The 62294-nt window shown below is 45.5% G+C and overlaps 1 protein-coding gene across 1 annotated transcript; it reads left to right on the forward strand.

Annotated features, from left to right (window-relative positions):
- Positions 1-1435: 1435 nt before the first annotated feature.
- LOC128414687 (vomeronasal type-2 receptor 1-like) lies at positions 1436-31230 on the forward strand. The gene is made up of 6 exons (XM_053390336.1): positions 1436-2096; positions 14013-14304; positions 17274-18146; positions 22195-22422; positions 26817-26940; positions 29696-31230. The coding sequence occupies exons 1-6, from the start codon at positions 1540-1542 to the stop codon at positions 30685-30687; spliced, it is 3066 nt and encodes a 1021-aa protein (XP_053246311.1). The 5' UTR covers positions 1436-1539; the 3' UTR covers positions 30688-31230.
- Positions 31231-62294: the final 31064 nt, after the last annotated feature.

The raw sequence follows: 62294 nt of genomic DNA on the forward strand, positions 1-62294 counted from the left end.
CAACAAAAGGTGAACGGCAGGGTCAAAGAGCAACCAAGTCCACATTGAGTGAGGTATCATTTGATGACAACATGAGACCCAGCACTATTCAATGGGGCATTTGGAAAGTATGCAATACATGTACCAAAATCCAGAGTGGCTGTTCTGTGTTATGGTATAACCATCCCATTTTTGGCAAGAAGTATAGGTAGGTTGCATATTTTCAGTGTTCTAAGCCTACAGTAGAGATTCAGCCAAGATGGTTGTTGCATTACACAGAGCTACAGTTCCCAGAGTGGTTTAACAATCAATCGCCCTTCCCAGGGAACTCTGGGAATTGTAGCCGTGTAAGGAAAAGAGTGTCCTAGCATATCTCTGCACCTTTAATAAACCACAGTTCCCAGGATTCTTTGTGGGAAGCCATGAGAGTGTTGAAAGCAGTGCAATACTGCTTTAAATGTGCAGCGCAGATGGGGCCTTCGTCACAACTCACTTTAATTTGGTTGAAGCCACTGTCACCTGCATAGACAAAGAGACAGGGCCTAAGAGCATACCCCCGGATTTCTCTAAAATGCACCTCCAGCATGCTGGGGTCCCTCAGTAAAGGTGCTGACTTGGAAAAGACTCCCTGGGGAGAGAATGACTGAAAGCTGCTGCTTTAAAAGGGGGGAGGGGCCCCTGTCAAGAGGCCAGATGTGGCTTACTGGGTGTTCACATCTGGTCCATGATCTGCCTGCCTTGCTTCTGCACACGTGCAGCAGTTAGGCTTGGAAAGAGCCTCCCATTGGGGAGTTTAAAATGGGTAGGTTGTGTTGATCTGTTGCAGCAAAGAGACTTGTGGCACCTTCATACCCTAATGCAGGGGTCAGCAAACTTTTTCAGCTGGGGGCCGGTCCACTGTCCCTCAGACCTTGTGGGGGGCTGGACTATATTTTTTTGGCGGGGGGGGGGGGAATGATGCAAGAGCACCACGAGCCCCAGTGGCTGCTTACCTGTGTCTTGCAAACAGCAGGGGCTGGCAGTGGGACGATGAGCGGCGTGCGAAAGGGGCTGTTTAAAATGGCGGCTACTTGAGTGCTGCTGCTGCTGGCACCAACAAAGCCCAGTCCCCTTCCTCCTCTAGGTAGGGCGGGGAGAAGCCAAGAGGAGGGAGGGAGGAGGTGGCACCGCCATCGCTGTGTGAGGAAGAGGGAAAGAACATGCATGCTGGCGATCCACATGGTGATTCCGGACCGTCCGTGGGCCGGATCCAGAAGGCTATTTGGCCTGATCTGGCCCGCAGAACTTAGTTTTCCTACCCCATGCCCTAATGTGTTACGGTATCCGTTGGCATGGACAAGCGTTGTGGTTCCCACACTTTCCCCCAGGAATGTTTGGGGGAAGCCATGACTGTTTAAAGTGGCACCATAGTGCTTTAAAACTGTGGCGTGAATGTAGCCTATGTCTGATCCAGCAATGATTCTTAAATCTTCGTTGTTTATTTATCCTTGTACGCAGGCACCTGCGCTAAAGATCTAAGCAAAAGATGGGAAATAATGGCATCAGTATGAGAGAAGGGAAATGCATGAAAAGATGTGGGTCACTCCATTTTTATTAGTGGGGGAAGGAGCAGTTCTTTTAAAAATAGTAGTAATAAAAACCACAACAACCTTTCCTATCCTTCCAGTACTTCATAGACGAGGTTGTGCCTTGGCAGCTGTCGCAGCAAAGAGAATCCGCCTGTGTGGATCCTCATGGGACCAGTCGTTCTCCTTCATAGGCGGGCGAACAGTCAACACGCGAGAGCCTCATAAAAACCCTCTGCTCTTTTTTTTGGAAACAGCAATTATTTCCTTCCAACGGCTCAGAGTTAAAATGGCCCGTGCAAAGTTCTGGCTGCTCACAGGGCTGCTGATGCAGGCCTTGTACGTGTTTGAGCCCACCCGAGGCGAGGAAGACGACACAGCTGGGGAGGAGGGAGAAGAAGAGTGCCGGCTGCTTGGGAAGTTTGATCTGCGTGGCTACGTGAACGCGGAGGATGCCATGCACGTAATCGGAGGGATGTTCCCTATGCATTTCAGGACCATCCTGGAAGAAGATCCGACCAGCACACCACCCAATTCGCCAAAATGTGAGGGGTAAGCTGCTTCCTCCTCTTCTCTAGTCCTCCAGAGAGTTTTTGCTGTATACAGAGTCAGAAGCGTCGGTGCATCGAGCTCAGAGTTGACTGGCAGGAACTCTGTAAGGTTCCACAAAGGGATTTTCTCCCAGAGCCTAGCTGGGAGATGCTGGGGATGGAAGCTGGGACCACATGAAATAGATGCTCTGCTATGGAGTGGCAGCATTTCCCTTGCTTGAAAAAACAACTGTGGCAAGGCAAGGGTGTGTGTGTTGTTATTCATGGTGAGAGCTGGGCAAAGGCTTTCTCAATATCCTAAGCTGGGGGCAGACAATAAGTGCATCAGAGGCCGAAAGGGGATATATAATATAGGTATCGATGCTCAGGTGTGTAGGCATTTGCTTCTTTTGTCCTGCCGTCACCTCTGTTGGAAAGGGCCGGTGCTCAGAGGTAGAGCATCTTGTTTTGCATGCAGAAGGTTCCAGGTTCAATCCCCAGTCATCTCCAGGGAGGGCTAGGAGAGATTTCCTGCCTAAAAACCTGGAGAGCTGATGCTAGATCAGGGTTTCCCAAACTTGGGTGTTTTTGGACTACAACTCCGATCATCCCTAGCTAGCAGGACCAGTGGTCATGGATGATGGGAATGGTAGTCCACAGACAGCTGGAGACCCAAGTTTGCTAGACTCATTGAGCTGACTCATTGCAAAACAGCATCCCATGCTCCTAATCAGATATGGAAGGCATTTTGAAGTTATAAACTACGAGCAACGGCCAAGCGTCAGGAGGCAGTTTATCTGAAGTGGTTTTCCTGCTTGGTTGGCAGCATACCAAAGGGATGGCCACCCATCCTTTGCTTCGGTAAATACCAGCGAAGCAGAGCCCACCACCTCCCGAGGGAGACTGTTCCGCTGTCAAACACATCTCTCTGTTAGGATGTTGTTTTGCCATAACTTGCTTCCCTGCAGTTTCCACCCATTTGCTTTCAGTCCTGCCCTCTGGGGCAGGAGAGAGGTGGGCTGAACTCATGGAGCAGAGCCCATTGAGGGCATCTTGACCACCAAAGCATTGAGCCATCATTGCTGAGGACAGAACCTACAGTAGGATGAGGGTTCACACTATAAGCAGCAATGCTTCTCTCATGCTACCTTGGATACAGGTTCCAGGGATGAGGGCTATTGTTAAATAAAGATTGCTGGGTTGGATTTGCCATAGCACTAAGGATATGGCTCCATTAGCGCAAGCATTTATGCTTGCCTGATGAAACAATCACCCCTCTCTTCCCCTGTGCACTGTTCTGGGGGTCACCCTGACCCTCTGGAGGAGATTTGGGAGAGCATGCTGTTGTGCTCGTGTGCTCAGATCCTGCTTGCAGAATTCCCACAGGCATCTGGTTGCCCACTGTGGGAACAGGAAACTAGATTAGATGGGCCACTAGTCTGGTCCAGCCATCTCTTCTTCTTACGTGCCGGAGGGTCCTCAAATTGGTATTATTAATTATTATTATTATTATTACTGCTGCAAGAGTGACCATGTCTTCACATAGCAGCAGGGATATCAGATGGTGCAGCAAGCATTCTCCAGAGGATATAGAACTAACAAGAAAGCAGATTCTGTCTGGACATTAGGAGAAGCTTCCTCCATGGTAGGCTGAGGCGCCGTGTTGTCCCCCAAGATTGAGGGGGCCTGGCATGTGGCGGATGTGTGTGATGTCACACAAGCATCACATGCCATGTATCATGTGCAATTCTTGTCACTGTTGCCCTTTGGTATCTAGCACCCTCTCCCAATCCCCTCCCTCTGACCTCTCCTCAGTGTCTCGCCACCAATCCCTGGGTTCTGAGCCTTCCTCCTCTGGGATTTCCCTTGGGGGTCCCTGGCTGGGGCCTCCCACCACTCCTCCTTGTCCAGCCAGTCCCTGACAATGAATTCATTTAGCTGGAGTCTGTCCCTGGAGTGGAATGAGGAGGTACAGTGCTGAGTGGGTAGAAAGGATTACACCACTTGGGGAAAAATAGGCATTTTGGAATGGCCCTCCCCAACCTTAAAGAACTCCATGCAAATTGTTCATTCATTTATTCATTCATTCATTTATGTCATGCTTATATGACAAAATGGTTTCTATATGCCAAATAGAGCACTGAGACAGTGTAGGGAAAGCTGGAATGGAAACTTTCTCCCTGATGAATTCTAATTGGCAGGGAGTCTACCATCCATTCTGCCACATCAGCGTTTCCCCATCTCATTCAGATTCCATTCTGTCTGTTATTATATGCTAACAGCCCTGTGCATGGCGCTGCTTGGGAATTCTAGGAACGCCTGCCCTCGCCCCCCACCAATGTGGCTTTTTTAAATCAGAGGTTCAAATTAGTACCGTTTTGAAAGGTTCCGTCAGCCATCTTGATTCAAAATGGCACCCAAATGTATCCAAACATAGATGAGAACCAGCTCCTTGATCTGAAAAACAAATCTGGTTATGATAACTTAAGAGGCATGCAAATGCGTAGCAAACAAAACAAACTTTTAAAAATATGTAGTAGATGTAATGCAGAAAACAGCAGCAGGAGACTTTTTCAGGTGGTTCACAATTTAGCGGAACCACCTGCAACATTGGGGCCCAGTACGGGCCACATGTTCTCCTGCAATGATTTTGCAAAGTTTTTTGCAGATAAAATCGCTCAGATTCGGGAAGAAGTAGACTCCACCGTGGGAGCAGGGCCGGGGCGGGAGAGTGCTAGAGTTCTGTCTAGTCAAGTTGAGTGGGATCAATTCCAATCTGTTACCTCTGAGGATGTGGACAGGCTGCTTGGACGAGTGAAACCAACCACCTGTCTCCTGGATCCTTGCCCATCCTGGCTTATAAAAGCTAGCCAGGAAGGACTGGGCGATGGGCTTCGTGGGGTGGTGAATGCTTCCCTCCGTGAGGGAGCCTTCCCAGACCCGCTGAAAGAGGCGGTTATTAAACCGCTTCTTAAAAAACCATCTTTAGATGCGGCCACGATGGCCAACTATCGCCCAGTCTCAAATCTTCCATTCTTGGGCAAGGTGATTGAGCGAGCAGTTGCCGAACAACTCCAGGCACGCCTGGAAGAAGCGGACCATTTGGATCCCTTCCAGTCGGGATTCAGGCCTCATCATGGGACTGAAACTGCCTTGGTCGCACTGGTTGATGATCTCCAGCGGGCTAGGGACAAAGGTGAGAGCTGTTTCCTAGTTCTGCTGGATCTCTCAGCGGCGTTTGATACCATCGACCATAACATCCTTCTGGACCGTCTTGAGGGGCTGGGAGCTGGGGGCACTGTCATACAGTGGTTCCGCTCCTTCCTCCTGGGCCGTGTTCAGAAAGTGGTGGGGGGGATGAGTGTTCAGACCCCTGGGCTCTCACTTGTGGGGTGCCTCAGGGTTCTGTCCTCTCCCCCATGCTTTTCAACATTTACATGCAGCCGCTGGGAGAGATCATCAGGAGGTTTGGGCTGGGTGTTCATCAGTATGCGGATGATACCCAGCTCTACCTCTCTTTTAAATCAGAACCAGTGAGGGCGGTGAAGGTCCTGTGTGAGTGTCTGGAGGCGGTTGGAGGATGGATGGCGGCTAACAGATTGAGGTTGAATCCTGACAAGACAGAAGTACTGTTTTTGGGGGACAGGAGGCGGGCAGGTGTGGAGGATTCCCTGGTCCTGAATGGGGTAACTGTGCCCCTGAAGGACCAGGTGCGCAGCCTGGGAGTCATTTTGGACTCACAGCTGTCCATGGAGGCACAGGTCAAATCTGTGTCCAGGGCAGCTGTTTACCAGCTCCATCTGGTACGTAGGCTGAGACCCTATCTGCCTGCAGACTGTCTCGCCAGAGTGGTGCATGCTCTGGTTATCTCCCGCTTGGACTACTGCAATGCGCTCTACGTGGGGCTACCTTTGAAGGTGACTCGGAAACTACAACTAATCCAGAATGCAGCAGCTAGACTGGTGACTGGGGGCGGCCGCCGAGACCATGTAACACCGGTTTTGAAAGACCTACATTGGCTCCCAGTACGTTTCCGAGCACAATTCAAAGTGTTGGTGCTGACCTTTAAAGCCCTAAACGGCCTCAGTCCAGTATACCTGAAGGAGCGTCTCCACCCCCATCATTCTGCCCGGACGCTGAGGTCCAGCGCCGAGGGCCTTCTGGCGGTTCCCTCATTGCGAGAAGCAAAGCTACAGGGAACCAGGCAGAGGGCCTTCTCGGTAGTGGCGCCCGCCCTGTGGAACGCCCTTCCAGCAGATGTCAAAGAGATAAACAACTACCTGACATTCAGAAGACATCTTAAGGCAGCCCTATTCAGGGAAGTTTTTAACGTGTGATATTTTACTGTATTTTTGGTTTTTATGGAAGCCGCCCAGAGTGGCTGGGGAGGCCCAGCCAGATGGGCGGGGTATAAATAATAAATTATTATTATTATTATTATTATTATTATTATTATTATTATTATTATTATTTTATATATGCACTTTGTATATGTGTAATCTCCCAGTCTGAATCTGTAGCAACAAAACAGCAGAGGGCTATAGCTGCTGCTGTTGTTGTTGGTGTTTAAATTTATATACTACCCTTCATCCGAAGATCTCAGGGCAGTTCACAAGATAAAAACACAAAATAAAAGCACAAAATAAATACAGTGGTAACGAGGAGTCGGACACGACTAAACGACTAAACAACAAACATCTTGGTTCTCAAACCTAATCCATTCCGGGAGTCCGTCCCACTCCCGAAACAGTTCAAAAACTAAGGCACGGCTGCAGGAATTTTCTGCACTCAAGCAGAAGTCGTGTCAGACGTTCTGCTTCCAAAAAACGTTTGCAAACCGGAACACTTACTTCTGGGTTTGCAGTGTTTGGGAGCCGATTTCTTTGACAACTAAGCTGTTCAAGAACCAAGGTACCACTGTAGTTAAAACAAAAACAAAACAATACCCCCCACACATTTACCTATCCATCACATTTATCTATAATATGAACTGTATTTATTTATTGCCATGAGGTTCTATAATTATGTGTAATGGATAATGCTGTCTCTTAACCAAGTTTGGTGTTGTTTTTTCTTCTGCTTGTGGCAAAAAGGGCAATCAATCAGATATTAACTCATTTCTTACAAGCACAATCTGCTAGCATCACTTACCTGGAAAAAGTTGCCCCACTATCCTCTAATCCAGGGGCAGACAACCTAAGGCCTGGGGGCCGGATGTGGCCCAATCGCCTTCTCAATCTGGCCCGCGGACTGTCTGGGAATCAGCGTGTTTTTACATGAGTAGAATGTGTTCTTTTATTTAAAATGCATCTCTGGGTTATTTGTGGTGCATAGGAATTCGTTCATCCCCCCCCCAATATAGTCCGGCCCCCCACATGGTCTGAGGGACAGTGGACTGGCCCACAGCTGAAAAAGGTTGCTGACCCCTGCTCTAGTCAGAAGAGGGACTTAATCACAGAGGTGTTAAAGACAATTCATAATGCCCTAGGGTCCAAGGCTATTTAGAGCTTTAACTTTCAGTGAACAGCAAAACTGGTGCACCAAGCCAGCATTAGGATCAAATGCAGCCCAAGCAAGCCATACAAAATAAATGACCGTATTTTTCACTCTATAAGACACACCAGACCACAAGACACACCTAGTTTTCGGAGGAGGAAAACAAGAAAAAAAATATTCTGAATCCCAGAAGCCAGAACAGCAAGAGGGACCACTGCGTAGCAAAAGCAGTGATCCCTCTTGCTGTTCTGGCTTCTGGGAAGCTGCGCAGCCTGCATTCGCTCCAGAAGACACACACACATTTCCCCTTACTTTTTAGGAGGGAAAAAGTGAGTCTTATAGAGCAAAAAATACGGTAAGTGGTGGAAGTTATAAAGAACAGCCAGGGGGTAGCATCTTTGTTTGCTCTGGCTCTTGCTTCTCAGTTCTTTCTCAGTGCCATAGAACTATACAGTGGTACTTCAGTTTACGAACTTAATCCATTCCGGAAGAAGAAGAAGAAGAGTTTGGATTTGATATCCTGCCTTTCACTCCCCTTCAGGAGTCTCAAAGCGGCTAACAATCTCCTTTCCCTTCCTCCCCCACAACAAACACTCTGTGAGGTAAGTGGGGCTGAGAGACTTCAAAGAAGTATGACTGGCCCAAGGTCACCCAGCAGCTGCATGTGGAGGAGCGGAGACACGAACCCGGTTCCCCAGATTAGGTGACTACCGCTCTTAACCACTACACCACACTGGAAGTCCATTCTTAAACTGAAACCATTCTTAAACTGAGGCATGGTTTCCCTAACGAGGCCTCCTGCTGCTGGTGCCCTTCCACCATTTGGATTCCATTCTTAGACTGAGGTAAAGTTCTCAAACCACGATACTATTTCCGGTTTTGTGGAGTTTGTAAACCAAATCATTCTTAAACTGGACTGTTCTTAAACCCAGGTACCACTGTAGATTCATTGAATTGTAGAGTTAGAAAGGAACCATGAGGGTCATCTAGTCCAACTCCCTCTTTTGCCCAACATGGGGCTCGAATCCACAACCCTGGGTTCTGTCTCTATCTCTTTTTTCATATGCAGATTTTTGCATCACAATTTCCCCTCTGTAATGTATTTTTTTGCATGCTGTTCTCAAATGTTACTCCTATACAGGACTTTACTGGAGAACTGCACTGCAAAATTCAGGGAAGTGTGAATTTTGAATAATAGTTGTGTTTTGGTATGAATATTGTTTCGGAAAGTACGAATTTGTTAGGTTTACATTGAATTTCTCCTTTACCCCACCACCATAATGGCTGGTACTGGAGGAAGGAGTTCCTGCAAAAATGTGGACATTTTAGTTACCAGCATTTGCTTAGCTTTGCAAACTGAGTTTCCGCACCAGCCCAGCCCTCCTGGTGCCAATGGATTTCTGAGCAGCTGTTTCAAATAAAGCTCATTTAATTAATTGTAATCACTGATTAGTTCCATGAGGGAATGGATTAGAAGGTAGAGATACGGCATTGAAAAATAGTTACAAGAAAAACGGTGATGTTAGAAATATTAAAGGCTTAAGGGAAGCTTTAAAACTTCACGTGCCCTTTGTGGGGAGTGAATTGGTGTGTGTGTGTATATCTCAATATCTGCAGTGCATGTGAGAGAAGATATTGGCAGGGGAGTTGTACAGGCAATGCTACATTCTCCCACCTGCTCTATAGTTAACACACACACACAACACACACACACACGTTTTCAGGGAAAACATAAATAATATGTTTTCAGTGAAAAAATAATGTGAAAGAAAGAGGGGAAATAACCAAAACAAGAGTGTATAAGTACTTACTGTAAGTGATACAATTAATCCAATAAATGTTTTTCTTTTCTGAAGCTGGCAAGCTTTATTTTAACAAGCCACTTTCCACCAATCCTTTGAGACTTAATTGGGGAAAGTATTTCTCCTCTCTCTCTCTCTCTCTCTCTCTCTCTCTCTCTCTCTCTTGTTTTTATTGGTCCAGGGTGAATGCTGGCAAGTGACAAAAGAATTCACTGTGGTTTCTGTTACAATAAAGTACCTGGCATCAATGATTGTTAGGAATCGCAGCCATCTCACTGGGAGTAATACCACGTACTGGAATGCATTGCCAGATCGTGGGGTTTGCACTCTGAATACAAAGCAGGGATATAGCTGACCTTTCTACCAGCTGCTATGTAAACTGGAAGAGAGTCGTAGATTCGCTTCTTGCTCTCTTCTGGGAATTCTTTAGCTGCTAAACAATAGGTAGAGGGTATTTAAACAGTACTATTATGGAAGCCTTAGCACAGGGACAGAAAGGGAGACATCAGTCCTATGGAATCTATGGATGGTATTTGGCTATGTTTTAGTCAGAGTAGAGCTATCTTGGACATGGTCATTACTTTCAGTGGGTCATACTACTCTATGTTGTTGGGTTTTTTACTAGAATTCTAAGGTCCACCTGCCAGAACCAGGTAGAAACAGTGATTCAGTCAGATGAACTCACTCATACTCAAGCTCAGGAATTTGTGATAGTCATTCCTAGAATCAAACACAAACTCCTGTCACATAAAAATCCACTCCTTGGTTCCTTCCAAGCATTTTTTTAGGGCTCAGGGGAAGGGCAATAGATCAGTGGCAGAGGATCTGCTTTGCTTTCAGAAAGTCCCAGGTTCTCCTAATTTCTCCTAATTTTGGATACAGGGATACAGTTCTGCCTACTATACACATATTTGCCAGATCCCGTCAATATAATACATTTCTACTAACATACGCATTTTTATGCATAGTAAAGGTAAAGGGACCCCTGACCATTAGGTCCGGTCGTGGCCGACTCTGGGGTTGCGGCGCTCATCTCACTTTATTGGCCGAGGGAGCAGGCATACAGCTTCCAGGTCATGTGGCCAGCATGACTAAGCCGCCTCTGGCAAACCAGAGCAGCGCACGGAAACGCCATTTACCTTCCCGCCGGAGCGGTTCCTATTTATCTACTTGCCCTTTGACGTGCTTTCGAATTGCTAGGTTGGCAGAAGCTGGAACGAGACAATGGGAGCTCACCCCGTTGCAGGGATTCAAACTGCCAACCTTCTGATCGGCAAGTCCTAGGCTCTGTGGTTTAACCCACAGCGCCACCCACGCCCCTTATTTTTATGCAAACATTCTCCTAAAACATGCATTTTCATACCTGCTGTTTTGTTGGCGTACCACACCGCAAAATTTAGCAAGGTGTGAAACACAGGATAGCTGTGTTTCAGTACACATAATATTTTGGGAATTGCAAATTAGATAGGTTCACATTAAAATACAAAACTGAATTTCTCCTCTATCCCTAGACCTGACACATCTCACTTGGCAAGACATTCTACATCTCACAAGTATTGGTATTCCAAGATTACATGGAGATCAGTTGGTAGAGCACGAGACTCTTAATCTCAGGATCATGGGGTCCAGCCCCATGTAGGGCAAAAGATTCCGGCATTGCAAGGGGTTGGCCTAGATGACCCTCGTGGTCCCTTCCCACTCTACAATTCTGTTATTTACTCAGTAGTCTGTGTTTGCCTGAACTTGAGTCTGGACTAACAATTCTGAGCCCCTGTGTTCTGATTCAATACATGATATCCAATCACAGAACATTATAGGATTTGGGCCTCTCCCATTGGCCCTTAAACTCTTAGTTATGATTCACAGCTTGGCAGTTTAGACAGCCAATCACATTGTGAGTGGGAGTGGCCCAGGCCTCCAGAAATGTAGATCAACAGTTGCTTTGCCCTGTGGTCCCATTCTGTTAGTTCAATAAATGTTCTTGCTGTTATCACTGTGTCTTGCTTTGTGGGAGCCCACCTACACTTCAAATTCTTTGGTTCTGTAAATGAAACAGGGAGGTAAAATGGATCTGGATGATCTCCTTCACCCCTTTAGGCCACATTCCCAGAGTGGTATAACAATCAATCCCTCTTCCCAGGGAGCTCTGGGAATTGCAGCTCTTTGAGGTGAATGGGGATCTCATAAAAACTCTCAGCACCCTTAACAAACTTCAGGTGCCAGGATCCTTTTGTGGAAGCCTTGACTGTTTCTCATCAAATTTATGGTGTGAATGTGACTCTGGTGTATGAGAACTGTGTTGTACATTCTCATACAAAAACCCGACAATCCCCTCTCTATTAAAAACTCTCTATTAAAAACCCTCCCTCTATTACAGCCTGAAAGCCTCTTTACGCAAGGCCTGGAGCATAATGGAAGCGTTATATTTTCCCTGAGTTTCCCCAAATGATGTCAATCTAGAGAATAGGGGGGTAATAAAGGAAGTTTGATGTTGTTTACTCTTGGCCCTGAACAAGTCATACTATTTCAAAAACTAGAACTAATACACCCACCTACAAAAAACAGAAACCATCTTTTATAAGCTTGCAGAGGGTTCAAGCAAAAGCCCATCAGGCACAGGAAGAAAAAGCACATGCAGTTGAGGGTGGAGCTAATCAAATAGAAAACTCTGCCAGCTTCTTCTTTTTTACATTAGGGCAATGTATGTGCTTATATCAGCGGTTCCCAAAGTTTCCCAGCGGTTCCCAAAGTTTCCCAGATTTTAAAAAGCTGGTATTGCTGGACCAAGTTCATCAATGTTGTTGAATTAATTAAACTCAATACTTTTCATTGGAATAAATGTGCAACGCGGGTGGCACTGTGGGTTAAACCACAGAGCCTAGGACTTGCAGATCAGAAGGTCGGCAGTTCAAATCCCCGTGACGGGGTGAGCTCCCGTTGCTCGGTCCCTGCTCCTGCCAACCTAGCAGTTCGAAAGCATGTCAAAGTACAAGTAGATAAATAGGTACCGCTCCGGCGGGAAGGTAAACAGCGTTTCTGTGCACTGCTCTGGTTCGCCAGAAGCGGCTTAGTCATGCTGGCAACATGACCCGGAAGCTGTACACCGGCTCCCTCGGTCAATAAAGCGAGAGGAGTGCTGCAACCCCAGAGTCGATCACGACTGGACCTAATGGTCAGGGGTCCCTTTAGCCTTTACCTATTGTTGGAATATTATTATGTTATTATCTTCCTTAGTGGGTTGTGCGAACTGCTATTCAGAATAATGCTTTTTATAGGCTAGGGGGTCACTGGGGGTGAATTTATGGAACCAAGGAGACAGTGCCCCCCCGCCCAAATTTGGGAAGAATTGCACTATACCTTTAAAGCACATTCTTTTTCTCAAAGAATTCTGGTAACTGTACTTTGTTAAGGCTTAGGGAATTGTAACTGGGGTGGGGTTAAACTACAGGGCCCAGAATTCTTTGAGAGAAAGAACAGGCTTTGAATAGGCTTTAAAGGTGCAGTGTGTCTATGGCATAGACTCTATGCACCAGCATGAAGAAACCTAAAGATGCAGGTGAGAGCTGGTGTAATGTAGTGGTTAGAACTAGGCATGAGCAAGGTCTCAATGGTTAAAGCCTGGCCTCAGCACACATCTGCAACATGGAGCAATAGTCCTGGCTTACTTTACTACATGCTGAGAAATAGGACTATCATTTGGTTAAATGAATTTTAGTTGATTGGGTTTAGTTGATTAGATTTATGGAGTAGAGAAATCAGTGTACTGTATTTCACATTAATGCTCCTATTCTATAAATATAAAAGGTAAAGGGACCCCTGACCGTTAAGTCCAGTCGCAGACAACTCTGGGGTTGTGGTGCTCATCTCGCTTTACTGGGTGAGGGAACCGACGTTTGTCCACAGACAGCGATCATGTGGCCAGCATGACTAAACTGCTTCTGGCGAACCAGCACACAGAAACACCGTTTACCTTCCCGCCGGAGCAGTACCTATTTATCTACTTGCACTTTGACATGCTTTTGAACTGCTAGGTGGGCAGGAGCAGGGACCGAGCAACGGGAGCTCACCCCGTCGCGGGGAGTCGAACCGCCGACCTTCTTATCGGCAAGCCCTAGGCTCTGTGGTTTAGACCACAGCGCCACCCGCGTCCCTCTATAAAGATACTTTCTCTTAAATGAGTTGTCTTGATTTTGATGAAGTGAACTTCCAAGTAAGGATGCTTAGGATTTCAGCCTGGTTTTAAGTGCCAGCATAGCAGGGATGGACTCCAACACCTATGAGCCCTAGCCAGCTTGTCCAATGGCCTGAGATGTTGCGTGTTGTAGTTCAACAACATCCTGAAGGCCATAGTTCCCCATCCCTGGAGCTCATGATTCAGTGATTTGCTACAATTTGTATGCAGAAAGTGCTTATCCTTGAAGTAACCATGGGGTTCAGCAATGGGAGTGGGCAATTACTTATGGGGAGGCTTCTTCCACCTCACCCCATTCTGGCCCCATTTGTGGAGCTTGCTTCTTCTACCGCAGTACTCACCAGTATGAACAACCTCTGGTAAATGTGGAGGATGCAGCTTTCTTTTTAGTATTTTTCTTTTCTTTTAGAGAAAGTCCTGCATGCCTTCATATTCTTCTTCTTTGCAGGTTTAATTTCCGGGGTTACCGCTGGGTCAAAGCCATGATACACGCCATAAACGTCATAAACAAGGATGAGGATCTTCTGCCAGGCATCAAGCTGGGTTACCAGATCTACGACACATGCTATACAATGTCCAAGACGGTTGAGAACTCCTTGGCTTTCCTCACTGGGCAGAATGAAACAACCCCTGTGTTCCGATGCAGCACCGGTGCTCCTCTAGCAGCAGTCGTTGGAGCTGGTGGATCGACTCTTTCCATTGCATCCTCAAGAATCCTTGGGCTTTACTATTTCCCTCAGGTATCATGAATCCTGGAAAGCAGGGGTGCAGAACCTCAGGCCCAGGGGCTGAATGCCTCCCTCTAGGTCTCTATATCTGGCACTTGGGACTCTCTCCAGGCCACACCCCCTGTCCCAGGCCACACTTACCACTGGCTTTGCTTTTTACCTTCCTTGCGTATTTCTTCCTGGCTGGACTGTCCTTGAACTCTGGTCATGCTTCTTGCTTCTCTGATGGAGGACAGAGAGGGATGTGTGAGTGTGTAGAAACTAGCCTATTGTACCAAGGTAAAAATTGTATTTGTTGCTCTACTGACTGTGGCCTGTGGCCCTGCCCAACATGTGGCCCCTGGAAGGCTGTGCAGAAGGAAATGTGGCTCTCAGGGTTTCCCGCCACTATAATGTTTTTACTGTAAAAAACCAACAGAAGGTCCTCTTCTGACATCAGAAGGACATGTTGTAGGGAAGGGGAAATTATGGCTTTCCAGGATTGCAATGCCCTTCAGCCACAGTAAGCATGGTTGATGGTAAGGGATGTTGGGAGTTTGAGTCCAACAACATCTGGAAGGCCACAATCTCCCAATCCTTCATATACAGAAAACATGAGCAGCAGAGCCAGGAATGGAGTCTTTATTCTCCAGAACAAACCACATTCCCTCTCTCTGGAAGTTTTGAAAGGTGTTATATGGAAAATAGCAATGTATTAGAACTGCCAGCAAGTCCTGCTTCTCCAGCTTCTTTACCTTGCCTTCCATTCTAGCTCATTGGTCCATTTCTCTAAATTGCCCATGGCTGAGCCTTGGCTTGAGGGTGAATGGGTTGGTCAGTTCTCAACCCATGTGGCAACAGTCTGCACGATGCATGCTGCATTCTGCAAGGAATGGGGTGGCAGATTTTTGCAATTCGACATCCTTAGCAAAGTCCATACAAATACTATGAAATACGAGCCGGTACATTCTGAGCTTGAGTTACAAAAATCATGACTACTATAAACAAACAAGTACAGAGGAGCAAGTCTCATCCCTCTATAAAAGAGTTGAAGTAATGCTTTCTTCTTTTGAGTTCGAATTTGCTTTGCTATTATGAACTGTTTTGTGGAAAAATCTCTTTTGCAGGCCTGAGCTGTGGCCCACTTGACCTTCCTGCAACTGTTGTATCATTTTCCTTCATATTTTCCTCTTTTTTTGCATTTCTTATACATGCCCTTCTTAAATCTCAGCTCATCTGTAAGCTCTTTTTGCAGCCACATTGGTTTCTTTAGATGCCTCCCACTTCAATTTCTTGTTGGAACCATATGTATTTGTGCCTTCAGTAGAAAGTTTAAGAAAATCCCATCCATATTGGACTCCCCTCTCTTTGAGTATTTCTGACCATGGAATCTCACCCAGTATTTCCTTAAGCTTTTTGAAATCAGTCTTCTTAAAGTCCAGAGTGCATGTGTGACTACACTCATCTTTCCCTTGCCTGTGTACAATGAAACCCAGGAGGACATGATCACTTCCTCCCAAGGTTCCCAGTACTTTCACTTTGTCGATCAGTTCCTCCCCGTTGGTGAGAACTAGACCCAAGATAGATGATCCTCTTGTTGCTCCTTCCACTTTCTGGGAAATGAAATTGTCAGTGAGGCAATGGAGGAATTTGTTGGACCTTACATTCTTGGCAGAGTTTGTTTCAATAGATACTGGAGGAGTTGAAGTCTCCCATAAATAGTATATCTCTCCTTTTGAAGATTTGGTAGTCTGCCCTAGGAAGGCATCATCCAAGTCTTCACTCTGGCTTGGAGGTCTGTATTAGACACCCAGAGTAAGTTCACTGTTGTTTATCTCTCCTACAATTTTTGCCCATATGCTCTCAATCTGCTTTCCAAGCTCCAGGTCATGGATCTCTTCATAAAATATAATACTCCTCCTCTCTTACTGTTTTGTCTATTCCTTTTGAACAGGTTATACCCCTCAATTTCTACATTACAATCATGAGTCTCACCCTACCAGGTTTTAGTAATGTCTGTTAAGTCAGATTTGCCATCCTGTATTAAGATTAAAATTCTTCTTGCTTGTTTCCCATACTCTGTGCATTAGTATTGGGACAATTGAAACCATGAGTCATTCCCTTGAGCTGCTTCCCTTCTTGTAGTTTCTTGCCCTTTAGAAGGTTTATATAGCACCACCTCAGTTTCCTGTGCATCAAAGCTATTACCCCCCCCCCCCCGTACCAGGAGTTCCCCTGTCGTCTGTAATTGTTAACATAAAGTTAGAAAATATTAGTTTCAGGGATCAAAGTCAGGTTGGAGCACTGGTGAAAAATCTCATAAGGAGGGACAAGGCCAACTTTTGGAAGTAGGACCTGGTTAAGATAATTCTGGAGGCAGTGTTGATTACAGGCAAGAATCTGAATCAAAGTGTCTGTCTAAAGGAAGCTAGATGGCATCCTGACAGATCCTAGCAAAATCAGTCTTCTTCTGTCCATACTCCTTCGTTTCAACAAGAACCAGCTACTTGAAGTGTGGGATTATTTCCCATCACCCTGCTGTTTCTTTGGCCCTTCTTTGGCTCTGTCTTCCCAGTGCCCTCCTAGACTTGGATAATACATGTATGTTAGTTTCCCTTACCCCTGCCCGCCTCTTACTGACCTTTCTGCTGCTCCTTCAGTTCCTGGGCCTTAGCCACTTGGTGATAGGAAGAGAACACTATTTGTCCATTTAGATCAGTGTTGTCTACTCTGACTGGCAATGATACTCCAGGGTCTAAGGCAGAGGTATTTCCCATAATCTGCTCCTGATGTCCTTTAAACTGGAGATGACGTGAACTGCACTTGACATATCTTGCATGCAAATCACATTCTACTAATGAACTGTAGTCCCTCCTGTTAGCCTCCATTGCTCTCAGTCAACAGAGATGTCCACTAGTAGCAAACGGCTGAGAGAAAACAGTAGCGCATGGGACAGCAACATTTGCCTCAACCTTGCTTGTTCTTCTCTCTTTTTCTTTTAGGTTGGCTACGCCTCCTCTTCTTTACTTCTCACTGATAAGTACCAGTTCCCTACCTATCTTCGCACTATTCCAAGCGACGCTGTACAGTCTAAGGGAATGGCAGACTTAGTTCACCATTTTGGCTGGAGATGGATAGGCACAATAGCAGCTGACGACGATTATGGCAAATACGGCGTCAAAGCTTTTAAAGAAAAAGTGGAGAACACCTATACCTGTATTGCTTTCTCAGAAACAATCCCCAAAATTTACTCCAGGGAAAAGCTTAAAAAAGTTGTTGAAACTATAAAAAACAGCACTGCTACGGTAATTGTGGTCTACTCATCTGATATTGACTTCCATCCTTTACTGGAAGAGATGATGGTTAGCAACATCAGCAGTAAAACCTGGATAGCAAGTGAAGCATGGGTCACATCAGCCTTAATAGCTAGGCCTGAATATTTCCCCCTCCTTGGTGGGGCTATTGGTTTTGGTGTACGAAAGGGTGACATACCAGGCCTCAAAGAATTTCTTCTCGACGTACGTCCAGGTGAAGATCCTGAGGATGACATGGCAATTGAATTTTGGCAGTCTGCGTTCAACTGCACTTGGCCGAATGCCAACATATCATATAATACAGACAACAGAAAAAATGTAACTGGCCATGAGAACAGAGTCAATTTTGCTTCGGATGTTTTGTGCACAGGAAAGGAGAATCTTGCAGAACTTAACAATACTTACCTGGATGTTTCAGAACTTAGGATAACTTATAATGTCTACAAGGCTGTATATGCTGTTGCTTATGGCCTTGAGCAATTACGCACCTGTGAACCGGGACATGGACCATTTTCATCCGGCCCTGACTGTACCAAGATAGATGAGTTTGAGCCCTGGCAGGTAGGCACCAATTTATTAATTTATTTCAGACATATAACAACAACATACATATACATAATAACATAATTCATCCTAACCCAGAAGCTGGTGTTTAAGCAATACATACAAAAGAACAATCAAATAACATAAGTTATTATTCCCAGACTATAATTTATACAGAAGCCGATAAACAGTTTAAGTTAACCAAATTTTTTTATAATGTAGGGGCATTTATGTATATGTTTTTAGCCATATACATAATAAAGCTGTGCCATTCAATCCCCAAGTACAGTGGTACCTCAGGTTACAGATGCTTCAGGTTACAGACGCTTCAGGTTACAGACTCTGCTAACCCAGAAATAGTACCTCAGGTTAAGAATTTGCTGCAGGATGAAAACAGAAATTGTGCAGCAGCAGCAGCAGCAGCGCAGCGGCAGCGGGAGGCCCCATTAGCTAAAGTGGTGCTTCAGGTTAAGAACAGTTTCAGGTTAAGAACGGACCTCCAGAACGAATTAAGTTCTTAACCCGAGGCACCACTGTAGTATTCATGCTTCAGGCCTTGTGCAAATTTTATTTTATTGTTTAATTTTCCCACAAGTGCTATTTGCCATACTTTGTTGTACCAATTTGTCCATGAAACACCCCCTTAAATTCTTCTAGTATCTCATTATTATGAGCCTGGCTTCTAGTAGAAGATAACTGATTAAAGGTTTAGACTGTAAGTTAATATTGTCTCTCTTGAAAAGATTGAGGAGACCCAGCCCTGGACATTTAGAGACATTTTGTCCAGTAATTGCTTTTATTTGGACAAATATTTTCTCCCAGAACTGAGCCACATTCCCACATGTCCACCACTGTTGTAATTTTTGCTAAGATAATATAAATGTATAACATTCTTTTGGGTCCTCTTACCAATATAATGCCCCCCTCTTTTGACCCCCATTGTCTTTGGGGCAACCTTACAATTCACCGCCCCCCCCCAAATGTTTTCCAAAGTTGACCCACTGGCAGCTACTGTTTGAATAAACTGATGTATGCCTTTGGACTTGCTGCAGTTAAAACAATGAAAACTCTTGTAGAACATTAAATTAATATAGCATAAGCTTTTGTAGACTACAGTCCACATAGTCAGTATTATCCTGAGTTACAGAGCAGAAGGAAATAAATGCAGAAAAATGCAGGCAGCATTATTAAGTGTAGCCATTCACGAAAAGCAGTTGTTGATGACACAGACATTCTAGCACCAGGAAACCAATGGACACATGTCGCATGAGAAATCTCACTGAATTTTGCATAAAGGTAAAGGTAAAGGGACCCCTGACCATTAGGTCCAGTCGTGACCGACTCTGGGGTTGCGGCGCTCATCGCGCTTTATTGGCCAAGGGAGGCGGCGTACAGCTTCCGGGTCATGTGGCCAGCATGACTAAGCTGCTTCTGGTGAACCAGAGCAGCACACGAGAACGCCGTTTACCTTCCCGCCAGAGTGGTACCTATTTATCTACTTGCACTTTGTGCTTTCAAACTGCTAGGTTGGCAGGAGCAGGGACTGAGCAACAGGAGCTCACCCCATCATGGGGATTTGAACCGCCGACCTTCTGATCAGCAAGTCCTAGGCTCTGTGGTTTAACTCACAGTGCCACCCGCGTCCCGAATTTTGCATCCCTCCACTTAAATCCACATTGGACTCATAGGCTGTGACTTCTCTCAAATGCTATTGTAGGAAGAGATGTTCTCAGGTGCCTCATATAGTAGGCTGCTGTTCTTCAAGCATAAATAAACTCTCTTAGCTGGTATTGCAAGCCCCATCCTTCCTGAAATCTGGACCCCCCTTCAAGCAAGCAGAGAGGCAACAGAATTGATGCACCTTTAACAGTCCACTCCATAGTGCACTGCCAGGCAAAAGAAAACTGTTGTGGATACAGGAGAATCAAAATCTTCTGTACAAGACCTTCTGTATAAGATGTTCTGCATGACAAAAGAGAATTGTTGCATTCTTCATATTTCCGTAGTAGTTTGTATATTTTTTTAAAGTCCTTGTGAAAAATCACTAGCGTTTTAGTGTGACTTTCCCCTAATACACACATTTATGCAAAGCAATTTTTGCAAATGTAAATTTAAGAGAAGCATTCTAATGCACACTGTACTCTACAGTATACATTTTTGTACACATATTACTTGGCCGGAGAACTACATTGTGAAATTCATAGAAATGCAAATTTCAAAAGAGGGCTGTGTTTCAGTTTGGGTACTGTTTCAGAAAGTGCAAATTAGGCAGGTTCACTTTTAATTGTAAACTGAACTGAATATATCCCTCATCTCTACATACATACATGCATACATACATACAGTGGTACCTCTGGTTACGAACTTAATTCGTTCCGGAGGTCTGTTCTTAACCTGAAACTGTTCTTAACCTGAGGTACCACTTTAGCTAATGGGGCTTACCATATGGGGAAAGGTGCTTTCTGTCAGTCTTTGGCCATGGAGGAGGTTTAAAACTGGAACCTCAGTGCTGAAATGGCCACCAATAATAATATAATAATAATTTATTATTTATACCCCACCCATCTGGCTGAGTTTCCCCAGCCCCTCTGGGCGGCTTCCAATCAAGTGTTAAAAACAACACAGCATTAAATATTAAAAACTTCCCAGCAGGGCTGCCTTCAGATGTCTTTTAAAGAGAAGATAGCTGCTTATTTCCTTCACATCTGAAGGGAGGGCGTTCCACAGGGTGGGCGCCACTACCGAGAAGGCCCTCTGTCTGGTTCCCTGTAACCTCACTTCTTGCAATGAGAGAACTGCCAGAAGGCCCTCGGCGCTGGATCTCAGTGTCCGGGCTGAACAATGGGTGTGGAGACGCTCCTTCAGGTATACAGGACCATGTGCCGCCCTGCCCTAGCTTAATCTCCTAATGCGTTTTCAAGAGCAGCTCCCATGGAGTGCCACCACAGTAGCTAATCCTTGAGGTTGCAAATAGTTAACGAGCTATTTATAGAGGGACGTAGCCAACAAACTTGATGCAATGTGGGGGGAAATGCCAGCTTTCTGTTCAACAGTAGCAACAGAACCAGGTGGATGTGCTGGTGCATCCCTGCTCTGGCAGGACAGGTCATCCTGAAAAACAGTTGACTCACATAGTCTCGAAGCCAAATACAGACAGAAAACATTTAGTCAATGTTCTGCAAATATCCAAGAACAGAGAGGATCTCTTGAGAATGTGTGGCATCACAGTGCACATATGGGGTGGGGTGGGGCACTTCAATAACCTGATCCGAAGCCAGGGATGAAAAACAGATACCTTCCTGATTTTTGTATTTATTTACTGAAATTCCCAGCAGTTCATGCGAGCAGGGTTGTGGCTAGGCATGATGGGAGCTATTGTCCTTTTTTGGGGGTGGGGGTGGGGAGAGGGATGGTCACAGGTTCCCCACTTTTATCCTAAACCTTTCAAAACAGTAGGTAAAGGTAAAGGGACCCCTGACCATTAGGTCCAGTTGTGGCCGACTCTGGGGTTGCGGTGCTCATCTCGCTTTATTGGCCGAAGTAGCCAGCGTACAGCTTCCGGGTCATGTGGCCAGCATGACTAAGCCGCTTCTGAAGAACCAGAGCATCGCACAGAAACACTGTTTTACCTTCCCGCCGGAGCGGTACCTATTTATCTACTTGCACTTTGACGTGCTTTTGAACTGCTAGGTTGGCAGGAGCTGGGACTGAGCAATGGGAGCTCACCCCATCGCGGGGGATTGGAACCGCTGACCTTCTGATCGGCAAGTCCTAGGCTCTGTGGTTTAACCCACAGCGCCACCCGCATCCCTTTCAAAACAGTAGAAGTTAGTACTATTATTTGATACTGAGCCTGGAAATGAATTGGTAACCACAGAGCCACTGATTCAAACCCTACTTGCCTCCCCATCCCACAGACACACATATCCAAGAATTCTGGCGCCTGGATTTTACAGAAGCTGAAGTGTTCAGCCCCTGTAAAGGGCAGCCCCTTGCTCAGAGTATTACAGTCATCCAGTCTGGATGTAAGTTTGACACATCCTTACTTTTGTCTCCTGATTTGTAGCTAATGTACTACATGAAGAATAAAATGACATTTTCGGTTCTTGGAGAGGACGTACACATAGATGATAAGGGAGATGTGTATACTTCATATGACATTCTAAACTGGCAAAAAGGTGAGAATGGCGAAGTTGCCTTTGTGCCTGTTGGAACATTTAACATGACGACGGAAAACGATATGGAATTTCATATCCAGAACGACTCAATATTTTGGAATAATCCAGCAGGAGCAGTAAGTGAATTGCATTTTCTATGCCTTCCTCTAGTTCAGTCATTTCCAAAATGGGTGGTGCCACCCCCTGGGGGTGTGGAATTACCTGGGAGGGGGGTTGCTAAGAAGCAAGTGGGTGGCAGGGGGAAAGCTGGTATCAGTGGATGAAGTTCATCACTTTGGTTGAATTAATTAAGCTAAATCGTTTTAATTGGATTTCAAATATGTTAAATGTGAAATTAACTGTTACTGTTTTGAATTTTAATGTGTTATCTTCTTTATTGGGCCATACAAATCACTATTCTGAATAATGCTTTTTATAGAGTAGGGGGCACTGGGAATGACCTTATGGAACCAAGAAGGTGGTGGGCCATAAAAGTTTGTGGACCACTGTTCTAGTTTAACCATCCATGCTACTACAACTCACACAAATTTCACAGGAATAATAATAATAATAATTTATTATTTGTACCCCACCCATCTGGGCACCCCACCCAGCCACTCTGGGCACCTCCCAACAGAATAGTAAAAACACAATGAAACACCAAACATTAAAAACTTCCCTAAACAAGGCTGCCTTTGGATGTCTTCCAAAAGTCAGATAGTTGTTTATTCCCTTGACCATACTATTCTTATATGTATGGTTCCATACAGTAGTTTATAGACTTTTCACATCTTCAGTGGTTTTCTCATATTTCCTTCTAAGTTTGACAACCCCAATGGACATAAAGTGAATTTCAGAAGAATTTATATGATTTCCCTTGAGAGTCCATGTGGCAACTGGTGGGATTTCCACCTGTCTCTTTTTGTTTGTTTGTCTGTCTGTTTGTAAAGTTTGTTTGTTATAATCAATCTGGCTGTTTGTAGTAACCCTAATTTTAAAACAAGTCGAACGATTGCTCTTTGAGGAACAAGAATAAAAGGGGCTCAATCCTACCTAGTATGCACAATATTGGGTTCGGATCCAGGTTCACATCCCATGCTAGCCATGGGGCTCATTTTCACTGCTGTTGCTAGAAATCCAGAGCCCAGCACTGCCTGTGCACTTTGCATGACAGCCAAAGTTGCATGTGCAACAGGGCCTGACAGCTGGAAGTCCGTGAGCAGATTGTGTGAGATTTTCAGAAAACCTGTGGTTGCCTCTGAGTTTTCTTCTCCAGGGGGCAAATAGCAGCTGGGGCCAGGATGTTCATTCAGAAAACAGCCTGGAGAAGAAGGGCAAACACCAGCATGCCATCACTGTCCCTGTGTGATTCCCCCCCCCCCCCCCGCTGCTATTTCAATTAAAAACAACTGCAGTAAATTCACCGACAGATCTTCCATCACCAGTGTCACATCTATCTGTGTCCCTTGATAAAACACACTTCATTCTACTCTCAGGACTCTTCACACGCCCTTTCCTTCTAGATTAACACCACAATGCTATAGATTCTGGCTACTGTTTTCAAACCACAAGTGAGGAAGTGTCATGTTAGGGCTTGTTCTTGTTCTTGTGGCATCTGCAGCAACAAGGAGCCTGCAATGACTTGTTATCTCGCCCTGGAAGATTCTGGCTATAAAAGTCCCATAATATCTCCGATGGAGACATAATGCCCTCTTTCCACACCTCCTTTGAATAGACTTTTCAAGTGTCTACATAAGCAATCACACACACACATTTTGTTGGACGTACCATAGCTCAGTGTTAGAGCACCTGCTTTGCATGATGAAGGTGTCAGGTTCAAGCCCTGGTTTTGGTGTTGGCAATGCTGCCAGTGTGAACAAAACTCTCCCCCCATATATATATATATATATATATATATATATATATATATATATTTGTATGTTACATCACAAAATTAAAAAGAAAATATGCCACCCATCTGTTAACAAAAATACCGTATTTTTTGCACCATAGCACTCACTTTTTTCCTCCTAAAAGGTAAGGGGAAATGTCTGTGCGTGTTATGGAGGGAATGCCTACGGGTGGCATGCCTATGGATTTTCCTCCTCTAAAAACTATGTGCGTGTTATGGTCGGGTGCGTGTTATAGAGCGAAAAATACGGTACATTATATAAAAAGTAAAATGTTACTATGAAATAAATGTTACATATACAGTGGTACCTCGGGTTAAGTACTTAATTTGTTCCGGAGGTCCGTTCTTAAGCTGAAACTGTTCTTAACCTGAAGCACCACTTTAGCTAATGGGGCCTCCTGCTGCCGCCGTGGCACCAGAGCACGATTTCTGTTCTCATCCTGAAGCAAAGTTCTTAGCCTGAAGCACTATTTCTGGGTTAGCGGAGTTTGTAACCTGAAGCGAATGTAACCTGAAGCATATGTAACCCGAGGTACCACTGTACATAAAATAAGGTTCTTCCATCCTTTAAGACTTCCGTCTCTCTCAGCGTGGGTCCTTTGTTTTCTCAACACCTGCATTTGTTATAACAATTAACTTAAGATATATTGTCTGTTTTCTTTATACCATATTATATTGCAAGAGTGAGTCAAAGCATGTTAAAAGTTTCATATGGGAACAATGTTCTATTAAGTTTACAGTGGTACCTCAGTTTACGAACTTAATCCATTCCAGAAGTCCATTCTTAAACCAATACCGTTCTTAAAGTGAGGAGTGCTTTCCCTAATGAGACCTCCTGCTGCCGATGCCCTTCCACTGTTCGGATTTCATTCTTAGACCGAGGTAAAGTTCTCAAACCGAGACACTACCTCCGGTTTTGCAGAGTTCTTAAACCAAATCATTCGTAAACAGGACTGTTCTTAAACCGAGGTACCACTGTGCTCTGTAATTATCCCATTCTTTACTGAACTGGTGTGTTGTTTGGTTCCCAGTTCTCCCTGTCAATTTTGCGAGTTCTGCATATACAAACGTTTTCACCTGCCTTTCTTCTTTTTGCCAGTGTGGACAAAACTGAGTTTAGCTGGGCCAATGGTTTGACTCAGTATTAGGGTTGCCATATTTTGAAGAGCAAGAAAGGGAACACGTTTGCCAACTTCCACTTTTAACTATGGATCGCTTTGACGGCTCTAATTTTAAATACCCCTACCATATGTAGGCTATAGAAGCTGTTATATATTCTAGTAGCAATGTTCTAACCGTTCAACAACAACAACAACAACATAATAATACATATTGCTCCCTCACTTGCCACATGAAAGTATTTGGGCTCATGTTCACATCTTTGTGTACGTAACTATGCTCACAATTTTGTGAACAGAACAATTTATTAAACTGTTTAACATGTACATATGGACTCTACTTAAGGGCAGGGGGTGTTAACTCTTGCCCTCCCAGACTCCTCCTCCAATATCTTGTAGCTGAGCCAGCATCCCTTTAGTTCAGCCACAAGAGACGGGATTTATACAGTGTGTAACTAGTTAAGATGCTGCTCTGTTGTGATTCTCTGCTGCAGACTAGCTTAGCTGGGTGCCTTAGATCTGAGACTAATGCACTAGAATATTTTTCATGGGTTACTGTAAACCAAAAACCAAAAAACCCCTGACATTTTGCCAAATTTAAAAAATCCACCCAGACAGAAATTTTTATCCTGAAAAGGAGGACATGTCCTGGAAAAAGAGGACATATAGCAACCTTAGTCAACATAAAGCAGATTTCTATATTTCCCAATCCAAACTGCCTTGCAGAACTTTGACTGTACACATATATTGCATATATTACCACTTATCATACTTAGCTGTTGCTCTAAAATCTTGCAGAGAGCAGGGGAAGTGGTAGGGGGCGGCCCACGGGCCCGAGCCATGGATCTACTGCACCCTTCCTTTATTATTATTATTATTATTACCATCATCATCATCATCATCATCATTTTTGCTAACAAGACAACTGGGCTCGCTGCAAGGTGCAATGCCAATGAGACCCCATAACTACCCACCATCTTAATTTGTCCAATGGTATCGATATGTATTAATTGGCATGCACATTTGTCTCATGGACCTGTGTCCCAGGTCCAAAAGGTGCCTAGCAATGTCCCTGGCTGAGAATCTCCTTGAGAGCTACCTAACAAGGCTCTCAGTCAGGTGCATTGTTAGGCACCTAATGAACTTGGGACACATGGATGTGATTGTAGCTGAGTAAAAATGGCCTCCCAAGTTCTCCACCATTTTTGTATCCTGAGGGATTCTCCAAGGGCAGCCGAAATCCCCCAACAGTTTGTTGAGGGTGTCCATTAGCAATGGCACCAGCATGACTTCTCACTTCCTCCCTCCCCTTGCCGTCAAATATTTCAGCATTAGCAGCAACTGTTGTGGGCAGACTGCCATTTTGTATCTCCACAAAAGGCCTAGCATCATTCCAAGTCACTGAGGAGGAGGAAATATAACAGCCACAATAGTCACCTCCTTGTTGCATGGCAAAAACAGATACATAGGAGAAATAACAGGTCTTTTCTGTGCCTTTCAGCGTCCACGCTCCACATGCAATCTGAACTGCCAACCTGGTTATCGGAAGGGGATCCTGCAAGGAAAGCCCTCATGCTGTTATGATTGTATAAGGTGTGCCGAAGGACAGATCAGTAATATAACAGGTATGGATGCCTATCAGCATTTTAGCCAATGGGGGGAAAGAGGACATTTGTCTAGACCCAGGATGGGGAACCTGAGACCTTCTAGATGTCAATGGATCACCACCATCCCTCAGCATTGGCCATGTTGGCTGGGGCTGGTGGAAGCTGGAGTCTAACAGCTTGGGGGGTGTACAGGCTCCCCATCCTTGGCCTAGACTCTAGAGAGCTGAAAATTAACTCAAGTCCAAGTCTTGCATTGGTTGGTTCAAACTGGAATCCTGTAGTTTATCTTTCCTTCCTTCCTTTTTCTTCAGAGGCTTCATTGCAATAGGGAGGAAGAGAGTATGAGCTGAAGATTGAATAGGACAGATTGAGAGGACAGTGAATAAAGGAAGTTTGTCACTTGGCAAGAGAATATCTGAGGTCCAATTCTCATTGGCCTTTTTTGTACTTGAGCACTGAATGCCTGCACGAGCACGATTAAGGCACTAGCACCAACAGCTGCCAAGTGTGCATCCACACCTTTCATTCATGCTTTAGTGCCCTATAGAACAGTACTGTGTGATTTAATTACATGGAAACTCTGAGCTGAAGAAATGGAAAGGATCATGGGGGGAGGACTTCTAAGTAGGCAATAGAGCTCTTTCTTTTGGATTTCTTTTTGGGAACACACACACACACTTACATTTAATGTTTTGAATTATTTCCCCCCTTATCCTTTGATCTTAATTTATAGCGAACACTTTATATCAAATTTTTTCCTGAAAGGTGGCGAGGGCCATGGCTGGCACCACAAAGTTGATGGTGATGGCATTATGCTTTTCTTTAAACTACAGTTATGCTTGCTTAAAGAAATAAATTGGGTCAACGCACAGTTAAGGTAATCCTGGACAACGAATCAAAGGTGCTTTTGTCAATTGTTTGAATGAACTGCATCTGCTAGAATGTGTATATTGGAGTGGGGGAAGAAACAAAAGTTCTGAAGAGGGGAAATCCTTGGGTGAGATCCAACTGTCGTAATCAGATTGGACCCCTTCAAACAAATGGTCTTAAGTGGGCTTACTGGGTTTAACCACAGAGTCTAGGACTTGCCGATCAGAAGGTCGGTGGTTCGAATCCCTGTGACGGGGTGGGCTCCCGTTGCTCGGTCCCTGCTTCTGCCAACCTTGCAGTTCGAAAGCACGTCAAAGTGCAAGTAGATAAATAGGTACCACTCCGGCGGGAAGGTAAACGGCATTTCCATGCGCTGCTCTGGTTCGCCAGAAGCCCCTTAGTCATGCTGGCCACATGACCCGGAAGCTGTATGCTTGCTCCCTCGGCCAATAAAGCGAGATGAGCGCCGCAACCCCAGAGTCGGCCACGACTGGACCTTATGGTCAGGGGTCCCTTTACATTTACTCTATGAGTGTGCCTAAAACACCCCTGGTGTTGTTGATGGTGCACACATTTGCTGCAGCATCACCACCTTCCCTGTTCTCTCTCACACAGGAGGGAATGCTTTTTTAAAGACAGTGCTCAACGCTGGCAGTTTCTCCAATTTCTTGGATATAGGCTGACTTCTGAGTATATATGTATAGAACCGCACTATTAATGTTATAGGTCAACCTTTCTCAAACTTGGGTCCCCAGACGTTGTTGAACTATAACTCCCATCTTCCCTAGCCAGCAGGACTGGTGGTCATGGATGATGAGAGCTGTAGTCCAACAACGTGTGGGGAAACCAAGGTTGAGAATGGCTGCTATAGTTCTAGATATTAAACTACTGCAGGTCACCTTAGAACCACATATATTAAAATATACCATAGCTGAGTGGGGACTTGAACTAGGGCCTTCCCTCTCCTAAGATGGCACTCTAACCACTATGTCCCTCTGGGTCCCATGTGCCCTCAGTTTGAATCTTTCCGGTCCTATAGCTGTTGAGTTTGTTTTTAGGGCTGCTGAGCGATCTTGTCATCAGTCAATGGAAGCTGAATGGAGGGTGAATGGGGCCCCTCCACAACCTCAGCCTGTCCTCAGCCTGTACCCACCTGCCTGCCTTGCTGCTTACAACTAGTTAAGGGGTGGCTTTGCTTGTGATTGCCCATATCTCCTGGTTGCCTCGTCTTCCACTCTACAGCAGTGGCTAGTGCTCATTAGAACTGGTAATCAGTCACTTCTTGGATTTCAGTTTGCTGCTCATGATCACAGGTTCCTAGCGAATGTCACACAGTAGATCCTGGTTATCCTAATAGTCTTTGACTATGACCCACCCTTAACTTCTGTCTAACCTGGAAGGCTATCCTCTAATTTGTAACGTGTGAAAAACTCTCTGGGGTTGCTTAGCAGTGAGAAAAATGCACCCTGTGTTCATGGGTACATTTTAAACCATTCTGAACAAAAACCAGAAGGGAAACTAAGGCACATTTTACCTTTTACACACACTCACCTTTCTGTGTTCTCCATCCAGACAAGGAAAAAAGGCACCAGAATCATAGAGTTGGAAGGGACCCTGAGGATCATCTGGTCCAACCCACTGCAATACAGGAATATGCAGTTGTCCCACACAGGGATCAAACCTGCAACCTTGGCATCATCAGCACCACGCTCTAACCAACTGAGCTATCCAGGCATTAGTGGAGGGCACATTCCAATCAGGCTTATGGTGTGAAGCAGGGGCAGAGAGGGGGGTGGCCTGGGAGAATTCCAAGAGCCAGACAGAGAGAGAGGTCTGAAGAGGGCTTGAGGCTCCCCTATGGCCTTTTTTTTAACAATTAGTTTCGGGTTTCTTTCTTCTCCAGATGCAAGGGAATGCACAGGCTGTGAGGAAGATTACTGGTCCAACAACGAGAGAAATAAATGTGTGCTTAAGGAGGTGGAGTACTTGGCTTACGAAGATGCTTTAGGGATAACACTGATTGCGCTGTCTGTGTTTGGGGCTCTTGTCGTCCTGTCAGTGACTGGCGTATATATCAAGTTTAGGAACACAGCTCTCGTGAAAGCCAACGACCGGGAGCTGAGCTTCCTCATTCAGTTTTCTCTCGTCGGAACCTTGATGACTTCTATCCTCTTCATTGGTAAGCCAGAAGACTGGTCCTGCATGTCCCGGCAGGTGACCTTAGCCTTGGGTTTTTCCGTCTGCCTGTCTTGTGTCCTGGGAAAGACAGTGACGCTCTGCCTGACACAGCTGGCCATGAACTCAAAGGTTGCTGAGAAAGCGCGGATGTTGGTGAAGCCGATTTGCCAAAAGATCATTGTCCTCAACTCTGTCCTTACCCAAGTGGGCATCGTCTGTGCCTACCTGATACTGAATCCTCCTCGCATGTACAAGAACACCCAGTTCTCCATCACAAAAATCATTTATGAATGCAACGAAGGCTCCATCCTGTACTTGTGTGTCATGTTTGGCTTTGATGTCTTCCTTGCTATCCTGAGCTTCCTCACAGCCTTTGTGGCTCGCAAGCTGCCCAATAACTTTAACGAAGCCAAGTTTGTCACCTTCGGGATGTTGGTCTTCTTCATCGTATGGATATCATTTGTGCCTGCTTATTTAAGCACACGAGGGAAGTTCAAAGTGGCCGTGGAGATCTTCGCCATCCTGGCTTCCAGCTTTGGTTTGCTGGGCTGCATATTTGTGCCGAAATGTTACATTATCTTGCTGAAACCTTTAAGAAACACAGAAGAAATTGTAGGAGGAAGAGCTGCCACCAACGACAAGAGCGCACCGCCAACTTCTGCCTCGTGCACCAGTGAAGTTAACAACACTACTGTCTCTACGGTTCTTGAAGATTAGAACTTTTAAAGCTTTCGCCTGTCACCAGTTCCACTAGTTTATTTGCACACGTTTTCCCATCTCTATGCTGAGAGAAAGAAGATGCCTTACCAAAGTCCCCCCCACCTTCTGCTTGTTGGGGAATAATAGCACAAATGAAGCATAGCTGATTGCTTGCTGAGAAAATAACAGGAGGAGCTTTGTATTTTCACAACGACATATAATAGCTTGGATCCAACCCTCTGCAAGCGGAAAGAAACTTCTGCTCCCACAAGGGAAGGGGCCACAGGTGCTCACCACCAGCAGCGGCTGCAGCCTCCCCAGCTACGTAGTTCAGGAGGGTTCCTTCTCTCCGGAGAGGCTTTCTGGTGTGTGTGTTTATGGAGGAGGCAGCAGGAAGGAGAAGACAGGAAGACTCATGGTTCCTGGGATCCAGCGCCTATGATTCTACCTATAATAGGCCAGCCATTCAAAACCATGCAATCAGTGACTTTTCCATGTAAAAACCAACCCTCTCAGCATAGTATCAACTAACTGCATGAGAGTGCCTCTGATATTTTCCAATAAATCAAATTATTTACAACTTGCTTCATGCTATTTTATGGTTACAGGGAGGCGATCTAATTAGTGTGGAACAAAGTGGCATGATTGTTTCTCACGACCTAGGAACTCTGGCGCTTTTAGTACAGCCTAAAATTGCATTAGTCTAGAGGTAGCCAACATTGTGTCCTCCAGATGTTATGGACTACAGCTCCCATCATTCCTGCCCAGTGGCCATGCTGGCTGGGACTGATGGGAGTTGTAGTCCAAAACTTATGGAAGGTACCAAGTTGGCCATGATTGCATTAGCTTTCCATGTACTATCACAGAGCTGCTGCTCTTCCTGAAAATGCACAAAGCAAACTATAGGAAAGGACCATAGCTCAGCAGAAGAACATCTGTCTTGCATGCAGAAGGTCCTAAATTCAATCCCTGGCATCTCAGGTAGGACTGGGGGAGAGACTCTGGTCTGAAGCCCTGAAGAGCCACTGCCAGTCCGTGTGGACAGTACTGAGCTAGATAGACCAATGGTCTGACTCAGTATAAGGCAGCTTCCTATGTTCCTAATTAGTTAGGTAAATTGGTTGCCATGCTCACCAAATGCATGGGCTTCCAGTATGAGCAGGCCAAGAAATTTGTGCTTGTTGCAGCTGGTCCCTTGCTGACTAAAGAAAATGGGCTTGTAGAAGAATTCCCCCAAAACTGATTGTGCAAAATGACTTATCGTTCAAGATGCATTTTAGAAAATATGGGGATAAATGTCCTGCTCTAAAAAGAGAGAGGGTTTTGGCAGAGCCACAGAGCCACCCTCCTAAGGCCAGTGGCGCTGCTGCTTACCTGGGTTCAACTAAGCTGGGATGGCAGTGGGCTCAGGACCCCACGGCTGCAACACTGGGTGTGCTGCTGCCAGCCTGCAGCTCCCATCAATGCAACAGTGTAGTTCCAACCTTGTTACACCCTCACCCACCCCCACAGCCTCAGCCCTGTCCAGGTAAGCAGGACTGACACCATCGTTGGGAGGGCAGCTCCACCCCACAGTGCTCTCTGCTGCTGAGGGAGGGGTAGATTTACTGAGGAATGTTGCTGGAAGACCTTTGCAGAAACAGCCAAAATAGGGTAGTGAGTTGTAATAACAGCACTGCCTTAGCTGGACTGGAGCATTCCATCATCCCTAGCCTTGGCTCTCCAGCGGTATGGAGACAGTATTCCCTGCCTGTTTTCCCCGCTCCGTTTATTTCTGTTACTGTTGGTGTTATTACAGGGAACAGAGGCAGTGTTTACTGAGACCTCTAACAGCCTGGTATGCTTTGTACCTTATGTGCCTTGTGTTGTATGCACCTCTGCTCTTCGTTGAGCCAAGTTATTCAGAGAGGGGGAAACCAATATTGATTTGTTTGTAAAGGTTGTTTTCCGCAATGGTTTCACCAGAAGGAGCAAATTGTCTGGCAGCTGGGACTATGTTCATGTCCACGTGCATTTTGCCTGGGAAGCATTCTGTTTTCCAGAGCTTGCCAAAAAGCCGTGACAGCTACCTCCAGAACAGGGATTTCTGCATTGTTTCTGCATTAACCATATCACCAGATGAGGCCCAGTTAAATGATGCAGCCCTTGAGATGGACCTCATTACTGTGCCTTCCATCACTAGCCTTTAAAGCCATGTTTTGTTGGCCTTGTGAAGATGTTCTTCATGCACATGCATTTGACACATAGTCAGAGGACAGGAATTGTGCATGGTGTCCCCACCCCATGGCATGATTGGACTGTACATACGGGCATATGAGCTGTTCACATGTGCATGCCTTGCAGGATCTGTAGGCTACAGGGCTGTAGCTCAGCAGCAGAATACCTGCTTTGCATGCAGAAAGTCCTAGGTCCAGTCTCTGGCATCTTCAGGCAGGGCTGCGAAAGGTTCCCTGCCTGAAATCCTGGAGAACCTCTGCCAGTCAACGAAGACTAGGGCTAGGGAACTTGAGGCCCTCCAGATGTTGTGGGCATCTATCTGCCCCAGGGGGCATTGGTAATGGTCAAGGATGATGGGGGTTGTAGCCCGCCAACATCTGGAGGTCCACCAGTCACTATCTGTGGCATAGTAAGTGAGCTAGAAGGGCCAATGGGAATAAGGTCCCCAAGCATACAGACCCTGTGAGCTGACCACTCTTTGATTGGATATACCCAGACACATAGGAAACTGCAGTCCACATTAGCCGTGGACAAACCTCTCAGGTTCACTTTCTCTCAACATCTTGCTTTTTCAATCTTTTAAGCTCACTTCTCCACATTTCTGCATCAATTTGTGCTTTTTTGGGCGGTGGCAAGGAAAGTTCCTCATGAAAATTTTACCTGCATTTTAGTGCCATTTTCTCCTAATTTACAAAGTGCAAGCAATTTCCCCTAACATAATGCATTTTTGTACATTATTTTCTGAACATCTGCATTTTTTTAATGTACACTTTACCTGGGTACATGCATCTTTATATGCACTACTTGGCTTTGCAAAATTCAGAGGTGTGCAAACTTGGAAGGATGGCTGAGTTTTGGTTTGTGCATTGAATCAGAAAGTGGAAATCAGGCAAGCTCAGCTTTAAACACATTTCTCTTCCATCTCTAATGCCATGTGGCCAGTTCTGCACCCCCACAGCTAATCTGCTGCCCTCAGATGGAAGGAGAAACTATCTCATTGCCAGCAATGGAGTAAGATTCAGCAGACGATCGAGCCAGCTTCTCTCCTTTGAAATGTGTGTGGAGGGGGATAGCATAGTATTTTCCTTCAAGCAACGAAGGGTCTGCTCTGGTCCTACACAGCAAATGAAGAGCACCTGCAGAGGTAAAATGTGTGTTGCTGGTTTGTATGCATTACTTGCATTGGAATCACTTTTTAGAAAAAAAATCATTGAGATGTTTCGCAAATTCCCCCCTTTAATTCCACTAATAAATGACCACATGAGAGATGGGTAAGTTGGCTTGTAGAGCAGGCACAAAATGAAGACTTTTCGTTTGCAAAGCTTCATTAAAGAAAATTGCCTGGTCAGGTTTAACATGTTTCAGTGCGTAGGGGTGAGCATCTGTTTTGGCCCTCTGTCTTACAGGCACTCAGGGGAAATCTGCTGATGGTGCTCTATAGCCTCAGGAGGCGGTGTTCTGTTTCTTGACCTCAGATGCACCCAGCAATGTGACACTTGATCTCGGCAGAACTTTGGCAAAGGAGAGCAGTGACTCTGGGCTGGTGGGATGCTGCTCCCAGGAGCATTCTGGCAGAATGAGTTTTGAGTGACATGCAAATGCATGTCTGGAGCTATTCCAGACTTTCCCCAAACACCCGAGGACTTCCTCCAAATGGCATTCATGTATCTCATTGTGCGCACAGAGGCATATTTTAAGGGCAATGGACATTTCCACAAAGACAATTCAGGAAGGGTTATACTACCGCACTGCGTCAACTGTATCAAAGAACATAGAGAGTCTGCTAGACTCAATGGCCCATCTCGCCCAGTGTCCTGTTTTTTTAGTGGCCAACCAAATGCCATGGGGAAGCACATAAGCAGGAACTGAGTGCAACAGCACTTTGCCCACTTGCGATTTCCAGCAACTGGTATTCAGGGGCATGGCTGCCTCCAGCAGTGCAGGTGGACCAAAGCCGTCATGGCTGGTAACCATTCAGAGCCTTATCTTCCATGAAAACCTATCACCCCTTATTCCTCAACCAGAGGATCAATGTAAGGATGAGGTACATGGTAAACAAAACTGGATTTTTATGAATGAGAGTTAAAACTTAATGGTTTCTATGATGAGGCACACCACTTTGTTTCAGTCAAAACCACTTTATAGAAATAATTGAGAATTCTACTTAAAACTTTCACTCTTAACCAGTTTCTGAGCTTCTCCGAAAATGGCTATTTGTTCTAATAATCCAGAAAGACACACCCAGCCCTTTCTAGGATCTTTTCCTTCCCCTCAGGGTAATAATCACAGTTGCTCTACCTAGCAAATTCCTAACCACTCAGCTAATCCCTTTCCAGGCTCTATCTAAGCCCTATCTGAAAGTTTAACTGTTGGGTACCAACTTTTAACTCTGCATTCATTCCTGATTGGTTGGATGACACCCTGCCCAGCCTTGATTGGTTACTGGGTCTCCATGAGGATGACTGTCCATCACACCTGAGCCGCCACCAATCCAATACACTGACTATGGGAGGAACTATGTTCAGAAACACAAGGCTAGACCTGCGCTGCAGATGCACCAGGGGAAAGTTTGTGGCTCAATGGCAGAGCTCAAGTTTGGTATGTAAAAGGTCTCAGGTTCAATCCCCAGCATCTCTAGGCAGGACTGGGAGGGACCTGTGTCTGAAATCCTGGAGAGCTGCTGCCAGTTGGTGTAGGCAATATTGAGCTAGATGGACCATTGGTCTGACTCAAAGGAGCATCTCCATCCCCATCATTCAGCCCGGACACTGAGGTCCAGCACTGAGGGCCTTGTGGCGGTTCCCTCACTGCACGAAGTGAGATTACAGGGAACCAGGCAGAGGGCCTTCTCACTAGTGGCACCCGCCTTGCGGAACGCCCTCCCTTCAGATGTCAAGGAAATAAACAACTATTTGACTTTTAGAAGACATCTGAAGGCAGCCCTGTTTAGGGAAGTTTTGATGTTTTATTGTGTTTTTAATGTTCTGTTGGGAGCCGCCCAGAGTGGCTGGGGAAACCCAGCCAGATGGGCGGGGTACAAATAATTAAATTATTATTATTATTATTATTATTATTATTATTACTACTACTACTACTATTACTATTATTTCAAAATAAGGCAGTTTTTCACCTTTGTAGGATTTACTGGAAGGGGCATGAATGGTGCCCACTTAAAGGCCATTGTCGAAGTCTGATCAAAACAAGGAGCTAGGCTTCATTTTCCAGGCGCCCAGCACTAAATCAGAGCAGTGTTACAAGCTGGAAAAGCCGCAAGTCATCCACCAGGGAACTTAAACCCCAGTGCAATCTTTTAATTGAAACCTAATAATTTGTTTTCACATGAGCAATGCAAAGTGCAGCTGACCACCTTCACATGCAACAAAGATCTGGACGTTTTGCAGGAAACAGTTTGCTGGATTTACTTATCTGTGCAAAGCATTCATCTACTCCGCGCTCTCCCCACCAGCTTCATGAAGAAATCCACCACTTTCTCCTCCCCTCTTTCAACTGCCTGTGTTGCAACTGATTGCATTGTCCTTTCAGCAAAGTGCAGGAGGTCCACTGGGAGCCCCAGCACAACATACTGTAAATTGCTGTCATAATCAACTGAGTGGCTTTAATGAGCTTACTCTAGTTCTCTAATTCCATGGGCCATCAAGAGATTTATTGAGCAGGGCTGCTGTTTATTACAGGGTTCAACGTTCAGCCAAGGCTTTGTGTGGATAATGTCACGGTAGATGTGCCTTCTCTTCTCGGAGAGCGATGGGGCTGTTAGTCTAAAGTGCAAGCAGCATCCTAGAAAAATACTTTGGCTGAAACCGGGGGGGTGCCAACCTGTAGGATGACTCCCTGCAATTTTTATGTGGGACTTCAGGTTTTTAAGCTTTTGAGAAGCACAGCCATACAGAGACAACTCTCTATGTATTGAACTTCCACCAACCACCAATATCATGCAGGCAGAGCCAGTGCTATCATTAGGCCAACTAGGCAGATGCCTAGGACTCAACTGACCATTGAAGGGCAGAGTTTTATACAGATTAGATTTTGTTATAGCTTATAGGGAAGTTTTTTAAGTTTGATGTTTTATCGTGTTTTTAATATTATATTGGGAGCTGTCCAGAGTGGCTGGGGAAACCCAGTCAGATGAGCAGGGTATATATAATAATTTATTTATTTATTTATTTATTTATTATTATTATTATTATTATCATTATCATTATCATTATTAATTCCTCATAACATTTTACTTTTATTTTTAATATTTTGAAGAATTTTATCATTTTTGAAGTAAATAGTACATTACAACCCACCCACCCATTTCCCCCCATTAGAATTGCCTTTCATTTTTTTACTACAAGACATTTGCTTTTGAAAATTGAAATCAGCAATTTTGGGGGGGAAGGCAGATGCCTAGGGCGCAAAACAGCCTGGCATCAGCACTGCATGCAGGTAATATGTTATTAAACAAAAGGAGCAATTCCAAAGCAAACTCCACAATGCAGCGCGTGATTCATGCAACATTGATTTTTCCACCCCCCTCCTCCTACCTCTGACTGGAAGCCTTGGAGGGGGAACAAAGCCGTACTTGCCAGAAATCGAATGGGAGGCATGAAGAACTACACAAAGCAGCTTCAAAGACCAGAGCACCAAAATGAGAAACATTATTTAGCACAATGGTTTGGACACAATATCCCTTTCCTGGAAACGATGGCATTTTTCTGCTATGATGATGGGTTGGCAATCATGCAGCCACAAAGGGTTAATTTGTCTGTCCTTCAAGAAGTCTGCTGCAGGCCATGGCACATATTTTTAGCACTTCTTTTTTTAAACAAAGGGAAAGGGTTCTTGATATCCCTGCCTTTACCTTTGAGAAGGGGAGTTGGAACGATGGAAGTTTATTACCATGCCTTTGCAAAAGCCCTTACTCTTTCACAAGCACTAAAAACACTGGCAAAACAGAATCAGACAGACCATTGGTCCATCTACTGTCTACATTGACTGGCAGAAGCTGACCAGGGACACGGACAGGGGGCATACATACCCAGCTTTACTGGGACCTTCTGCACATGAAGGAGATGTTCTACCACTGAACTACAGCCCTTCCCCCAAACAGCAATTCTTCTACGCTCTATCCAATAGCTGTCAGCAAGGTTGTCCTGTAGCTTAGAAGATAAACATTGTGGGCTTGTCCACACTTCTGCCTGTCCTGCACCTAGAAAGCACAGGTCTAAGTGGTTTTGCCCTTGCCCTGCCGCCTTCCCTGGGAAAACCTGCTCTTTAGCGAAGCAAATGTCAATCTGGAGAAACCCTGGTGGATGTTTGCTCTGATTCAGCAGCAAAGATTGGGTTTCCTCAGGGAGAAGCAGCAGGACAAGGGCTAGTCTGGAAGAGCCCTGTGTGTCGTAGCCCCGTCTCAGTTCTGTTGCTGAACAAGCAGAGGCTAGGAGTCTCTCAGTAACTCTTGCTTGAGAGCAGAATCCACATATGAAGTCCGACAGTACAGAGATCAGGGAACCCAGATGATTGCAGAGCCGAGGGTTCAACAGGAAGCAGCAAAGTAGGACAAGGAACTACAGGCGTTGTTTCCAGCATCAGACTGCTGCTGAGAGCTCTGTTTAAGAAGGCCAGAGCCAGCTGGTTCTCATCAGTACCTTCTCCTCTGTGAAGGCTGATCAGATGCAGGTGGAGTCACTTCACCTTCTCCACCTTCAGGCTGCTGTTAAACAGGTGAAGCTGACTCCTGGCCCATGACAATGTGTGAGAAACTGTTGACTCCCAGTTCCTGGCTTGCTCCAGACTGCTGACTGTGGCCCAACTCTGACAAGATATGCAGGCCATATTAATTTTGCAGTTTGCCCTCCTGATTCCCTGACATGTACTTTCCCTGACACTCTTTTAGGATTATTTGAAATATCACCAAGGAAAGAGGCCCACCTTCAGATTAACAATTTGAGAAGTAAATCATCCTGCGGAAAATCTGCGTCACCACCTACCCATTCCAGGAAATGAGTCAGGTTTGAGGTCAGCTTGAAATACAGAGGCCTCCATTTAGAAATGCCTTGCTCTCCACTAGGCTCTGTAAATTAAACAAGGGGCGTTTATTTATGGCCCTGTGAGCATAACCAAAGTGATAAATGGGGCACTTGAGGAACTACAGTAGCAGGAAGGTGATCTGGCGTGAAAATGGCAATGCAGTTCTTACTGTCACTTAGGCAAAATTGCCCTTGTCTTTAGTGGCAGACATTTTGTAGCTATCCAGGAACAGGTTAGCCCTTGCTCAGTGCAAAGGATCCTAAGAGTTATCACTGGGTAGCAGAATATGCCTCAGTGTAACTGGATTCCAGTTGTTTATTTCAGCCAGGAGAGGTGAAGCTTTCATAGTTGAGGGTCACATACTAGTGGTGTAGGGGGAACAATGGACATAAGTCCTACCTTTCTGGGTTACATTTGGGATGCAGGTGGCGCTGTGGTCTAAACCACTGAGACTCTTGGGCTTGCTGATCAGAAGGTTGGCGGTTCAAATCCCTGTGATGGAGTGAGCTCCCGTTGCTGTGTCCCAGCTCCTGCCTACCTAGCATTTCGAAAGCACACCAGTGCAAATAGATAAATACCGTATTTTTCCCTCTATAACACGCAGATTTTTTCTCCTAAAAAGGAAGGGGAAATGTCTGTGCGTGTTATTGAGCGAATGTGTGGTCCCTGGAGCCGAAAAATCAGGCAAAAATCAAATCGCGCTTCACGGAGAAGGGAAAACTGAAAGGAGGAAGTGGCTGCTTTCCTGCATTCTGCCTCAGGGTCTTACTGCCCACCCTTCTCTGTTTCCTTGCTGTGTTTGCTGAAACGGAACAAAGAGCAGGGAAAGCCCCTCCCCTCCAGGCAAGCAGAGAGGAAAACAGACTGTGTTCCTTCTATTTCCTCTCTGTGCTCCGGTGCTGCTGGGGGAGAGGGAGAGAGAGAGGGAGGGAGGGAGAGAGAGGGGGGAGGGAGGGAGAGAGAGAGAGAGAGAGAGAGAGAGAGAAATGGCTGGGGTGGGGGGAAACGTTTGCCTTTCTTTTCTCCCTCCCGTTAAATCCCTCTCCTGCATTCTTAGCCAGCTGCTTCTCTGCACACCACCTCATGTCCCTTCTTTGTTTTTCCTTCGCTCCCCATTTAAAATGTGGTTACAAAGCATAGATCCACATGGATCCTCAGGATCTTTGCATTGGGTCACCCCAAATTCACCATCAGATCACATAGCATGTCCATGGCTACAGCCTGCACCAAAAAAATCACACACCCACTGTTGCCTGGGGCTGCAATGGTGCAAAAATGTGGTTACAAAGCATGGATCCACAGGGATCCTCAGGATCTTTGCATTCGGTCACCCCAAATTCACCATCAGATCACATAGCATGTCCATGGCTACAGCCTGCACCAGAAAAATCACGCACCCACTGTTGCCTGGGGCTGCAATGGTGCAAAAACGTGGTTACAAAGCATGGATCCACAGGAATTCTCAGGATTTTTGCATTGGGTCACCCCAAATTCACCATCAGATCACATAGCATGTCCATGGCTACAGCCTGCACCAGAAAAATCACGCACCCACTGTTGCCTGGGGCTGCAATGGTGCAAAAACGTGGTTACAAAGCATGGATCCACAGGGATCCTCAGGATTTTTGCATTGGGTCACCCCAAATTCACCATCAGATCACATAGCATGTCCATGGCTACAGCCTGCACCAGAAAAATCACGCACCCACTGTTGCCTGGGGCTGCAATGGTGCAAAAACGTGGTTACAAAGCATGGATCCACAGGAATTCTCAGGATTTTTGCATTGGGTCACCCCAAATTCACCATCAGATCACATGTCTGTGGCCACAGCATGAAGCACAAAAATGATACATCCACTGTTTCATTCAGAATGTTTTTCCCCTTGTTTTCCTCCTCTAAAAACGATGTGCGTGTTATGGTCAGGTGCGTGTTATAGAGCGAAAAATACGGTAGGTACCACTGCGGTGGGAAGGTAAAAAGTATTTCTGTGTGCTCTGGTTTCCATCAGTTGTGCCAGAAGCGGTTTAGTCATGTTGGCCGCATGGCCTGGAAAGCTGGCTGTCTGTGGACAAATGCTGGCTCCCTCGGCCTGAAGCAAGATGAGCGCTGCAACCCCATAGTCGCCTTTGACTGGACTTAACCGTCCAAGAGTCCTTTACCTTTTTACCTTTATATCTGGGTGATGTGAAACCTGGAGGTTTCTGTACACATACACACCTAGGGTTGCCATATTTCAAACAGTGAAAATCCTGACAAAAACGTTGTTGAGCAAGGGGCATTAGTACAGCCAAAGAACACATTCCAGTCAAGCAAAAGCACTCAAGGAGGTGTGGCCTGGGGAGAGGACAAATTGGAGAAACCTGGAGGGCTGCCAGAGACACCCTGTCCCTGAATGAAGCCCATTTCCCCCCCTTCAGTTGAAGTTCATTGCTAGCACTACCATATACTTGCCCTGGGGTGGTGTTTTGGGGGGCATGCATGGGTTGCACTGCAATCCTTACACAGAAGTAGGGACAGAATAACTGCTTGGCGTGACGTTGTACCATCTTCCTATAAACATATCAAAACAAATGTTCCATAAAGAGCTGGTGTCATAGGAGTTCCCTGAATTTTTTTTTTTTTTTGCACAAACAAATCAGGAAGAAAGCTTGATAAACTGGTCTCTTGAAAGCGGAGTTGCTATTCTGCCTTAAAGCAGAACAGCAATGATCTGGTGCTGCTAAATTGTCCCTATTGTAAGCATTCCTGGTGTGTTAAGGCAGATTCGGACAAGTTTCATTTAAGCTGATGGCTTGCTCATATGATCAGAGATATATGCTTACATGAGTCTGACCAAACTGTGGGAGGCAGTGGAAGACAGGAGTGCCTGGCGTGCTCTGGTCCATGGGGTCACGAAGAATCAGACACGACTAAACGACTAAACAACAATATGCTTACAGTATAAGGAACTAATGATTTGAACTGTGTTTTCTTTTTAATTGTGTGGAAACGTTGGAGTGCAAAGAGTGGCATAGAAAACTAATGCAAATGAACAAACAATAATTTGGAGATTCCTCCCACCCCATTTACACTCATAAAATGAGTCTCAGATTCATATTCTGACTTTATAACTGCTTTTTTAAAAAGAATATTTATTAAATTTTCCAATTTTTTAAACAAACAAACAAAAACAGAACAAACAAAAACATTAAAACAGACATGAAGTTCATAAATCATACTTTAAAATAACAAATTTATCAGACCTCCTCATACTTCTCCTCCTTGTATCCCAATTAAGGTTATTTGTTCAGCAAATCCTTCATTTAAAGCATTACAGCTTATAACATTACCTTATTTTTCAAACCCTTTTTCCCCCCCATCTATGTTCCTTTATATCATTACAGCTAGAAACCACTCAATTTCAATCCAACACCATTTAACTTTCCTTAATTTTACAATATTTCTGTAAATAGTCCTTAAATTTTTTCCAATCTTCTTCAGCCGACTCTTTTCCCTGGTCACGGATTCTGCTCGTCATTTCTGCCAGTCCCATACAGTCAATCAGTTTCATCTGCCATTCTTCCAGCGTGGGTAGATCTTGCGTCTTCCAATACTTTGCGATAAGTATTCTTGCTGCTGTTGTAGCATACATAAAAAAAGTTCTGTCCTTCTTTGGCACCACTTGGCCAGACATACCCAAGAGAAAGGCCTCTGGTTTCTTCAAGAAAGTATATTTAAATACCGTATTTTTCGCTCTATAACACGCACCTGACCATAACACGCACATCGTTTTTAGAGGAGGAAAACAAGGGAAAAAACATTCTGAATGAAACAGTGGATGTATCATTTTTGTGCTTCATGCTGTGGCCACAGACATGTGATCTGATGGTGAATTTGGGGTGACCCAATGCAAAAATCCTGAGAATTCCTGTGGATCCATGCTTTGTAACCACGTTTTTGCACCATTGCAGCCCCAGGCAACAGTGGGTGCGTGATTTTTCTGGTGCAGGCTGTAGCCATGGACATGCTATGTGATCTGATGGTGAATTTGGGGTGACCCAATGCAAAAATCCTGAGGATCCCTGTGGATCCATGCTTTGTAACCACGTTTTTGCACCATTGCAGCCCCAGGCAACAGTGGGTGCGTGATTTTTCTGGTGCAGGCTGTAGCCATGGACATGCTATGTGATCTGATGGTGAATTTGGGGTGACCCAATGCAAAAATCCTGAGAATTCCTGTGGATCCATGCTTTGTAACCACGTTTTTGCACCATTGCAGCCCCAGGCAACAGTGGGTGCGTGATTTTTCTGGTGCAGGCTGTAGCCATGGACATGCTATGTGATCTGATGGTGAATTTGGGGTGACCGAATGCAAAGATCCTGAGGATCCCTGTGGATCCATGCTTTGTAACCACATTTTTGCACCATTGCAGCCCCAGGCAACAGTGGGTGCGTGATTTTTTTGGTGCAGGCTGTAGCCATGGACATGCTATGTGATCTGATGGTGAATTTGGGGTGACCCAATGCAAAGATCCTGAGGATCCATGTGGATCTATGCTTTGTAACCACATTTTAAATGGGGAGCGAAGGAAAAACAAAGAAGGGACATGAGGTGGTGTGCAGAGAAGCAGCTGGCTAAGAATGCAGGAGAGGGATTTAACGGGAGGGAGAAAAGAAAGGCAAACGTTTCCCCCCACCCCAGCCATTTCTCTCTCTCTCTCTTTCTCTCTCTCTCTCTCTCTCTCTCTCTCTCTCCCTCCCTCCCCCCTCTCTCTCCCTCCCTCCCTCTCTCTCTCCCTCTCCCCCAGCAGCACCGGAGCACAGAGAGGAAATAGAAGGAACACAGTCTGTTTTCCTCTCTGCTTGCCTGGAGGGGAGGGGCTTTCCCTGCTCTTTGTTCCGTTTCAGCAAACACAGCAAGGAAACAGAGAAGGGTGGGCAGTAAGACCCTGAGGCAGAATGCAGGAAAGCAGCCACTTCCTCCTTTCAGTTTTCCCTTCTCCGTGAAGCGCGATTTGATTTTTGCCTGATTTTTCGGCTCCAGGGACCACACATTCGCTCAATAACACGCACAGACATTTCCCCTTCCTTTTTAGGAGAAAAAATCTGCGTGTTATAGAGGGAAAAATACGGTACCTTTTTCAATTCATTATATATCATTTCCCAGAAAGCCTTAATCCTGGGACACGTCCACCAAAGGTGAAAGAATGTACCTTCATTTTCCTTACATTTCCAACATTTATTATCGGGCAAATGATAGATTTTTGCAAGCTTGACTGGGGACTTTATAACTGCTTTCACAAATGAAAGCAACCCCTGCTTCACCCTACACAGATTCATTCTGAAGGAAGGAAACTAGCCTCTGTATGAATATGCCTCTGCTTCTCTTCCCATGATTGGAATACCTGATTGTTCCTGATCATGTAGAGAGGACATTATGCAGTGAGGAGGAGACTGTTATCTTTCCCCCCTCTCTTTTTCTCTTTTTAATAGTGAACTAACCTTATTTTTCTGTAGCAATTCAAAGAAAATAATCAGGAAACAGTAATTAAAGCCCACTCGGTTCTCCAAACAGAAACTGGCATTCAGGCAATTAAGCGGGGCTATTCAATGAGTTATTCATCACTAATGCCCCACTTATCCTCAGGAAGCATTAAAGCAGGCTATTTAAGGGGGAAAACATTGCTTAAGATTGGAAAGGACTTTTGATAAACATGACTCACTTGTGTGCAAGTAAACTAATACCCTGAGGCCAAGTGTTGCCAGATAATATTGTATTATATTAAGAACTTGTGTGAATCCTTCATTCTAATTCTGAATCCAGCTAATTGTGAAAAAGCAATGCCTGTAGAAGGTAAGGGGGGGGGAGGTAAAGGACCCCTGGATGCCTTCGAACTGCTAGGTTGGCAGGAGCTGGGACAGAGCAATGGAAGCTCACTTCATCGCGGGAATTCGAACCACTGACCTTCCGATCAGCAAGCCCAAGAGGTTCAGTGGTTTAGACCACAGCGCCACCCGCGTCCCAACGCTTGTAGAATGCCTGTGGAAGCAACCTGTGTCTGGAGTTGGCAACAGGTAGAGGCACCTTTACAGAGTCTGAGGCAGGATGGATGGCAGCGCTGCCTTGTCTTAGGAGGCTATTTGCTTCCAATATGATCTGCATGCATCCTTGTAGACATACAACTATTAGGCACGATAAGGTGCCAACATTTCCTCATTACAATCAGACTCTGAAAAGAGGCCACCCGTGGAACCTCCTACTGCTTGGGGAAGTAGGGCGAGACACCTCTTTTTATAACCCATGTTATGTGCTAAGCTTGGATCCTAGAACAATAGGCAAGTAGGAGCCAAGAATGCAACAACTGACTGGCTTTCAGGAAAAGACCAATCAGGCTCCAGGAGGAAGTTAATCAGCCAATCAGACGGGACTCATTGTGTAAATAATGTATATAAAAGCCTGAGGTTTGGGGGGCAAGTCAATCACTGTTTTACAAGCTGCAATAAAGAGCATGAAATCACTACAGGACTCCGAGTATATTTCAACCCATCAGTGCAAAAACAAAGGTTTTGTCAACCAAGGATGAGCCTGCAAATGGAATTCTAGGAAGGAAGGACAGTGGAAGTGACAGGCTCAGATTGTGGGGAGACGATTATTACAGCCAGGTGCTGTCTGTCTAATTTGCTCAGCGCCGTTTGTGGCAAGAAAAATACAACAGCTGCTTTTCACAAGGGAAAGGAGAAATACTTGTTCAAGCTGTTCCAGTTAATAGCTGGCATTCCTTTGGGACTGAGGCCTCAACACCAACACACTGCTGGCTTCACCGCAGTAGAGGAACACTCCGTTGTTCCCAACTGTGCCTCATTTACATCTTAACTGTTCATGTTATTACCTCTTTTCTCTTGTGATGGTGAATATCTTCTCTGTGTACATGTGTGCAGAATGCAATAGAAAGCACCTTGTACTGGACTTTGTCAAGTCCTGCGCTGCATCCTTGGCTGAAGCAAATGGGTTCTGCTCCATCCATAGCACTGAGGCAGCTTCCAATCTTGCCTTGTTTTCTCAGAGTAATTGCTTATGATCTTGCTGCCATGGTTACTGCTTTGCTTTTGTTTTGTTAGCCTCCTGTAATTTCAGGGTTGGCCCAAGTCATTCTGCTGCCCCAAGTGGCTGCATTGCACAGTTGCAGAGAAAGGGGTTGCTTTAAAAAAATCCTTAAAAAAACAAAACACCCCCGCCAAAACCTACTCTCCTAAGTCTTGGTTGCTTATGTGGTCCATCTGGTGGCCTTGCTTTCTCCTTACAAGCAGGTTGACAAACCTTATACATGGTTCTCTATTTTATTAACACCCATACATGGTAGTTTAGGCTGAGAGATGGTGATTGGCCCAAGGTAAACTTCAGGGCAGAGTAGGGATTTGAACCCTGGTCCTCCTGCTGCTAGTCCAACACTCCAACCACTGCACAGCACTGGTTATCAGTTCTGGAATGCTCTCCCTGAGGGTAACCAGCTATTGAAAGGAGCGAGCCAGCGGTAAATCACACTGAGCAAGCTGGAGTTAACTCTTTATTAGCCAAAACAGGGTCTGCACAGGAGTGTCAGGCCTAATGAGCCCACAGACTCATCTCCGGCAGGTCTTGCCCCCATGAGGCTGTTGCTGAGGCTGAAGATCCCCACCTCCCCACAGCCATCTGAGTCCCCTCCTCTCCAGGGTTTCCCCCAAGCAATCTGAGACTGCGTTTGTGTGAAGCTAACTTTCCTCCACCCTCTTCATGCCTCTTCTGGTTCTGGGACACCAGAGGGGAGGGGAGCTCATCATAGCAGGAAGGGGAAACACCCATGTCTCTTCACAACCTGGACTCTGCCTCTTGGCCTCCCTCCTCTCCTGCTTCTGCCCTTGATCCTGGACTTCTCTCTGTCATAGCCTCTTCCTGCTCACTAAGCCCTGTTAACTCTTCAGCTTCCAACACCACCTCCCTGTCTTCTCCCTCTTCTCCATCTGACCACTCATCGTCCCACCACCAACCCCCTTCTATCCTTGGGGGTTACCCTGCTTGGTTCTTACCCCTCCTGCATACAACCAGTCCCTGATATCTATTTACACTAGCATCATTTTGGCACCTGGTGAAAACCTTTTCTATTTTACTCTCTTTCTCTCTGTGTATTGTTTTTCAACTTTGTAAGCTATCCTGGATATTTTATTGATGGACAGGGAATAAATCCAATAATGTTCTCCCACGTATTACATTTCCAGTGAGAAGGGAGGGAGGGAGAAAAATAACATCTGAGTGGAAGGTTATTTCATAATCCACTCCCTGCTTTGCTAATTTTCTGATTGGTGAGTTTTTTTAAAAAATAATAATTAAAAATTAAAAATGACTCACAGCCTAATATAATCCAGTCAATTCTTCCACCTCCACTTCCCTGACATTTCATTCCATGGCATGTGTAGATCATATTTGATTCACAGCATTCCAGTAGGAAGCACAGGAAAAGAACAGTGAAGATGTCTAGTGTTTAGAATCCAGATTGGTCCTTCATAGGACAGGGATGGGGAACTCTTTTCAGCCTGAGGGCCACATTCCCTTCTGGCCAATGTTCTGAGGGCCACATGGCAGTGGTAGGCGGGGCCAGAGGCAAAAGTGGGTGGAGCAACTGATTCAAATGTTACCTTTGTACTGTAGGCTTGTACACACATAAACTTCTATCCTTCATAGAGAAGGTATGAGAGTTGAAGGACACATTACAGCCAGGCAAAAAACATACGAGTGTGAAGCAGGACCAGTGAGGGATGGTCCAACATTTATCCAATGAAAATAGGGATGTCCCATTCCGTAATGATGATTTTACTATTTATACCCCGTGCATCTTACTGGGTTGCCACAGAAGAAGGAGAGGGAGAGTATGGATTTGATATCCTGCTTTATTCTCAAAGCGGCTCACAATCTCCTTTCCCTTCCTCCCCCACAACAAACACTCTGTGAGGTGAGTGGGCCTGAGAGACTTCAAAGAAGTGTGACTAGCCCAAGGTCACCCAACAGCTGCATGTGGAGGAGCGGGGAATCAAACCTGGTCCACCAGATTATGAGTCCACCACTCTTAACCACTACACCACACTTTGGGCAGCTTCCAACATATATAAAAACATAATAAAACATTAAGCATTTTTTAAAAAACCTTCCCTGTACAGGATTGCCTTTAGATGGCTCAGGGGACAGATAACTCCATACCCTCCAACAATGAAAATAGGAACATCCCAAGGAAAAGTGGAACATTCCAGGATCAAGTCAGAAACCAGGACGGCTTCTGTAAATCAGGGACGTCCCTGGAAATAGGGACACTTGGAGGGGTCTGGGGATGTAGCCAGGGGAGAGTTACAAGGGCCAGACAGGAAAGCCAAGAGGGCCACATCTGGCTCCTGGACCTGCATTTCCCCCTCCTCCGTGAACTACCGGTATGTGATAGCCACTCCTTTCAGAATGGGGACAAAGCAGAAAACAGGAGTGGCTTAGTCACTATTGAAGAATGTTTCCAGGTGACTGCATGTTGTGGGTGATGGGTGCAGCTAATCCAAAATCTACAATTGCTGCAAGTCCAGGCTAACTAGAAGAATTTCCACGAGATGCATTGCTACCAAAAGGGCCTTGCGAAAACAGCTACCTAGCTTTAGGACCAGGTAGTTTTCAGCTACCTGCCAGGTAGGATGTTTTTCAGCCTGTTGGCCAGAAGAGGGCCAGCTAACCCCGAAGAAACTAGCCTATGAATAGTCCTAAAAAAACAACAACCCGGTAACCAGACGCGGCTTGGCAGAGCCACATTTCAAAAAGCCAAACTTGCCTAAGTTTGGATGTCTATATATTATCACGCCGAAGGTTTATTTTTATGGATGGAGAGGCCATATTTACACCCTGCGGGGAACCATGCATCTCTTGATGAGGAAATTATTTCAAATAGGAGCAGCGAATGTCATCAACCTGTTGATTGTGAGGAGCGAACTGAAGCACCCACTTAAGCTGTGTCCCACAGGGAATGGGTGAGGCTGGCAACAGCCCCTTGGGAGGCCTTTGACAAGTTGTTTATTATTAGCTCGGAAGCCAGGAAACAGACCACATGGCTCCTTTGTTCAAACAGGCTTTTGCGGTAAACGGAACACAGCGGGCCTTCTCCACAAAGCCAGCCTAGCACAGCGGTTTCTCCGGCAATTGGCTTGTAGACCTCCTCTATCGCACTTCAGGAAATGGCAGATGAAACGGCCCACGTGTAACTGGGTGGATATACATAGCTTTGCTGCAAAGGGTGGGGTAGGCATGCTGCTCCCCCCTCCTTTTAACAAATGCATGATGTTCACACTTATGACGCACATTCAAAAAACGGAATGCTCAACCTTCAGAGCAGGACCATGAGACACACTGAGATAGATACCTAGCTCGTTACTGGTTAGTCTAGTTGGAATTGGCTCTCCAGGGTTTCACACCCTCCAACATTTCTCTGATGAAAATAGAGATGTCCTGTTTAATAATAATAATAATAATAATAATAATAATAATAATAGTATCCCACCCATCTGACTGGGTTGCCCCAGCCCCACTCTGGGCAGCTTCCAACAGATACAGCTTCCCTGTGCAGAGCTGCCTTCAGATGTCTTCTAAAGGTTGTATAGTTACTCATCCCCGTGGCTCGGGGGTCACATAACTCCATACCTTCCAATATTTCTCTGATGAAAATAGGGACAGCCTGGGGAAAAGCAGGACATTCCCAGACACCCCCTCCCCAAGTGTCCCTATTTTCCAGGGACAGTCCCAGATTTACAGAAGCCATCCCGGTTTCTGATTTGATCCTGGAATACCCCACTTTTACTTAAAGGTAAAGGTAAAGAACCCCTGACAGTTAAGTCCAGTCATGAACGACTCTGGGGTTGCAGTGCTCATCTTCGTTTATTGGTCGAGGGAGCCGACATTTGTCCGCAGACAGTTTTTCCAGGTCATGTGGCCAGCATGACTAAGCCGCTTCTGGCGAAACTAGAGCAGCGCATCCAGAGCGGTACCTATTTATCTACTTGCACTTTGACGTGCTTTCGAACTGCTAGGTTGGCAGGAGCTGGGACTGAACAATGGGAGTTCACCCCATCGCGGGGATTTGAACCACCGACCTTCTGATCAGCAAGCCCTAGGCTCTGTGGTTTAGACCACAGCACCACCCGCATCCCGCTTTTCCTTAGGATATCTTTATTCTCATCAGAGAAATATTGGAGGGCATGGAATTATGCAACCCCTGAGCCAAGGAGATAGGTACTGTAACTATACAACATTTAGATGACATCTGAAGGCAGCTCTGTACAGGGATTTTTAAAAGTGTTTACTGGGTGGCGAATAAGTAATTAAATTATTATTATTATTATTATTATTATTATTATTATTATTATTACTACTATGGAATAGGACTCCCCTATTTTCATTGGGGAAATGTTGGAGGATATGTGGCATGAGGAGATGGGGTGTGATTTGGGAGCAGGGTTGCATGGAGAGAATGTCTAGGGCAGAGCAGCTAGGATGGTTGCATTTTCTCTGTGGGTCCGAGGTTCCCCACTCCGTGTTAGGAAATAACCCAAGTGGCATGATGCACCCTTTGCTAACCTGGTGCCCTTCAGAAGTTTTGGGCTGCAATTCCCACCATAATGCTTCAAAATCAAATTGAGGCTTGTGGGTCTATGTCTGCAATGCACCCTGCTTTCTAATGTGAAATGTTAACAAGAGACCCCATTTTCACCAGCATTCAAGTTCCAAGTGTAGGAAGGTCTCCACACCAGTAGAGGACAGCCTAAGCATTACTTTCTAATCTGACTCTCTGTGACAAGACCCAAAGAAAAGGACTGTGGAAGCAAAGCAAGCACAGCTGTTGTTTGTTCTGGGTAAATGCAAGAAGTCGCTCTGTTGTGTGTCAGATTGTGCACAAACTCAGCGTTGATGAAACAGCAGATCTTCACGAGAATGGAGGGAGGCCGGGATGAATGTACTTGCTTTTGAGGCACTTGCCACCAAAGTGCTTACTGACTGGGAAACACACTTTGGGCTGAGAAAATATGGAATCCCCAAATGCAAGATAGGAGTCCTCTGGGTTCGAAGTGATGCTCCTAGATAACAGAAGGAAATGCTGTCAATAAAATATAATCTCACAATTTCACAATGAGAACACCAAAACGGGGGTCCATTCATGGATCTTTTACTCTGTGGAAGAAGCAACACTCTCACCGCTTCTTAAAAGCAGGATTTAATCAAAACCTTGTTCTTCTCGGAAAACAAAACACAGGGTTACACGGTGCAAGGCAGGTTTAAGAGAAGCAGGGACTTGCTTATTTGGAAAAACACAGATCTAAACAGACAATCAACCACCACACTAGTCAATGAATCTCGATACAGGAGCTTGAACGGGACGTCATCCTCCCCAAGTCAGGACTGCAGAACTGTGTCCCTTTCCCTTAAATAACAAGCTGGCCTTCTAAGAGGAGCTCACCTACAAGAGAAAGGATCATGCTGAAAGGATACCCAGCAGCCCTCAACTTACTGTCCTTTAAACAAGCATTTGTAGCAGCACGAAAAATATTTCCTCACGGGTTGGAGCCAGACTATGTTTGTTAAACCACTAAGACTCTTGGGCTTGCAGATCAGAAGGTTGGCGGTTCGAATCCCTGTGACGGGGTGAGCTCCCGTTGCTCTGTCCCAGCTTCTGCCTACCTAGCAGATTGAAAGCACATCAAAAGTGCAAGTAGATAAATAGGTACCGCTCCGGCGGGAAGGTAAATGGAGTTTCCGTGTGCTCTTGTTTCTGTCACGGTGTTCCGTTGCACCAGAAGCGGTTTAGTCATGCTGGCCACATGACCTGGAAAGCTGTCTGTGGACAAACGCCAGCTCCCTCGGCCTGAAAGCAAGATGAGCGCCGGAACCCCATAGTCGCCTTTGACTGGACTTAACCATCCAGGGGTCCTTTACCTTTTAACTTTTACCAACTGAAATCAATGGGACAAGCTAGGTGGCAATCCTAACCCCACTCCCCTGGGAGTAGATGAGAAGAACCAGCTTGATGAGCTCCCTGGCCCATCTAGACCAGTTTCCTGTTCTGACAGTGGCCAACCAGGTGCATACAATAAGCCTGAAAGGAACTGGGTACAATCACATTTTACCACTTGTGATTCCCGGCAACTGGAATTCAGGGCAAATGGCCTTTGGCATTACCATTGGGCGGCATTCAATTATGTGATGGCCTGGGATTCGGACTTGGAGGCTGAACCTGAGGAATCCCAGCCTGCACAGGAGTCCCCGCCTCCAGAACCAGCTAAGCCGGGGCTGGGGCTTGAGCCTGAAGGGTCCTCATCTGTGCTGGATCCTCAGCTGTAGGCACCAGCAGAGTCTGCTCTGGCTCCGGAGGTGATTGAGGACCCATTGCCTTCAGGTGCTCCACTCTCAGCCCCATCAGGGGAAGTTGAGGTTGCCTCTGGGTCCAGTAACCCTCCAGCCTCTCCTGAGCTGCAGAGGCTCAGGGCAGAGAGGTGGAGGGAACTAAGTTCTCGCAGGAGGAGTGCTCGCCTCCAGGCCAGGAGAGGCAAGTCACCTGTGGACTGGGGACCGCCCTATGCCTCGGGGCATATAAAAGCCAGCCCGCCCAGTCCCAGGTTGCGGGAGCAACATTGTTGGTAGCCTGTTCCTGCCTGCACCCTGTCCTGCTCTTCTGCCAGAGTTCCTGACCTCACCCGACCCCCTGCTTTAGACCCTGCTTCAGTTTTGACAGACAGCCTCCATACCGCACCCTCGACCTCGGACTGGACTCGGACCTCGCCGCACGGTTAACCCTCGGGACCAGCACAAATTATGTGTTACTCAGAGTAAACTCATTGAAATTAATGGGCTCATCCACATTTTCATTTGACCTGTATTGTGATTGTATTGTATGCCAATGAATTCCCCTTGGGTCCAAAAGCTTTCTCCATTGTCCTGCAGCTGTACCTTGCAAAAATTCGTTCCGTTCCTCCTTTCTGAAATCTCCTATTTGATATACCTACACTCTTGCAAAAAGTCTCTGATCACCTCCCATAAACTAAGTGGGAAAATTGTGTCCATTAATTCCACAAAGGATTCATTGCCTTGGTTTGTACATTAACAGCTTGGCTATGGCCGATCAACTGACTGTGAGTAAACTGAACTGGTTATGGAAATTCGGTTGAAGAATCCCGGAATCAATATTTAAAGACCATTAGATCCCTTTTCTAGGAGCAAAGCCATCCACTGTGTATCAGTTCTACATTTTTCATAGGCTGGTTTGGGATTACCCTGGGTGGCCAAGAAGGTATTGCCACCTGAACGGATTAATGCATGCTAACATTAAACAGTTGTGTTAAGGGAATATCTGCCTTGACAATGGCTTGTTATGACATGAACAACTAATACTTCAGATTAGCTGCAACTGTATTTACTTAATGTTTTAAGTAGCAGCCTCTATCTTTTCTGCATTTCTGAATTAGCTCTGTGCTGCAACTACAATGTTACACTTACTTCCAGGTAAGTCCCAATGAACTAAATATAGGATTGCCATATGTCCGGGAAAACCTGGACATGTCCTCCTTTTGGGGGTCAACATGCCCATATGGCTAGATTTTTACATTTTAAAGGAAATGTTCAGGTTTTTTTGGGGGGGTGGACTTGCGCTTGGGCTGCTCTGCACACCATGGCTGCTGCCAGCCTGTGCCAGGGAAAGAGGTGTGGGCAAGGGCACTACACATGCTGCATTCGCTGCCAGCCTGAGCCATGGAAAGAGGCACATGAGGGCGGCTCGGGATGTCCTCTATTTTGCCCTTCAAGATATGGCAATCCTACTAAATATAGACTTACTTTTCAGAAGACATTCCTAGGGTAGTGCTGTTAGTTTCACAAAATAAAAAGCATGGAAAAATGAACTTTGGTTTTGCATAAACCTTCTTCAAATCCTACAAGCTGCGGATAACCATCTGATGTAAGCCAGGGCTCCTCCAGACAACCTGTTAGCTGAGCATTCAACCTGATTTGCTTACATAAAACCTGTGCAGAAATTCTACAATGTCAACTCGTGATTAAGGAAACCTGCCTTGTTCCACAGATTTTCAGTCATGTTAAACTCTGGACTTTTTTTCATAAGGTGGTATTCAACTAAATTTTACCCACTGCAGACCTATTGGAATTAATGGACCTTGTGCATCCAATTAATCTGCCTTGGCCAAATTAATGGACCCAGTGGGTCTATCCTGAGTGAAACTTAGTTGAATACCAACCATAACCATATACGTGCATATATACGTATATCTCCTTCCATTGTTTCATTGCAATATTTTTGTGGCTTTTTGACAGATGAAGAAGTAGGCACTACTAAAAAGAATTGCAAAACCGAACAGACTTTAGACAACACTGCCTTCTTTTGATTAATAAAAGTAATCTTGCAAGCAAATCATTTAATAAAATAAACAAGAAATGCTAATATAAAGGCTGTTTTGCTTCTCTTTGCATCTGTTTTCTGCTTCATCAGGAACTTTTGTGTTTCTCTCATGGCCTGGCACAGAATTGGGCAACAGGTGGACTCTAGGTTGTCAAAAATGGGGGTGTAACCTGATGCTTGCAAGCCCCCAACAGAGATGTGGGGCTTCTCTAAATATCCACTTGTCCTGTGCCTAGACAGTATGGGGCCAAGCAGTTTCCCACTGTTCCCATGTTTTCTAGGCACAGATCTGAGTGGTTGTGCCTTTGCCCCACAGCTCCCCCCCCCCTGGAAAACCCACTCTTTAGCAATGAACCAGAGTGAATGTCAATCTGGATAAAACTCAGCTGATGCTTGCTTTGATTCAATGGTAAACAGCAAGTTTTCCCTGGGGAAAACAATGACAATGGGGCAAGTGGAAGTGTGAAGGAGCCCTAATTTGTTTTGCAAACTCCATCTTCATACCCCAAGGCTTGACGCTATAGAGATTGTACACAGTGAAATTCACATGCTGCATAAACCTGGCTAAACTTGCATCCTTCTCCCTTAGTTATGAAATTTGCTATCTCCTGCAGTCTTGCCTTCCAATTTCTGCCAGGGCTACCAGACTTGGGTCATAGAATGTGTGCAGTAGTAGCCAAGTGGCTCTGAGCATGTGCAGAGTGCCCCTGCTTTTTACACATAGGAACCACACTCAGCCTCTGCTCCGGATTTGCTCCAGAATTTTATTTTATTTTATTTATTTTTTAAAAATTAAAGTGCTTGTTGCAGTCAAGGACATCAAAAGGTAGAAAACTGTGACCAGATGTGTCCATGGAAAGGGTACAGCTCTGCTTTCTAGTTTAAGCCCTGTAGATGTGTATCTGATTACAGCTTTGCGACCAGGATAAGGTTGTAGAGGGATGAAAGTGCCTGCTGGAAAAAAAAAAATCAGTTTGTATGATTTCAGGCCAGAGACTTAGATGGTGTGTGCCTTTTGAACCGGCAAAGCACCAAGATGCTTGCAGCTCGTACTGGGGGGACCGTGAGAAACCCCGAGATGAAGAAGCCAACACACTTTCCAAAGGTCTCCGTGGAAAAGGACACCAAAAAGACCACCTTGGACCAGATGCAGCTAAAGGCCCGGCGGGCAGCCCTCCTGCGTGAGATGGAAATGACCTGGTACCTCAAGGCATGCGAATTATCCCATGAATACACCGTAGCCTATATGAGTGGCATGCCACACAGGTAAGCTCCTTAAATGTGCTGCCCTTGAAAGACAGATAATTGAAACGATACCTTTTTGAGTACACAAAGGAATCACAGAAGTTGTCTTCTGCGGTGATGCTTTAATGTATTTTAAAGATACGGGTTTGTTGGTGTGGGTTTGTTTGTTTCTGCTAGACATCAAGAAACCCTCTTGCAATAGCTCTCGTTTCACTAATCAGTTTTGCCTGTTGCTACGGGGTGGCTACTTTGAGAGTGTGATTGTGACTTAGTCAGAAGGCAGCTTCTAATATTTCAGGCGTAGTCAGACAAGGGGAGAATTTTGGCTTGCTAGCTTTGCTTTTCCTATGACTTCGCTCTGGTTCCCCCACAGCTTAAAGGGTTTATTGAAATGCAGGGTGTGTGTGGGGGAGCTTTTGCAGGAAGTAACAAGTTTTTGCTGTTAAAATAGCAGCACCCCATTTCAGCTCAGCAATCAGTATTGATTTCATAAACTGAGCCAAACATATAAATCAGAACAAAAAAGACAAACCAAGTTCCAGCAAAATTCCAGAAAAGGAAACAGAAAAACAAGAGCTGGATATCCATACAACTTTTAGGAATCGTTTCTTTGACCTCTCCTACACCAGAAATTAGGATCCTGCGGCCCTCCAGATGTTGTTGAGCCACCACTGACCACTGGCATGACTTAAGTTACAGTACAGCCACATATGGATGACCACAGGTTCCCCCATCCTTCTCTTAGACTATAGTTAGCATCAACAAAAGGATGACCGTACCCACTGCCTACTCTCAGTACCCACTGCCTACTCTCAAAATGATCTGATGTAAAAGCCCCCTTAATTTAGCTGCTTCTTATCCACACCACTCTCTATTTCTGGGGTTGACCACTGAGGGACCAGATAACATCAATTTAGGGTCAAATTTGGCCTATGGGCCACTTGTTGCTGACCCATATCTAAGATCTATAGGATTTGTGCTCAGCCGATGTCTCTCTCTGTATTTGCATGGATGAAATAAATAACCAGTTTATAGCACAGTGGCAGGCTATATGCTTTGTGTATCTAAGGTCATGTTCAATCACTAATGTCTTCTAATGAAGAGGAGCTCTTATTGTAGAACTGGCAAAGACCTCTGGCAGATATATGGTCCAAGGGGCACAGCCATTTCAGGGTCCCTATTTGTTTGCCTGAATAAATGTGACTAGGTCAGCATTAGGAGTGTATTAGGATCTGGTAATAAGATTTCTGCCTTTGCATTGTACTTCCCTGTTCTCTCCAACAACTTGGGAACAGTCCTGCCTGGGAGCCAGGCAGGAGGAGAGGGTGATGATAATTATGAGGTCTCTGAAATGGATGACCCCCAACCCTCAGAAAACCCCACAACAATACTGGGAACAATCAGGAAAAATGTGGCAACTATTATGCTGATAGTAATGATGAATGGCTCTACACTGCCCTGCTCCCAAACAACTTGGGAACAATGTGGGAAAAGCTGATAATAATTATGGTGACTCTACACAGGGCTCCCCCCGCTACGTCCACACCAGCTTTGGAACAATCTTATGGCATGAAGCAGAAACTTGAAAGGGCTTCCATATCGTCATATTCAACTGATGCCCTTCTCAAGTGCCTACCTGTGTCACATGCCGGCAGGCAGCAAAACAAGCACAGCAGCAACAGGACAATTCCAGAATTCCTTCCTCCAACCCTGCTCCCACCCCCATATTTTCAAAATGTCCCTCAAGTAGCTGTCTGCTACAAAGCGAAACGAACAGCTGTGCTTGCCTACTGCTCCATGCATCTGGCTGGCAGCAAAACAAAACAAATAGAACAGCAAATGGGCGGGTCCTGTTCTCTTCCTCCAGCATTCCACACACATGCATACTTTCCAAGAGGCCCTTCCTGGCCAGAGCAGCTGACTGCTGTATGTGCCACAAGGCCTGTGGGCAGCAAAGCAAAGACGAGGCAAGCAGACCTTGGCACTTCCTCTTGCCCCTTTTTCAGAAAAAGCCCCTCCAGGGACAAGAAGGCTTCCCTGCCCCTCTTTCAATAAGGAGAAGAAAAATAGGCACAGCACTTCTTACCCTTCAACATTTATCTGATGAAAATAGGGACTTCCCATTCCATAACGATAATCTTACTATTGATACCCCATGAATCTTACTGGGTTGCCCCAGCCAATCTGGGCAGCTTTCAACATATATAAAAACATAATAAAACATTAAACATTAAAAAAAAACCTTCCCTATACAGGATTGCCTTCAATCAGTGCGGGGAGTGGATGACTCCATACCCTCCAACACTTCTCCAATGAAAATGGAGACATCCTAAAGAAAAGCGGGACATTCTGGGATCAAATCAGAAACTGGGATGGCTTCTCTAAATCAGGGATGTCCCTGGAAAATAGGGACACTTGGAGGGTCTGACCCCCTCCTTTTTGAGGAGTCATTCCATGGGCTATCAAAACAGAGGAGGTGGAATGGCATAATGATGATGATAATAATAATAATAATAATAATAATAATAATAATAATAATAATATATTATTTATACCTCGCTCTGGGCGGCTTCCAACAGAATATTAAAATACAATAATCTATTAAACATTAAAAGCTTCCCTAAATAGGGCTGGTGGTTGTTTTCCTCTTTGACATCTGGTGGGAGGCCATTCCACAGGGCAGGTGCCACTACCGAGAAGGCCCTTTGCCTGGTTCCCTGTAACTTGGCTTCTCGCAGCAAGGGATCTGCCAGAAGGCCCTCAGCACTGGACCTCAGTGTCCAGGCAGAATGATGGGGGTGGAGATGCTCCTTCAGGTATACTTAGCTATTCTACCATCCACAACATCCTCCAAAAACCCAAAGGGGTGGCAACTATCCATCTTTTCCTCTCCATCTTCGTCCCACAACAAATGCCCAGGCAAATCTTTTCTTCCAGAAAGGAGGGGAAGAGCTAACATCATAGCCAGAGGCGATAGCTTACGATGGCAATAGGAGGGGGGAACATCTCACATGTGACGCATGATGTCCCAATGTCCTGACATGCGCATGATGTTAGGATGTTGGGAGGAGCCAGGGATGAAGCCGAATGTGGTGGCCTCATGACTTCAATGGCCAGTGGCTCTTCCTCTTCCTCCTTGCACTGCCACCAGTAGGAGGCTGCTTGGAGCCTTCTTGTCCTCTGCAGCAAAGAGGAAGAGGGGAAAGGGGCCAGCCACTGGAGTCACATCACATCTTCGCACCCCTGATGATAGTCAATTGGAGCAGGAAGTGGGTTGGGATCTTCCAACTTCAGCAAGTGCTGTGTGCTGCAGAACCAGGAGAAGCATTAATACTCCTCCTGTTTGTGTTAGGTTGGCAAATATAGACTTAGAAGGTTGCCTGCACATTGTGCTTGAAAACTGTCTTTCTAGAAGGACTGGAGACTTCTTTGTTTAAGATTCTGGGGTCCCTGCTGGCATGGGCCCTGTGCCATCACTCCATTTGCACCACTATTGCACCTGTTAAGATCCCATGGACTTCTAGGGCCTGCCTTCAAAGTAACTTATCAATCATAATAGCTGTGACTTCACTCATTGGCAAAGAACACTGATAGGTGGGAGCCATCTGTCTGGCTCATTTAACACACATTCCTTAGAAATTGCATATTATACGGCAAAATGTTCTTTTTTAGAAGTGCTGGAGTCGACTTACTCTGTTAAAAAATTACAGTGGTACCTCGGGTTACATACGCTTCAGGTTACAGACACTTCAGGTAACAGACTCCGCTAACCCAGAAATATTACCTCGGGTTAAGAACTTTGCTTCAGGATGAGAACAGAAATCGTGCAGCGGTGGCGCAGCGGCAGCAGGAGGGCCCATTAGCTAAAGTGATGCTTCAGGTTAAGAACAGTTTCAGGTTAAGAACAGACGTCTGGAACGAATTAAGTACTTAACTCGAGGTACCACTGTACTTAGACTGATGCACCTATTTGAGGGCACCAATGAAGACCTTCATGGCCCTAATGGACCAGACTCCAGTGCTTTTAACTGGAGAACAGGAGAAATGAAGAGTGGAAGCCATGCAACACAATAAAATACTAGAATTCAACAATGGCATTGTTTGCAGTCACATTTCAAATGTATCCTCTCAGCTAACAGTGTATACTAATAATCTGGGAGGCCCTCAACTATAATGCACATACCTATAAGTTTTGCCCTGGCCTGGGACATTGCAAAGAATCAGATGATTGGAATGTATAGTACTAGGTGCACCAATTTGTATAAGGCAGCTTTACAGTAAGGTGGGAGCGGACCTGAGTGAAGACTGTCACGCTCAGGTCTGCTCCCAAGAGCCCCCCCCCACCGCTGGGGATTGGTGCAAATTCAAACTGGGTCTGGAGGGGGCCCCATGATGCTCCTGGGGAAGAAACTAATGACTGTGGCAGCAATGGAGTTGCTCTGGACCAGGCATCAGCAACCTGTGACCCATGGTTGGAGGCTGTTTAACTGGCCCATGAGCCACCCCAGAACCGAGCCGCCCACTCAATGAGTCCCCACGCTGCGTTGCCAACTGGCACAGCGCGGGGACTCACTTCCGTGGTGTCGGAAACTGCGTCTGCGCATGTACAGACTTGTGCAGATGCTGAAAATTGCGGGTGTGCGCGCTCACTATCTGGCCCACGGAGGGGGCTCTGCAGGACTGATTCGGCCCAGGCAAGGTAAACCTTGCTGACCCCTGCTCTGGACAGTAGCAGAGCCACTGTGATGGGTTGCAACCACTGCCCACCCTGGACTGGATAAGCAGCCATTCTTTCCCACTGTTTTCATGGGTGATCTGATGACATCCATCATTGTGTCACACCATGCTCCCTGGTGTGAATGAAATTTAGCATGGCAGTATATTGATTTTTTTTAAAAAACAACAACAACCACACACCACAGTTCTATAATGGAAGAGTTAATGCAGTGTCAAAGGAACATTAGAAACTGGGATAGACGCACTAGCATTATAACCAGGAAAAGCAATGCAATAATCTCAACATCCTCAGATATCTGACTGTGACTCCACATTGACCAGAGACCCCCCGCCATTTTCTGGTGGAAAAATGATGTTGTGATGTTTAGTACCAGAATCTTTTGTCACAAAATGTCCCTTTTACCCTGCCCTGCCCTTAACAAGATCACCATTTCTGTTAGAGCCAATGGCCACGAGGAAGTGCCTTTCCTGAAACTGGGCACCTCTTGGTCCCAGCTTTGTTCTGCCCGGGAGGCAGCATCATTTTGCTCAGCTTTTAGGAATCTCCCAGGAGGCCCTTTTCCAAGTCTGCTTCAACCCTGTGCTCCAAGCAGGGATTTCAGGAGAATTCTGATGAAAGCGGAAAGTGCTGCAATTCGCATCTTCTTCAGTGGTCAGGAATGGAAGTCGGTCAAGAAGATACAATTCGTATTCCTCCACATTGTGGCTGTTGTTTTTAAGGCTGCAAAGCTACAAAGCTGATTACTTTTAAAACATTGTTTCTATGTTTCCTTTACATTGAAATGAATGTAAGTTACATCAGTTCTGCAAATAGTTCTGCAAGTTGTGTTGAACAGCAGACAGGGAGATGAATAGCATAGTACCGTATTGACCCGTATATAAGCTGCACCTGAACATAAACCACACCTTTAAAATTCAAGGGGGGGGGGAGTAAAAAACGACAATACCAGAATATAAGCCGCTCCTTTAAAATTCTGCAGGCACTCACACCAGTTCCATTTTACTGTATGTTTCAGCAATGATATCGTAAAAGCCAATTTTTGTAAGGTCGCAAATTTAAGCTGCACTTTAACTTTTCATGGCCGGAATTTGGAAAAAAAAGTGTGGCTTATATTCGGGCCAATTCGGTATTTTGGAAGAAGCTGAACTGCAGTAGAACAGAAACATGCTGATTGTGACAAATACAGGTTGGAGTGGAAATTGCTGCCATTTAGCATCCCTAGCTTCAACTCCTGCAGGCACTAGCTTTCTTCAATCTTCCCCTTTCCATCTGTTTCCTTGCTTGAGGCACAAACCAGGATTATCCCAAAGGAAGTTTTATCTATTTCTGGAACTTTATTGGGAAGGTTCTTGGAACCCGGAGCGGAATTAGACTTTGGCTCAGGGGCTGCCTATAAAGGTTTGTTTACATTCAGTCACTCCGTCACAGCCTGAGTCTGTTGAGTATCCTTTCAGGAAGCAGAGTAAGTGTGCAAGCTTACTCACTTTATACTAAAAGGACCCACAATCCACTTTTCATAATCACTGTTCAGCAGCCCTAGACTCAGCCACATCCCTGTTCCTTTGGACAGGTAATTATGAGCACTTTGCCCTGCCTTTCTACCTTCTGCAGACTTTTGCATTAGTCCAAGCCCCAGTCATTTGCATGTGAATTTTCCCTCCTGGTGTGTTTAGATACCCACTCTACCTGCCTAATTCTCTAGCACTTGCTTCTATTGCATATAAGGCCACCTTTCCAGCTCCCCATCCTCTCTTTCTGCAATAGGAGTTATTCAGTCTTCAGTATGAATTTATTGTTCTAGCCAAAGGCCATGACAAACCCACAGCAACAGTACCAATAAAACAATACATATAACACATCCATAATATGAACCAACACCGGTGATATAATAGAGGTTATCAGAGACACCAACAAACACTCATCCAACTTGATTTCAACTTAAATTTCCAAATCACGA

This window comes from Podarcis raffonei, chromosome 5, assembly GCF_027172205.1.
Source record: "Podarcis raffonei isolate rPodRaf1 chromosome 5, rPodRaf1.pri, whole genome shotgun sequence".
Lineage (NCBI taxonomy): Eukaryota > Metazoa > Chordata > Lepidosauria > Squamata > Lacertidae > Podarcis > Podarcis raffonei.

Coding starts and splice junctions, on each gene's coding strand:
- LOC128414687 (XM_053390336.1), top strand. CDS start 1,540: ATGCATGAAAAGATGTGGGTCACTCCATTTTTATTAGTGGGGGAAGGA. Junction 2,097..14,012: donor AATTCGCCAAAATGTGAGGG/GTAAGCTGCTTC, acceptor TCTTCTTTGCAG/GTTTAATTTCCGGGGTTACC. Junction 26,941..29,695: donor ACAGATCAGTAATATAACAG/GTATGGATGCCT, acceptor TTTCTTCTCCAG/ATGCAAGGGAATGCACAGGC.